Source organism: Gossypium hirsutum, chromosome A03 (genome assembly GCF_007990345.1).
Source record: "Gossypium hirsutum isolate 1008001.06 chromosome A03, Gossypium_hirsutum_v2.1, whole genome shotgun sequence".
Classification (NCBI taxonomy): domain Eukaryota; kingdom Viridiplantae; phylum Streptophyta; class Magnoliopsida; order Malvales; family Malvaceae; genus Gossypium; species Gossypium hirsutum.
The window spans coordinates 50,666,294-50,738,382 of NC_053426.1; the positions used below are offsets into that span (position 1 = coordinate 50,666,294).

Below are 72,089 nucleotides of genomic sequence, written 5' to 3' on the forward strand. Positions count from 1 at the left end.
GTCCAAAACTTTCTCCTTTCCCCGTTCGAGGTCGATTCCACGCTTTTCTTGATCTATAACAACATATTTAGTTCATTTAACACTCGAACTATTTATTTTAATTCAAAAATCACATTATACAAAAATTACATTTTTTCCTCCTAACTTTTACAAAATTATGATTTTGCCCCAAGGCTCGGAAATTTAATTTCAGCCCTTATTCTTATGTTTAATGACCTACTGATCATTTTTCTCTTCTATGGCAACATCAAATTCTCACTCTAACACATAGTTATGAACAATAGGTATTTTTATCGATTATGCCGTTTTGCTTGTTTTCGTTAAAAATCGCTTAGAAAAGATCGTCCTCCTAACTTCAAACATTCATATTCTACCATCAAACAACACAATACATGCCTATCATTCATGGGTAAATTTTTAAACATACACCTTAACTCGAAATAATGGTAGAAATAAGTAAACTGAGCTACGATGATTTCAAAAATGTGAAGAACATTAAAAACGAGGCTTGAAATCACTTACTATGAAGTTTGAAAATTGAAGAAACCCTAGCTATGGAGGAGAGCAAATTTCAGCAGCAACTAGTGAAGATGATGACCAATTTTGTGTTATTGTTCCCATTTTATTTCATTTAATATACAAATGACCAAAATACCCTTACTACTAAACTTTCCAAAAATTCCCTCCATGTCCAACTTTTGTCCATAACTTAGGAATGGGTCAAATTGCTATTTAAGACCTCCTAGTTAATATCCCAAAGAAATTTCATACTAAAAACTTCTAAAACACGAGTTTTACAATTTATTCAGTTTAGTCCCTAATCTCAACTTAAGCGCTCAATGCATAGAATTTCATCACGAAATTTTCACAAAATCATGAAATCATATCATAAACCCCAAAATAATTATAAAACAATTATTTCTATCTCAGATTTGTGGTCACGAAACCACTATTCCGATTAGGCCCTAATTCGGGTTGTCACACAAGAACTTGTTGATTCTTTCATTCTTTGTATATTATTGTCTGGTATGAACTTTAGTCCAAAAATTATGATCTGGTATCAAAATTTGTAATATTAATTATGGTTTGGAAGTTAATTTATTATTATTCAATCTTTATTTTTTATTTTTTTAAACACAATTAGGAATCATCTATTTGCTTTGGTTATTTTCAAATTATAATTGTTAATATATTTAATTAATGTATTTATTTATAAATAAATCATTGCAATATATGTAAAAACAATGAAAAATATAATTTTTAATATTTAAAATAATAAACTCGAGATAAAAAACAATAAATCTCAAATGTATGTTTATTTCATTTAAAACAATTTTTAGAAAATATTTTTAGAAAATTTACCAAACACCAGAAAATATTTTACATAGATTTATCCAAACACTAGAAAATATTAACTTTTTCAAAAAAGTAAGTTATTTTTCAGAAATTATTTTACGAAAACTATTTTCAGTCAAACAAACGGACTCTTAATAAATATGTGTTTTCATATTAAAAATAAATTATATTTAATTGAATTATAGGAGATGTGCCAGGACTTAACATGGTATGCAAACATCACTTCTTAGCCACTTGACTAGTATCAGGGTTTTTTTATAAAAATAACCCAAAAAAATTAATTAATTATCAAAATGACCCAATTTTTTAATTAAACACAAAAATGACCTAAAATCTACAGTAAAAGTTGGTGGAGCCAAACTCTTTGGCTCCACCAACATGCCATGTCAGCAACCAGGGAAAAAAATTAATTTTTTGGTAGAGCCATGTAGAATGACGCCACCTGTATAAATGCTAGAGAAATATTGTAATTTTTAAAAATATGGGGACTTTAAAAAATTTATCATTTTCTAGTGGAGCCATTTCATTTGGCGCCACTAGATTGCCTGACACCCTTTTACTTTCTTTTTTTCATTTTTACCTTTTTTAACTTTTGTCCCTTTTTTCTTTTTTTACTTTTTTTTAAATTTTGTCCTCTTTTTTTTAAATTTTTTCTTTATATTTATTTATTTATTTTATTTTTTATTGTTAATTTTAAAAAATTTGAAATGTATATTTGAAATGTTTTATAATATATATTTTTAAATTTTAAATATATATTTTTGAAATTATTTTTTAAAATTTTAAATATATTTTTTAAATATTAAATATATTTTTTAATAATATAAAACATTTAAATATTTTAAAGATATGACCTTTCAAATTGATTATTAGTTTTATAATATTTTAAATATTTTTTAATTTGTTTTATAATATTTTAAATTATGATTTTTAAATTATTTTTAAAGATATTCAAACCTTTTTTTTAAATTCTATTTAAAAATTAAAAAATAATATTTTATTTAAAAAAGTGAAATTTGAATTAATTAGAAAAAAATATTTTTTAAAAAATATTTATTTATTAAAAAAATGAATTTATTTAAAAAATATATATTTAAATTAAAAATTAAAAATATATATTATAATTAATCACACATGTGACTAGTCATAAACTTAAATATTAATAAAAAAAGAAGGTCCCCCTTTAGAAGAAAGAAAAGAGGAAAAAAAAAGTAAGTTACTTAATATTTTTATTTTGTTTTTTTATATTTTATAGTTATTGTGATATAATAATTAATTATATTGTATTTATATTTTTTTATATTATGCAGATATCAAAATGTCTTCTGCAGTAAATACGGATCACATTTCATTGAAGATCAATGAAACGGTAAAATTAATTATAAATTAAATAAAAATTCGTTTTAGTTTCTCTTTTTTTCTTACTAAGCACTATTTTGCTCAATGTGTTTTGATTGCATAAAACTGATCTCTATTTAGTTATTATTATTCATTTTTAACTATTTACTTGCATGAAATTAATCTCTATGTGTTAGTTATAATTTTTTTTTATTTTAGTACACATTCATAAATTTATATTTTAATTCTTTAATTTTAGTACACATTCATAAATTTATATACTTAATATATATTTTTAATAGGTAAAGACAAAAAAAGATTTTCTTAATATATTTAAAATTTTAAAAAATTTAAAAAAATTAAATATATTAAAAAATGTTAAGTATAACCAATTTCAAAATTTTAATATATTTAATATATTTTTAAAAAATTAAATATATTAAAAAATTTTAAGTATAACCAATTTTAAAATTTTAATATATTCAATATATTTTTTTAAAAAATATTTTAAAATGTTAATATATTTAATATTTTTTAATAGGAAAAGAGAAAAAGATTTTTTAATATATTTAAAATTTTAAAAAACTTAAAAAAATTAAATATATTAAAATTTTAAATATGTTAAAAGAAAATGTTGAGTATAAAATATAATTAATATACTAAAAGATATTAATATATTATTACTTATTTAATTTAAATATATTAAATTTTTTAGGTTAATTTTATAAAAAAAAGCTTACTTTTTGTAGTTATATAGTTGCCTTTAGTTTTAATGCTTAATTATGATTAGGACATAATAATAATATTTGATTTCTACGTGTTATTATTAATATTTTATGACAAATCTTCATTCTATTATTAATATATTATTAACATATTAATATTTAATTTAACTTAAATAAAAAATACTTAGAATAGTTACGTTGGTATAATATAAGTGTGATGTTTTTGTTTTCTCAACCTTTCAATTTTAGTTTTCAATATATAATTTTATGTTTAAATTATATAGATAATTGATTTATCTTATTTTTATAAAAAATTTACCATACAGGATGGGTGTCGGGTTTTGAGGTCGCGGTTTCATTTTCCCAAGTACGATCCAGACGAGCGGATCATGCCATACTTTCAGTTGGCGGGATTTGGGGATGTCGCATTGATCCGGAGGTTTGACAGTGCTGTGGTCACAGGTCGAAGAAAAGTGTTGGAACCTTCAGTACTATGCCATAGATTGCTTGGACGGTCCCCTAATGATGGGGAACAGAATTTCACATGCTTGACATTGGCATAGTTGAGAGCAAATTTTAAGGAGTTATCGAGCACTGCCACTGAGTACGAGGTGATGTGTGCTACTCGAGCCCATATTATGTAACTGAACGGGGGTACTTATGCAAAACAACACGTCTAATAGGGTCCACTTAAAGTACTTGACTCTATTGGAGGATTTTTCTCGTGCCGGTAGTTATAGCTAGGGATCGGCAGTGTTGGCTGCATTGTACTATGAGCTTTCCTAAGCAACAAAATATGGGGTTAATAACATGGCTGGTTGTCTGGGTCTGCTACAGTCTTGGGCTTTATACAGGATGTCGTTTTTAGCGGCTGTTAGGCACCAACAGTATTCGTGGCCACTAATAAATAGGTAAAAACAAAATTATACTTAACATTTAATGACTCATAAGTGTGGATAATATTTTCCAAAGTTTAACTACTAACGTGTTTGTTCCAGTTTCAGATGGGCCACGTCTCCTGGAATTGGTGTGAGCCAAACCTTAATCATTTACCGCCAAATGATAGAGGCATACTCCAGAGAGAAAGTAATATATATTTATATGGTTTAAGTAACGTTGATTTAACTTATCCACTTGCAGTATGTGATATGACTTGACTCATTATGTTATATTGTGCAGTTCTTATGGATGTCGTATTCTGCACTGAACATTGCAACCCATATTCCTCAGTGGGTTCACGCTAAAGCCCAGATGTGGTGCATTAACAAGTCGGTGTTCAGCTCCTTAACTGTTGAGTGGTACAACGGTGATCGAGTTATGCAACAATTTGGGTGTAGACAATTTGTATCAGTTGAGCCACAGCAATTTGTTGATGTTCACAGTAAAACCATGAGGGGAAAACATATAACAGATTGGAGTGTGGAACATCAATCTTATGTAGCACTATGGAATGCCCGGTACGACAAGCTGCCTGAGATGCACTTCTGCTTGTTTGACTTTAGCCCCTAGACTGAATACATGCAGTGGTACATGACTCGATGGCGCATTTATTTATATGGTGGACAACTTATAATGGTACCGGGTCACGGCTATAGACGTGGAAATCAACCTATGGGGGAGCTAGAGGATCAACATATGGCGGAGCCCGACTTGGAGGCCCAACCTTTAAACACATTGGACCAATGGGTTAACACTTTTTGTGATGAGTCACAGAGCAGTTCATATCACTTGGACATTGGCGGTTCAAGTTCATATCACCCAAACACGGGCGTTCGAGTTCATATCACCTGGACATAGCGTGGTTCGAGTTCATTTCACCCAGAGCAACCACTAATATCATTTGATATGTTTGGTAATAACATGTACTCCACCCAGCCTCAGGCCACATTCGATCAAGCTGTCGATCCTCCTGATATGTACAGTCCACCCCAACATCCACCCCGTTAACGAAGGCCTGTAAATCGCTATACCCCGAACGACGATAACACTCCCGATTCTTTCCAATTTTGAGTTATATAAATTTCAAGTGTTATGTAATATTTTTTGTATTGGTTTAAGGTTCCACAACTTATATATTAGTCTTTTTTTATATAATTTATAACATCTATTAAAGTATTTAAAGTTGCAACTATTAATTTTAAATAAAAGCTTAATACTAAATAATACAAACTTTATTTCTAAAAGATCATAAAATGCAAACATCAGGTACAACATTTAATTTCTTTCAGACCGTGAAGATCGACCAGTGTAGACATTTTCATGGTGACATTTGCTCCGATTGTGGCTAACTGTTCTACATATGGTGCAGTGCTTTGGATCAACTTGTTCTCTTATATCCATGTCGTTCTGAATCTTCATTATTGCCGGTCTACCTTTGACTCTCCTACGTAGTGACCGATCTGGCAACATCTCGAATGTAGGCGGTTGCACTTCCCATGTCGATACATCCCTTAATATGGGGAACTCGTTACTCCAAATACGCAATGTACATTCAAGAGTGTATACATTGTCGATATATTGTTCGACATTCAAACTGTAGGTAGCACATGCTACAACCACATGTGTACATGGATACCGTAGTGTTTGGAACATCCCGCAGTCACACCTCCTATTTCAGAGATCAATTCCGTAGGACCGTGGCGAGATCCTCGACCGATGACTGATATACTCTGTCACTTGAAAAGTTTCCAAATTTCGGGAATATAGTTCTGCATTCATCGACCTAGACCTTTGAGTGTTTTCTTTCATGGCATCCCTAATTTTTTCGACATACACGTGTCCTGCCTCTAACTGTTTTGCTTGTTTCAACCCCATTTTGGGTATTAAGGTTTCTAGCCTGTAAAATGTGGCTAAAAAATCCGTTGAAATTGGTAAGTGACGCGTACACCTCAAGACGGAGTTAATGGCATCAACGAGGTTAGTTGTCATTTGACCATACCGGTACCTCTTGTCAAAATATTGAGCCCATTGACACGGCTCCATACTACCCCACCACTGTCTGAGAGAAGGATTAGACCCCGCCATATCAATCTCTAACCTCGCCAACTTATATCGAAACGGTGTGTTTTTAGCTCGTATCTTACGTATGTATTCTGATAAAATATATTACCATTCGAATTAGGAAATGGGCTCGAAATAATTACAAATACAAATTTAAATATGATATTTTTACCCATCTTCATAATTCGTTTGTGCCAGTCTTTGTTCTTGTACTCATTATAGAAGTTGACAGTGATGTGACGAATACAATAGACAGACCTCCACGGAACCTCTGATTGTGGAATCGCAGCAACAAGACCCTTCGATCTATCGGAGATAATGCAAATGTTGTCTTGCCTAACAGCATGTCTCCACAAGTTTTGAATGAAATACGTCCACGATTCGGAGTTCTCGGACTCCATGATGGCAAAAGCGATTGGTAGTACATTTCCGTTACTGTCTTGTGCAACTGCAATCAGAAGTATCTGCGTGTATTTTCCATAAAGTCATGTTCCATCAACTTGCACTAGGGGTTTGCAGTGGGGGAAGGCCCTAACACATGGATCGAAAGTCTAGAACAAGTTCTTGGGATGTATTCCACTATTATTGAAATCCAACCTTAAAGTTCATTGTATGACTCATCTCAGTCGCCGTACAATTGTTGCATAGCAATTTGTTTCGCTCACCATGCTTTCCTGTACGACACTCTGTACTGAAATCGAGCTTGTATGTCTGCAATCAATGTTGACACAAGAATGATTAGGCTATCTTTCACTAGTAGCATGATGTAGTTGCAAATACTTTTGGCATCCAATTTCTGGTGGTCTTGAGACATACGTGCAACAGTACATGTATGACACCCTTCTAATTTTCGTATTTGCCACTGTTGAGTAGTCTGTATAAATGCAGCTCGAACTCGCCAACCACACCCATCGCCACCTCTCCAACATTCCCCAACATATAATGTCGGTGTAGATTTGACAACCTTGTAATCAATCGACAACTTCATGTTGTATAGTTTGATGGCAAACACACAGTTCGCCTTGTACTCGAACTGTTGCCCAACGAACAACTCCTCGAACTGTGAATTTACCGCCAATCTATGAGCACGTACTATATCGGCGTACACAAGAAACTCGGATGCATACCCTGCATCTGGATCTACGTTTAACATGTCGCCCTCAAGTTTATTTCGTAAAATAATACCACGACTCGGGTTATTGAATAAAAGGCCGTGAACATCTTCAACCTGCTCTGGGCCTTCATCATCGATATCGTCTGGAACCTCATCAACATCGGAGTCACTAAAATCTTCAACGTCTTGATCAGAATCTTCACCATTATTGGTCATTTCTCTAACATTTGCCTCTATGCTTATTATCACCTCCGGATGTATTTGTAGACAGGGACCGGGAGTAGGGTTGTTATACGAACTCCCACCATAATTAGGATTTTTGGGTATCTGCGATGTCCCTTCACATTCTAATTGGTCTGTCATCCAACATTAAGATCAAAGTCAAATTCGCAATGTTGACTTATTGGACTAACATTTTCAACAGGCTTTAAGTCTGCTAACTCGGTAAATAATTCAACTGGTTGAGAGTTTTCACTCCCAATCGACCACCATATTTCCATCATAGTGCCCAAGTCATCATCATCTAACAGCTGCATCTCACAAAATTTGAACGGATTTGTAGAGACTGGAAACTTGTAAAATAATTTGGACATCTCCTTTCCACAACGGATAGCTATTTTCGCACTGATCTTTTTTTTCATTTCTGCTAGCTTCACATTTTTTTTGAATCGCAAACCTACTCTTTGCCGACCTTGAAATACACAACCAATATCATCTTCTATAATTTCACCATAAAAAAAGAACATACACCAAAAACACCTCATTATTCATCTTGAATAGATTTTTTTAACTCTCTTAGTAAACACAACAATTTCACTATTTTATATATGGTAGAGAACCAAAATAAAATATTAAATTTTTATATTAAAAGAATATAAAAAAGTACACTTTAAAGTAATGGAGGCATTTTAAATGGCTCCACCAAATAAAATATTAATTTTTAAAATTTTAAATTTAATTTTAAAAAACGTTTGAATATCTTTAAAATTAATTTTAAAATTAATAATTTATAAAAATTATATTTAAAATTTAAAAAATATTTAAAAAATATATTTAAAAAATTATAAAACAAATAATAAATTTGAAAGTTCATATCTTTAAAAATAATATATTTTAAATAATTTAAAAATCATAATTTAAAATATCATAAAATAAATTTAAAAAATATTTAATATTTAAAATATACATTTAAAATATTATAAAATTAATAATAAATTTGAAAGGTCATATCTTTAAAATATTTAAATGTTTTATATTATTAAAAAATATATTTAATATTTAAAAAATAATATTTAAAATTTTAAAAAATATATATTATAAAACATTTCAAATATACATTTTAAATTTTTTAAAATTAATAATAAAAAGTAAATAAAATAAATAAGAATAAAGATAAAACTTAAAAAAAGTAAAAAAAATAGAAAGAATGGACAAAAAAAAAAGTAAAAGGGTGTCGGTCAATCTAGTGGCGCCAAATGAAATGACTCTAATAAAAAATAAAATTTTTTTAAAGTCTCTCATATTTAAAAAATTATAGTATTTTTCTAATATTTATACAAGTGGCGTCATTCTATATAGTTCTACTAAAAAATTAATTTTTTTCTAGTTACTGCCGTGGCACGTTGGTAGAAACTCTTTAGCTCTACCAACTTTTACTATAGACTATAAATTTTAGATTATTTTTTGTGTTTAATTAAAAAAATAGTTGATTTTTGGTTATTTTTTATAAAAAATCCCTCATCGGTTATTTTATTTGAATTAGTAGATAAGTGTAGATTTTTAAAAATTAGGTTTGCTTTTTATTTGAATTGTTATATTAGTATGGATAAGTGTAGATGTATTTCATTATTGTTTGATTCTATAATCCAATATTTGATCTTCCGGTGACCCCTTTCACTTCAGTTTCTCATGGGGTCGACATAAAATCTGTAAAACAAGCAAAAAGGAAATAGACCCTAAATTCTCATTCACTCACTCGGTTACTATTATGTAAGAATCTGAAAAACCCTAGAACAAGTAACCTTTCTGAATTTATCTGGTTCCAAGTTGTTTTCAAACTTATCGGATAATGGCGAACTCCGATCCCGAAGGGGTTGACGGCGTACGGATGACATGGAACGTCTGGCCTCGCACCAAGCTTGAAGCCAGCAAGTGCGTCATTCCCTTGGCCGCTTCCATCGCTCCGATCCGCCCTCACTCGGACATTCCTACTCTCCCTTACGCTCCTCTCCGCTGCCGGACATGTTCCGCTGTCCTCAACGCCTATTCGCGCGTTGATTTCCTCGCCAAGATCTGGATCTGTCCGTTTTGTTACCAGCGCAACCAATTTCCGCCGCATTATGCCATGATCTCCGAAACGAACCTGCCTTGCGAACTCTACCCGCAATATACCACCGTGCAATACACGCTTCAAATGGATCCCTACCCCAACAACCCTTCCAATGCTCCTCAATTGCAGCCGGTTTTTGTTTTTGTGTTAGACACTTGTATGATCGAGGAAGAGCTAGTGTTTGCTAAATCGGCGTTGAAACAGGCTATTGGATTGTTGCCGGAACAAGCTCTTGTCGGTTTCGTATCTTTCGGGACTCAAGCACTTGTCCATGAATTGGGGTTCACGGAAATGTCGAAGGTCTATGTTTTCAAGGGGAGTAAGGAGATTCCCAAGGAGCAGGTTTTGGAGCAATTAGGCCTCCGTGCTGCTGGGGGGCGGCCAACGGCTGGATATCCGAAAGGACTGCAAAATGGATTTACGAATACAGTTGTTAATCGGTTTTTATTGCCCGCTTCTGATTGTGAATTCACGCTCAATTCAGTGCGTTTTGATTTATTTGTTGTAGGAATTAGTTTTTCCAATGTTTGAATTCTTTTATTTAGTGGTCGGTTGATTTCAATGTAGCTCTTGGATGAGTTGCAAACGGATCAATGGCCCGTACAAGCGGGACACAGGGCGTCTAGGTGCACTGGAGTGGCCTTAAGTGTTGCAGCAGGATTTCTTGGGGCCTGCTTGCCTGGTACTGGTGCTAGGATTATTGCTTTGGTTGGTGGGCCATGTACTGAAGGGCCAGGCACGGTAATGCCATTAAATTTTCTGTTTAGCTTCTGAACTTTCACGCATTCCACAACTTAATGAAAGGAAGTATTTATGTTGCCGGTGGTGAGGCATTTGCCATTCGTTTTCTTATGAATGGTATTTAATTTTTGGGATGTTACACCAACAATATGTCATGGTTGAGATGGGTATGATTTGTCGTAATTAGCATGAACTTTATTTTTCCCCCAATTTTGAATGTTTCTGTTCACTCCCACACACTAATATATAGGTGCATTTTTCTTCTCTCTATGGTTAAAACTATTATTTCCCTAAAAATGATGTGAAGTTTCTGTGTCATGTTTCTTTGGGGATGATATTTGTTAAAAGTTGCAGGCAATATAAACAAGCAAACTGGCTCTGTAATTACTTTTTTTAGAGGTCATGTTTTTGTTAACATTGAGTGTGTGTGCATTTACTTTGTGCAATTGTTTTAAAACAGAGATTCTATTTCATTAATGTTATTCCTGTTAACTACCTTCTTTCTGTCTCCGACCCTTTGATGAACTTTTATGTTAGCTTTATAGTTAAGTAGATCTTGTCCCCCGAATATTTACTTTTTCTTTGGTGCAAGATGAATGTTGGTCTTAAATACCTTGTAGTTGTAGGAATGATTCATACACAACTGTGATTGAATTGAGAAAATGGAGATTGAAAAGATATTGATTTGAGCATTGCTCCTGGTTTAATTTGTATTTCTTGGCTGTCATCAAAATGATACTGGTTTATGTGATTTTTGCAGATTGTATCCAAAGACTTGTCAGAACCTTTACGTTCACATAAAGATCTTTTTAAGGATGCTGCACCATATTTTAAGAAAGCAGTCAAATTTTATGATAGTCTTGCAAAACAACTGGTCGACCAGGGTCATGTTCTTGACCTTTTTGCATCTGCACTTGATCAGGTCTGTCTTGTCCAACTTTTAAGTTCTCTAATGAATCTGTCATTCTGTCTCTATGCAGATCTAGATTGACTTGCATCAATATGCTTAAGTCAGATTTTCAATGTGCCCAATTTCATCTTCTGTCCTCTCTGGTTAAATGTTGTATGGCTCTCTTAATAAGGATGGATTCATTTCCAATTTTTTTCTGCTGCCTTCTAACTGATACTATGGATTAAAGAACCTGTTGAAGCTGATGGGATTTAGGACGTAATTTATTTGGAAACCTTAAGTATCCTATATAATTTAAAATTTACACATTAGATAAAATTGTGGAAATCTGAGGACATGTCTTTAATTGCCATTTTTTTTTCAATTGGTGGCTTGTGATGAATGCCTTATTTTACGAAAAACTGTGGATGCTAATATCTAGTCCACTTACCATTGGTACTAACCTTTTAGTTTAATGACAATTCCTATTGAGATTAACATTCTTCAAAATGTAAATTGTACATAAATATGTTATGTCTTTTTGTATGTTCTTAGGTTGGAGTTGCTGAAATGAAAGTTGCAATTGAAAGGACAGGTGGACTTGTTGTTCTAGCTGAAAGTTTTGGTCATTCTGTATTCAAAGACTCTTTCAAGCGTGTCTTTGAAGATGGGGAACAGTCTCTTGGCCTATGTTTTAAGTTAGTTCTTGTGCCACATCTAAGCTTCTTGTTCAACTTTGAGTTTACTTTTGTCTTATTCATGCTGTTATAAATAACTATATAGTTGCATTCTATTGGTAAGTTCACATTTTTATTCCAGTTCTAATTGTCCTTGTGTTATTTGTTGGAGTTCTAGATGCCCTCATATCTTAGTTGTGGCACCATTCTGCACTAGGTGATGCTACTGTTAGAGAATGTAAAATTTTTACATACCTTGCTGACCTTGCAATTAAACAGAGAACAAATTTATCAAATGTCAGAAAGCTGCATCTGTGAAAATGATTAAATGCCAGTATTCTATGTTGCCATAATTATGTTGGCTTAATCAATCTTCCTAAAGGTTTCAAAGGTGAGTGCTTGCATTGTTGAAAGTAGTACAAGTATTACAGTGCAGCAATGGGAGTGTCCTTGCTGGTTTCTGTTAAATTTCCTGATTTTGAATTGAGCATTGATTGCCATAAATGAACTAACTCCCTGTCATGGTTACCCGTTAAATTACTTTAGCTTTAGTTTTGCTATTGCTTTAGGTTAATTTTTGTATCTGCATGCATTATCTGTAACTTATCTTCGGCTGTAGTTTTAGAGACCCAGAAATATCATCTTTAGTTTAAAATTCAAACTCATTCTTTGGTGGACTTCGAACAATAAGATAGTTCCTTTCTTAGCATAATATGGGAAATGCTGAAAGAGTGGTTATGAACGTAAGCATTTCTAGAGAAGGATGGGTTTCCAGTTAGGAGGTGCACCAAAGATCATCGCGAGTCATTTCTCTTTGTCATACTGATGGTTGAGATAATGGAAGGCATATTAAATATCTTGGTGTATATGCTAATTGTGAATGATTATGTATTGGCTGACGAGATCAAAGGGTATAAGGTAGGGGTTCAAGTTGATGTTGCATGGGGTGAAAGGTTGAAGGGGATATAAAAGAAACTCAAGTGTGAAGGTCATAATTATTTGTAGCTATTAGAAGAGGATGGTGGTGGATGGGAATAATTGGAGGAGGGTTCAAGTGTACGATGTAAATGATTCCATGTCTTGGTTCTTGTAGCTGACCACAAAAGGATTTGGATATTGGGATTAAGGCTTATTGGATATTAATTTCAAACTCATTCTAAGCTCTCCTTTTCTTTTTAATTTTTCTTTCAGTGGCATGCTTGAGATAGGTTGTTCAAAAGAGATCAAGGTTCAGGGAATCATTGGACCTTGCACATCATTGGAGAAGGTTGGTCCATTTAACAATCTAATAACATATCTTACTCTAAACTGCAGATTCAATCTACTTGTATTTATGGAGATTTAAGCTGATTACAATGACTGTTGCAGAAAGGACCTAATGTTTCTGACACGGTCATTGGGGAGGGTAACACGACAACATGGAAAATGTGTGGCCTTGACAAGAGTACTTGCTTGACAGTTATATTTGATCTTTCATCAACTGATCAATCAAATGTTCCAGAAACTGTGAATCCACAGTTCTATTTGCAGTTTCTAACAAGGTTTGCTGCATAAACTCCTTGAAAGGCTCCTTTTTATTTACCTTAACATAAATATACTTGATTTCTTTCTTTGCTTTGTTCCTTTAGTTATTTGATCAGCCTTTTTAAGGCATGCACCTAGGTGTTGCACATTAGTGCTAAATGACAAAAGCGCTTCACACCCATTTAGGCAAGATTCATCTGATCAAGCGCACACTTTTTTGTGCTTTGGCATGCTTTTATATAAGGTAGTAGGTGTCCCCCCCTTCCAAAAAAAAAAACTGCCTGATTGAAGTTCTTAAATTCTTAAATTTTTCATTAACTTTTACCTTTTATAGTGAAATAATGGGACGATTTCAAACTTTCTTCGCTTCAATGTTTTAGTGTTAAACAAGGTAATCATGCATATAGAAAAAAGAAAAAGTTATATGGTTTGTTGTATAAATTGGAGTAGTGTTTATTATAAGGATTATATATGTTAATCTTATTTTACACGCAGACATGCTTTCTCTGTCTAATACACGCATACAAAAACACACTCATTCTGGCTTGTTTCTCTTAGGTGAGAAGCTTTTTGTTCCTTTTGCCTCGGGCCAATATAAGTGTTAATGCACCTGTTGCATGCCTGCACCATTGACTAAAATGAATTTGATTGTGATATTGTTTATCTAATTGCAGTTATCAAGACCCTGAAGGTAAAACACTTATTCGAGTTACGACTGTGACAAGACAATGGGCAGACATTTCTGTTAGTACTGAGGTTAGTATAGATTGTCTCATTTTTGTACCTATGATTGTTTAATTAATTGTCTAAAACAATTAAGCATACCCCCTTTCTCCGTTTCTTCTATTTTGCGTTGTGTTAAATATGTCCCATTTGGTCATATTTAAGAGGTTTTGTGCCCCTGGGATGTTTATGTCATTACCATGTGTCTTGGTCTGAATATTTGATCGATCATGTTTGTTTGAGAAATTTTTTGAAATTAGTTTAAGCTGACTGCCAATGTCTCTCCATTCTAGGAATTAATACACGGTTTCGATCAAGAGACTGCAGCTATTGTGATGGCACGAATAACTTCCCTGAAAATGGAGACAGAGGTAATTTAAAATGTCTTGTATTCTTTTGTCTAGTTTTCCTGTATTTCTTATTAGGATGTATTCACTGTTGGCCTATAGTATATAGCTGATACTTTCTGCTTAGTTCATTATGCTTTTGTTTATTGAATATTCTCCACTCTTATTATATATATTCCATGCTATGGATAAGAACTTCCTCTTAATGCTTTGCCCTATGTTGAGTGGTTCTCTTCATTTGCTTTTCTCCTACCCCCAGATTTCTCACTAGTTATATTTTCTATCTATTATGTTTTTTGCTCCTTGCCAATACAATGACACATTTAACTGTTGCTTGTGATCACACTTTTTAATAATTATTATAGCTTTTTTTGTTTCATTTAGGAGGGGTTTGATGCTACAAGGTGGTTAGATCGGAATCTCATTCGATTTTGTTCCAAATTTGGCAACTACCGGGAGAATGATCCATCATCTTTTTCATTAAACCCTTGCTTTTCTTTGTTTCCTCAATTTATTTTCAATCTACGGCGGTCACAATTTGTACAGGTAATTGCTTCTTTGTTTCTAATTTCCAGCCTTTTTATAATATTTAATCAACCTATGTTTATATACGAGTTTTTTTTTTCCGTTCCTTTTGTGTGGCAGGTTTTTAACAACAGTCCTGATGAAACTGCATATTTTCGCGTGTTGTTAAACAAGGAAAATATTACTAATGCAGCAGTTATGGCTCAACCATCATTAATATCATATTCGTTCAACTCACCACCCCAGCCAGCATTATTAGATGTGGCTTCGATTTCTGCTGATCATATTCTCTTGCTGGATTCATATTTCAGTATTGTTGTTTTCCATGGTATGACAATAGCACAGTGGCGCAACATGGGTTACCAGAATCAACCCGAACATCAGGTATGTTTGTTCATGTTAAATCTGGAGCTTAATGTAAAAGGTTTTTATAGTATCATTACATTGATAATGTGCAAAAATGATTTTCAGTAAACATGCCTGATGTTGGGCTTCTTTTAACATTAAGATAATAAAATTGATCACTTTGAGTTCAAGATAAGCTGGAGCTGTAGGATATCTGATTTTGATGCCTCTCTAAGCCATAAATAATATTTTATTATTCTTGTGCTGATATTACTATGCCTACGAGAATTTTTATTCTAAACTACTGACAGTCTACAGAAGAAAACCCCTTATACCACCACCTTGTAGCTCAGAAATGGAAACTATAAGGTTAATCATAATGGTATTTGTTAAGATGTCTGAATTTCTCTAAATTGGAATATGCTTTGTTGGAAAAGGCTGGTGCATGGTTGTGTTTGTTGAAATGACTCTTGTCATTGTATATTGGACCACTTTATAGGATTAGTGAAGTGTTTTATGGATATTTTATGATGTTTCGTTTTCTAAAGCTAAGTTATCACGCATATTATGTTTATCTGGCAATGTTTTACTCTAAACTCTAGGAAGTGGGTGCCAATAAGATAGTTCTATTTTACTAGGCAATTGGCTTTTTTTATCCTGGTTCTATTGTTACTGACTCAAGAACTTTTACTGGTAATTTTTGTATTTGCTACTGACGTTCTCAAATTCATGTTGTGGTTTATAACCTAGTTGCTGTTTTTCAATGTCAATTTTCATCTGTATGATGTCCCTATTTTTGCACCTTTTATTCTGGAGAGTTAAAATTTGTCTTACAGAAGAACATGGGGCCCTTTTTCCTGTGACGAGAGAGATAGTTATGGCATATTTCCTTTTCTATTTTTTGATCTCTGAATTACAATATTATATCAGATCGTCGGGAATATGCCTGTTCTTCAATGAAGTCTTCAGTACTGCTATAGTTCTATAGTTTACCACCCAATTTCTAAGTTACTGCAGTCTATGATTCTATTTTCTAAAGCTATATTTTTCAACAGGCATTTGCACTTCTTTTGGAAGCACCCCAGGTTGATGCCCAAATTATTATTCGGGACCGCTTTCCTGTCCCCAGATTGGTTGTATGTGATCAGCATGGATCCCAGGTGAGCAACTTTCCTTAAAACTGATTCTTACCGGAGATATCAAATGTGTCCTTAATTTACCCTTACGAATTTCGTCTTTTTTAAATAGATTCCAAGTATCACTTTAATCTGAATTATTCTTTAATTTTTCATCTTAATTATTCTTAAATTCTGCAAATTAATCTTTTAGAAAATCGAGTACATTTGTGAACTCTTTGTACCAAATTCTCATAAGCTTGATTATTCAGCATTTCTGGTTCATAGTATCTTCTGTGGGTTTAGCTTTGATAAATTTCTTCCCCCTGCTTTGACATGATCATATTTTGTTCATCTCTACCTTTCCTTCGGTCCAAGGTTTAATTGGGTAGAAGCATATGACTATCCTAATATTTCCTTATATAATTGTTGTTTTTTGATACTTAAGGTTACATGTGTTTGATGTGACTCAAGATGTTGGTATAAGGATTTGAGTAAGAGCCACTAAATACATGGAAAACCTAGAACAATTGAATGACATTCACCCTGACCCAAATCGGGGTAACATAGGTTTTTTCATATTTATAGGGAATTTGATCAGGCTAGCAATAGATGACGGATTGTACCAAGTTTTTAGTTTTATTTTTCTTGGCTTATGGATTGTGTTCCTAGTTTATAATACTCAATGCAAATATGTTCCTATATTTGTTATTGCTGTCTTGGGCTGAGCTATCCTTTTTCCTTAGTACAAGTATCACTTTTTAGGTACACTAAACATTCACTATTTAGCAACACTATAATGTGGCTGCATGTTTTGATCAAGTTCTGGTGTTCCATGTTGTGAACCTCTTATAGACAATGTAACTGTTGGGTCTGAATCAAAAACAATAGAGGGGTTTCATGTTTGTGTCTTTGCCACATTTGAGTGCGTTAACTGAACTTCTGCACTTGGCCTATGAAACCAATTCTCTATTTTACCTCAGAGGCTTAAACAGGAACTGATTTTGTGTGTAAAATAAATAGCGCTTTTTGACATTACCGAGCAGCTTGCTTATTTATGTTTGTTTTTGCAGGCAAGATTTTTATTGGCAAAGTTGAACCCATCAGCCACCTACAATAATGCCACCGACATAGCTCAAGGATCAGATATAATCTTTACAGATGATGTAAGCTTACAAGTCTTCTGTGAGCATCTTCAGAGATTGGCTGTGCAATCTTGATTGTAGAAGCTAGTCCAAAGGCTTGGGTTTTCGGAATGGGAAATTCCCTTGTTTTGAGTTATATGTTCTCCCTCACATCCTCTGTCCGATTCGGTTCTTTTCCTTTCTTTCCATCAAAATCTCATGAAGCAGATTTGAAAAAGAAAAAAAGAAACAATAAGAATAGCTCCATATCATTCTTTGGGGCTGCCGGGAATGTATTTGCTTTCATGAACAGATACGACAATGGACCCAACAAAGAGGTAAGTCGAGTCTAGTTTTTCGACAATTTTAGGGAAAGTAAGGTATGGTTGAGGATGTAATTTTGAGGATCCCTGTTTCACTACCAGCAATGTCAATTAGGGTTCTTTTGTAGCGTGTACTGAATTTCAGGTCATATATACACTGGTTAGGGTTAAGACTCCATTTTTAGGTTTTTGAGGTTGAGACCTTAGTTAACGTTTGGTCGTTTTGTTTGTTTATATAAATATACATATACGTATATAAATACGTTTCAGCCCATACTTCCAAAATTCAAAATATTCTACTTTTATGTAAAAAAAATTATTATTGATTTTTCTTGTCTTGGAAGTTGAGGAAAAAAAAACAAATAAAGGACGAGAAAAGAACTATTTTGTGATAACAGATCTTTTTGTGCAAGATTCTCTACACTTTGAGGTGAGGCCTGCAGTGATACAATTCAAAACCTAATCTATGGCATGAAAATGGTATGCGACACTCAAATTTAAGACGATAGTCAAATTTCTTGTGCTATTACTCAGATTCAATTTACAACATTATTAAATTATTGAGATAATACATTATTTTTAATACAATTTGTAATGTTATGCACCAATTCTATTTTGGTGTTTTTGTATACATCAAATTTTAAATTTGGTTCAATTTTTACATTTCATTAATTTCGTTATTTATGTGACAAATTTTCATTAAATCATGTGTAAATCTTATTAAGTTGAAAAAAAAAATAAACACATTTGAGAAAGAGTTTCTTATTTCTCCTAGGAAATTTGTATTTTTTTATTTAAATTTAAATTTGTTTGTTTTTTTTTTCAACCTACCAAAATGTCATGTCAGCAATTTGCACATAATAAAAAACAAAAAAACATGACATAGATAATGAGGTTAGTGCAATGTGAAAATCGAACAAAAATTAAAGCTTGATGTATACAAATGCACCAAATTGAAGTTTGTGTATAATTTTGAAATTATATCAAAGTTCATGTGTAATTTTGGTATTTATTTCTTCAATTATTTGTTAAATTCAAGTCCATTGTAATACTGTTTTGTTATACAACTAATTTCAAAATGTCACACTAACTGATCTGACAAAAGAGTTTAATGGTCATAACATTGGATGTGAATTTTTAAATGTAAAAAATGGAGAGAATGTATCGACTCGAATTCTCGTGGTATTAGAAAATACAGTTTTAGAATCTAATTTTTGTTATTGAGTCCGTAAATATAAAATAGAAATATTTACGGAGTTAATATTAGAACATAATAAAATTCGGTTAAGTAATTTAGCTAAAAAAATAATTAATTAAAGCTCAGAGATTAAATTGTAAAAATCTAATCACAATTGAGTTTTAATTAATAAAAAGTTTAAGAGATCTAAATGGTAATTATCTCAATGACCAAAATAGTAAATAAAGTAATATTAAATAGTGGATGATGGTGGTGGATGCCATTAAGTTTAATTAAGAGATAATTAATGTATAATTAAAGTAGATTAATTATAACTTAATCTTAGTATATAAACAAAAGTACGTGGCTTAGAAACAAAACAAAGAAAACTCCAATTTTGGAGCTTGAACAATTGACCAAGTAAGTTCAAAGGTAATCAAGCTTTTTATAATGTAATTTTTTTTATAGATTTATGATTATTGGAGCTTGATTTAGCTGGCCCATGTATCAATTTGTTCAATTGTTGAATTATTAACAAGTTGCCGTTGTGGAGGAATTGATGAATTAGGTTTGATATGGATAGAAATTAATCTTAGATTATGATAAAGACTAAATTGTAAAGTTTAATAAGCTTGATAGTTAACTTTGTAACATTAATGACCAAATTGAATAAACTGAAAATATGTTATGATATTATGTTAGGAATAGAAAGTATAGGGTCCTAATGAAATAAAGTGAAATTAGATTTTGATCTGATGCTAAATAGGGGTGAGCAAAATTCGATTTGATTCTAAAAAATCGAAAAAAATTCGAATTTCGAATTATTCGGATCGAGTTAATCGAATAATTCGAATAAACCGAATATAAACTATATATTTTTTTAATTTTTTTAAATTTTAGGCTTTTACTTAAACCCAATTTCCCCTAAGCCCAAACATTTTATATTTTCCATTTCCCCAAGCCCGTCTGCCCAAGCCCCAAAGATTTATTTTCCCAAATCCCAATTCCTCCCCCAAATCAAACCCCCAGCAAATTTCAAACCCCAAATTATTTTTCTTCAATTCAAACCTCCTTTTTCATTCAATTCAAACCCTAAAATCTATTTTTCTCAAAGAACCCTAAAATAAACCCTCATTCCTTCTTTTTCTTTTTAATTATTTTTTAGTTATTTACTCACTTATTTATTCACTTATTTACTTCAATTTTTTGTTGTATGAAAAAATATTTTTTTGAAAAATTACATAAAAATAAACAACACTAAAGTCATTTTTAAAAAAAACATTTTAACTTGAACAAATATATTTGATTCGATTCTATTCGAATTCTATCTCACTCGACTCGATTCGAGAAAACTTCAAATTAAGTTAGGATGATAAAATAAGATTCGAAAATTCGATTAACTCGAAAATTTTTGATTCGATCGAATGCTCACCCCTAATGCTAAATATCGAAAGATATGCTTATCCTGAGTACAAGGACTAAATTGAATAAAATACAAAATATGCTTGGTTTTGTGTTTGAATGAGAATGAGATGAATTCTAATATTGTTCATTTATTAATTATCGATCGTAGCTAAAAACGACGTTGAGCTGTCGAGAGGGAAAGGAAAAGGGAGAGTCGTCGACGAGTGACGCAAAGATTCGGTTTGTAATTTTATGATTCAAGATAAATATATTATTTGCATATTCATGTTAAATTGCATGATTGAGTATTAAGGTGAGTAAATAATGGTCACATGAATTGATTTGCTATGATTGATATTGAATATCGAGATAATGGATTGAATTGAATAAATAGAAAGTAGCATGAGTTAGTTGAGACATGATATGTGATATGAAAATGGATTGAAATTTGCTATATGATATTGAATATATATGAATTGACGATGAAATGAATTAAGAATATGAAATATGAATTGATTTATATAATGTGATTGGATTATTGGTACCCTATTAGTTGTTTGGATTGTGTCGAATATAGTTGGCATGCCATAGGATTAGATTGTCTACGGGTTAATGCACTTCATGTGCTGAGATACGTTTCGTGCTGCAGGATGTGCTTCGTGTGCTAGAATGCACTTCGTGTGTCAGGATGTGTTTTGTGTGCCAGGATGCACGTCGTGCACCAATATGCACTATGTCTGCCTATTTCCCTTACTTCTGTTTATTCGATGATGCACTTCGGTGCTAGACTTGTGTGTTGGTTGGATAATCTATGTATCCGTCCGAGTTAGAGTCAAGTTAATAGGGATTATAAAACATAAGCACGATAAATGATATTGAATTGAAATGATATAGAACTATATGTGCATATATGTAATTTATGATAAAGAAAGCATATAAAATATTATGCGAAGCGATTAGAAACGAGCTCTAAGGGCCGAACCGAATATGAATGAGTCAATAGACTCCATAAAGAAAATCAAATTGTAAATTGAATGGATAAATGATATTGATTGAATATGGGAATTGGATATCCTATTGTTAAAAGTATATATGTTTGAGACTTAAATGGTATTGAATGTTTCAATTGGTATATAGATTGGCATTTGATGAATGGTATGATATGGTGAAATCTATTGCAAATGTTAAATGAATTTATATACAAATTGCTATATGTATATACATATACATACTATAATGGAAATTCTTGGCATGATAGAATATGAATTGGTTATACATTGAACTTGAATTTATTGTAATCATTTGCTAATGCTAATGTTGCATTGAGTTGTATCATGAAAGCATTACTGAGCTCTATCGCTCAACGTACGGTTTGTTTATTCCATGCACAGGTTTAGGTGGACCTTGAAGTCTCAAGAGGTGAATTCAGCATCTATTTTGTAGCTCTTGACTTAATAAAGTTTGTATAGCTTTTTACATTTTGATAAATTGCAAGTACTTAGGGTTGAACCTATTTTTGGGTTATAAATGGTCAAATTGGTCAAATTGAGCAATATATGTATGAAAAATGAAATAGCTTATGAATGGTTAAAGTCTTTTTGGTTTATGATGTGGAATATAACCTTTATATCATGATGTTTGTTAATTTGGTTTATAAAATTAGCTATACTTTGTCAAATGATAGGATGAAACTAAAAAGGAATGAATTTATAGGATTCTGCTTGTAATGTCATGACACCACCCCATGGATGTTGCAACACTAGCCTTTATCATCACTACGTCAACTTACTGTCTTCTAGGTCATGACTTGCACCATAAGAGTCGCGACGCCAACCCAAAACATTTTTTAAACTTTGCATATTAGCCTTCAATTGATCTCGAGTTTTCGTAAGCTCGTATAACACTTGAAAATGATTATGTAACATATTATGAATTGGTATTATACTTACCTGGATGTATAAATGGTTGTATTGTATATATAATTGTTCATAGTTGCTCCAGCAATGAATGTGACATCCTTTAGCTTGGACCCAATGATCGGGTTGGATATGGGGTGTTATATTTAGTGGTATCAGAGCTACAAGTTTAACTAGTTCTCGAAATAAATCGAGCTCAAAGTTGAGTCTAGAGGTACATGCCAAGGTCGAATCGAGTCTGAGTCGAGATTTGGATACTGATTATGAATTCTTTGTTTATAATTGAAAATGTCAGAGGAATCAAGAAATGCTATTTATGATGATATGTACAGTAGTGATAACTTCATTGAGGGTGAGACTAAGATTAAGATTGAGACACTTGATGTTGATCAAGTCGGTGCTCAACAAAATAAAGCTGATAGATCTTACCGAGAAGGTTAAGGTGATGAGAATTTGCTCTGCATGATAACAAAAGTCCTTCAGTGAGTGGTGGGAGCTGCTCCACAAGTTGCACTAGTAGCCACAACTTAGCGAGCTCCGATAAAGGAGTTGTGGAAATATAAAGCGACTGAATTCAAGGGATTGAAAGGTGTTATCCCTCATTAGTCGAAGCCCGAATAGAATAGACAGAATAAGTACTGTAACAGTTAGAATGTTCCCCGCACAAGTGTGTTATGTGCGTAGTATCCCTCTTGAAAAAGGAGGCGTATCAGTGGTGGTTGACAGTTACCCGTCATGTGCCAGTTGATCGGATTATTTGGGCATTCTTTCAATGCGAGTTCCAGAAGAAATATATTGACGAATTGTATCTGGAAGACAAAAAGAAATAATTTATAATGCTAAAATAAGGTGATATGTTAGTGGTTGATTATGAGCGAGAACTTTTATGACTCAACAAGTACGCTATTGAATTAGAGCGACAGAAGAGGAAAGCTATTAACAATTCCTTTATGGACTGCATGATGAGATCTGGGATCAATTAGTTTCACATAAACTCAATGAATTTTCTGATCTAACTGAACAAGCAAAAGTGATGGAGCAAGCTATGGGCTTGCATAAGAAAAGTGAGCCCTTTTGAGCCTTCCTAAGCCTTCGGAAAGAGTTAGGACTTTTAGTTCGCAATCTTTGCCAAAATGAGCTAGAGAGTCTCGAAGACCCTAGAGATAGCCTCCAAGGACTGTCAGGTTAGATAAAGCTCAGGATCAACAATCATTAATGTCAGTGGGCAGTGTTAAAGTTCCTATAAAAGATTTAGACATTCTGAATTTTGAACTTTGCAGAAGAAGACATAAAGGTGACCTGTCGTTAAAGGTAGTAGTTAATTCAGGTCAATTCCGTACTTAAGGAGTTTGTTTTCTAAGCAATTTAGGGTCTGTTTGATTGAAGGAATTGATTTTCTGGAAAATCATTTCCAACTTTTCCAGCGTTTGATTGGCGGAAAACATTTTCCATTTGGAAAATGAACTCCAAAACAAGGGAAAATGGGTTACATTTTAGGGAAAATGTCTTACCCTTTCAATTTTCGTAAGACATTTTCCGTTCTCTCCTCTCTATCCCCTCATTCATTCCTTCCTTCGTTTCCGGTAGAAAATTGCTTCTATTTATCGATTTTCCAGTAACTTGTTTTTTAATTATTCAATACTTGTTTTTTAACACAATTACAAATAATTTATTTGATATTAATTTTTTTCAATTTATAACGATTAATATGTGGCTTAATAATTGAGTATTATTATAAATAAATCATTGCAATATATGTAAAAATAATATAAAATATAAAAATTTATTAATATATATCAATATATGTAAAAACAATTTTTTCGAAAAATATTTCCAGGAAATCTGCCAAACAGCCGAAAACATTTTACACAGATTCAATCAAACACCAGAAAATATTTTCCAGTAAATTATTTTACAGAAAAGTAAAACATTTTCCCGAAATCATTTTACGAAAAATATTTTACTGGCAATCAAACAGACCCTTAGAATTTTATTACGTTTTCAAAAATTAGGCCTTTGGAATAAATATCAATAAAATAAGTGTTGTTTAACACATTTTGTAAGTTTTGTGACCCAATATGCTAACACGGGCCTTAGGTTGTGCTAATATGCTTAATTGAATGTGTAGGATGAAGATATAAAGGCCCAATTGACGTGGAAGCAAGGGATGAGTGATGCACAAGCTTCCTGGGCATCAAAGTACAAAACAATCGACATAAGGCAGAAATAGGGTGTTGTGTCATGCCACACAAGGGGTGTGGCACGACACAGTTCAACGTCTTGCCCAAGTAATTCGAGGTTATTTTCGTTCACACAATCAACTTTATACAATGACCTAGGACGTGCTAAAGACCTAGTTTGGGTTGCCAACACTTCTATAAATAAGGCATTAGGAGTTTGATTTAACTAAGTCATCCTAAACACCTTCAAAAACCCTAGTAGTTTAGGAGTAGATTTAGATTATTTTCTTTTTAGCTTTTTAATACTATTTTGTTTTCGTCTTGAAATTAGTTTTGATTTAAGAGTTTATTTATTTAATTAAAGTATTTCAGTTAATTTTATTTTGCATTCAATTTAATTCTCTATTCCAAATTTACTACTCCATCCTCATTTGATATTCAATCTACGATTATTCAATTCTCTTCCAAATCAATCCTGTTCTTTACATGATTCATTCAATGGAGATAGAGATTATGAATAATATGAGTGGCTAAATCCCTTAGGGGAGATTAATAAGTGGATGGGGATGTGATTAACGGAGGATTTAGAGTTTCCCGAGAGGGGTTAGTTGGTATGAATTAGGTGTGTTTAAACCACTAGGACTGACAATCTTAGAAAGTTATCATAGGCTAAACGAGGTCGAAAGATAAATTGAAATGAGTAAATCATAATTTATCCTAGTTGAGAAAGTGAGGTTGGGAGATAAGCGTGTATCAACCAATCTATAAGTTAATTAGAGGCTATGAGGTAATAATTGGTTAATCGGTAGCTAATTCACCCTAAAACCCTAATCCAAAGTTAAATACAAAGCTTGAAGCGAGTTAATCTTCCTGATTGGTTTATTGATTTTTAAGTCGTTTGTTTATTTTATTCTTTATTTATTTATTTTTATCTCACTTATCTAGTTTATGGTTTATCTTAATATATGAATTAATTACTACTACTTAGACTTACTGTTGTAAAATGTTTTCATTATTTATTCCTGTAATTACCCTAACCCGTATCCGTCGTCAGAACAGGGTTTCAGAGCGTTCCCAAAACTTTCAGAACATTTTACAATTAATTTATGTAAATTACTATTCAAATGCCGAATTCATTCATAATGTCCCTTAAATGGACCCTTGAGGCCCAATACAAGCATTAAAATCGAGCCAGGACTTAATCGGGACCTCTAAGAATTTTTTGAAAAATTTCAAAAATTTTCCAAGGTGCAGGGCTCACACGCTCGTGTGGTCTAAGGGACACGATCATGCTACAGGCTATGTTCGACCCCATGTAACTCTCTGACTTGTGCACACGGCCATGCCACACGCCTGTGTGCTAGGCCGGGTGGTTAATTAATTCTTTTCGAAATTAGGTGCACGTTTCACACGGCCAAGACACACGCCCGTATGCTCAATTTTGAGCATTCTGTCTCTCAAAATCAATGTACAGGGGACACAAGACCTATCCACACGCCTATGTACCAGGCCGTGTGTCACGCATGGTTTAGATACACGCCCGTGTGGACAAAATAAAGCAATTTCTGAGCCTCATTTGTCACCCAAATTTACCACTTCCCTGCACTAAAACATACCAAACACATTCCAACCAATTCAAGTATTCAAATTAAACAAATTTCATCATTCGTCATGGCATACCATTATATTCATACATGCTTACAATCTTACCTTGGTTCAATCCGTATATTATACATAGTTTTATCAACTACTTAACATATATTTAGCTACCATAACATGACATTACAAGTATATAAAAAAACCATTACTAGCCATTCTAATGGCTAGATTATAAGCATTATTATCAAGCCACTAATGGTCAAGTTGTCCTATTCATGTCATTATATCAAAATGATTTTACTAAGTATACCCAAAATAACTAGTTGACAGTGTGACGATGCTCCAACGATCTCCAACCTTCGCGAGCTTCCAAGCACTATAAAACAGGAGAAAAATAAAACGGAGTAAGCATTACATGCTTAGTAAGTTCGTATAAAGGAAACTAAACTTACCAATCCCGTTTATTAAATCTAAGCATACAATATAATGTTTTCCATCCATTTGGCTAAATTGCCTAAACATATGCATTCAATCAAACATGTTAGTCACCAAAATCTTTATATCAAGCAAGTAAACATAGATAAGCTCATCATGCAATATTCTTTCAAACAATTATCATTTCATCTAATAATTCTCATGCCATGTCAAGAGTTTTATGTCCGTTGAATCATTGAAATTCCGAAGGATGCTCAAGTAGTACACTCGAGGCGTACGATTAATAATCCGTCAATTCTTATTCAAGGGTACCAATTAGGGCACTTAATTAAGGAACACATATTGTATACCAGGATTACCAGTCTAGACTAAATCCTTTATATAACCTATGCTCAAAAGAGCTCAATTAGGATTACTAGTCCAGGCTAAATCGTAATCATAACATATACTCGAGAGGTATTATATCAGGATTACTCATCTGGGCTAAATCCTTTCTATAATGAGGTTAATAGGATTACTCATCTGAGCTAAATCCCGTCTGCAACAAATGCAAGACCTCATCTATTTCAGGAAAGCACATATATTTATCGGAATTCAATATTCAATCAGGACTTAACCCTTTTTCATCATTTCAAGCATGTATTAAATTGTCCATTATAGCATTCAAGTAATACATTCCAATATAAGTCACATTACATACAAGCATAACATTCAGTTAACATAATTACATACTCGATTAAGTTACATGAACTTACCTCGACACTTGTTCGCGTATAAAATCTACTAATTCGAAACATTTTCTTTTCCTCGATCTAACCTCGAATTTGTGTTGTCCGAATCTATATAAATAGCTTTAATCATCAATATCTCATATTTCATACTCATTTTGACTCAGTTTACATTCTAGAAAAAATTACCATTTTGCCCCTTACTTTTCCATAAATTCCAATTTCGTCCCTAGGCCCAAAAAATGAAATTTGTACAATTTACTCCCTATTCCAAGCCTAACTAAAACCCCATTAAAAATTTACAGCACATGTATTCATAAAAAATTAGAATTTTTCATTAAACTTCACAACTTTACATTTTAGTCCCTAAATCATGTTTTCATCAAAAATCACTTTGTAAAAGTTGTTTATCTATCAACAACTTTTCATTTTCTACCATAAATTTCTAATTTTCAGCGTATTCATCCATGACCCAAATTTCATACCTTGATAACTTTTCAAATTAATCCCCCCAAATAGATAGTTTAAGTTATCCCAGTTTCAAAAATATCAAAATTACTAATAATGGGACAAGGAAATTTACCCAATTAAGCCTTGAAAGTTTCTTCTCTCTCTTTTAGGGTTTTCATATAATTTTGGGGTTGAAGATGACAAAAATAAGATGATATTTCTATTTATCATCTTTTAATTAATTAAATTATTTCAATTCCAACTTTGTCCCTACTCTTTTCTAATTTTTCCATGGATGAGTCACAAAAAATCTACATAATTTTTTTTAATAGTCTAATTACCATATAAGGACCTCTAGTTTTGAATTCTATAGCTATTTAATCCTTAAAGCTACTAGAATTTAACTTTCGTATTTTATTCGATTTAGTCCTCGTAATTAAACACTTAATTGATAAAATCTTCATATCAAAATTTTCACACGACATGCCTATCATAATACAGACCATATAATAAAATAAGAAAAGCTTCATTTTCAGGTTGAATTTGTGGTCTATAAACCACTGTTTCGATTTCACTAAAAAATGGGCTGTTACAATTCCATCCCTCATTGGGTATGATATTCGGAATACTTCCAAAGTATTTCGTTGTACTAAACTATATTACAATTTGACCCGTGCACTTGCGGACACCACTGTTCTTAATTTTTATATTTTTGGTGTTAATGTTTTAACTATAAATGATAACTCATTTATAGGTGATCAAGTTGTCACCGTTCTGGGGAGGTTTTGACAATAAATTTTGAAAATAATTTTGCAAATAGTAAGATAAGTAGAAATGTTAAGACCTATAGATATAGTTTTTAATTTTATTTATTTTCAAGTCGTTTATGACTTGAAGCTCTAGCACTCCAATTGAATCATACCCAGATTCAAAGTAAATTATTAGACGCAACCATCCAACAATGAACATTGATCCACCCGTGGTTATAAATTTACCACAAGAAAATCCATTGTTTGAAGAACCAAGAGAGAAACAAAGAACCATATGGGAAGAAGTCCCAATGGAATAAAGGACATTGCGCGAGTACGCCCTACCTACACTAGAATGGTGCGAGGAAGCATAGAATGACCGACAGTTAGCTCTAATAATTTCGAGATAAACACGACCACTCTACAAATGATTCAAATTGTGCTTCAGTTCAAAGGGAATATAGTTGAAAACCCAAATTAGCACTCAAAGCAGTTTCTTCATCTATGCGACACCTTCAAGTAAAACGAGGTATCTAATGATGCCGTGCATATTTGATTATTCTCATTTTCTCTATGCGACAATACGACTGATTGGTTGGATTTGTTAGAACCAAGTTCCATCACCACATGGAATGATTTAGCAGAACATTTTTCTATAAAATTTCCTCGATTAGTCGAACAATTCAGCTCTAACAAGAAATTACAAATTTCAAACAATACAAAGGTGAGTTCCTGTACGAGGCATGGGGATGATTCAAAACGATGCTAAGAAAGCGCCCACATCATGGATTACAAGTATGGCTCCAAATCCAGTTATTCAACGATGGTGTTGATGGCCTGATGTCACTTGTAGTAGTTATTTTAGGTCATTCCCACACTTAATGAGTTTGTTTTCTAGGTATTTTATAATTAATTATTATATTTTCAATATTAGTAGCTTAGGATTAAAATTTAATAAAAAGAAGTATTTCTAACACATTTTTAAGTGTTGATAACCTATTAGGTCGACACGAGTCTTAGGTACGTTTAATTTGGGTATTTAAGTGTGCAGCATTTTAGGCCCAATTGACGTTGGAACTTGGGGTGAGTAATGCACAAGCTTCTCGGGCTGTGAAAGCATGAGAAAAACATCTTAAACCACAAAATGCCTTGTGTGGCGTGACATGCAATGTCTGTGTTGCAACACAGCCTTATGTTGAGCCACAACAACCTTATGTTGAGCCATATCAACCTGTGTTTAGCCATAAAGCCTGCATGTGGGCTACAAGAAAGGATGACGTTGGCAACCATATTTTGGTAGATTCTTAGAGATTTTATTTCTTACTTGTCGATCTGCCACAAATTGATATGGCTAATTAGGCTTTCCCTGTATGTTTAAGGAACTATTCTTGAGAAAAATAGTGTCTTTTACATAGTTTTTTGTTAATAAGTGAAAACGTCTTGTTTTTGCTCATTTTGTGACCCAATTTGGCAAATAGTATTGTTGGCGGGCCTAACATGTGATTGAGTGGTGTAGGGGTATGTTGGATATTGGAAATGAGCAAGAATGGCAACCAAGGAAATGGTAACATGATATCCACACCTTGGAATTGCAACACCTTCAACAATATGGAAGATTGGAGACACCTTTCAGTGGTATCGCGATATCCACTTTGGGTATGGTGATATCCACCTTTCCAAGAAGACCTTAAGGCTCGAAACTACCTGAGGTATCACGATACTCACCTCTGGGTATCGCAACATCGACATCATCAGGGGGAAAAATTGGAAAAAAGGGTAGTCTTTGTCCACCTGATCCACCAATCACCTAAGGCCCACGTAGGGGCTGTAATAGCTCGATTTTAGGCCCAGTCGGAACAGTGATTTTGGGACCACTAATCCAAGGACAGAGAAATTATTTTTAATATTATTTATGTGTTGTGGCATGATTATATGAGAGTATGAAAATTTTGGTGAATTAATTTTAGCGATTTCGTGCTTAATTGTGAAAAATGACTAAATCGCATAAAGTGCAAAAGTCCAATTTTGATAGCTAAGGGTGTCAAATAGCTATAGAACTTAAATTGGGGGTCTTTAAAGGGAAATTAAACCCTTAAAAGCCAAGTTACCTGGCCATAGAGACATGAGGAGTCAAAAAGTCAAAAAATGACTAGGGTTGGTAATTGATGACATTAGCAAATTGAATATTAAAATAAAATCAAAGGGGTCATCTTTCTTCTCCATTTTTCCAGTGAAAATAGTAGCCATTAGAGGGGTTTTTTAAGCTTGAAATTTCAGCCACCTAGTCTCTTTACAAGTAAGTGATCCTGATGGTTTTTCTTGATGATTCTTGTACTTTTAGAACCCTTGTAGCATGAGCTTTCAAATAAGGGGACTATTTTGCAAAATAGTTAAAAGTTTAGGGTTTTAACATGAGAGTGTTCATGTCATTTTCTGAAATTTTATGGAAGAAAAGAATCATGGTTGTGAAATAAACAACTTTTGCGAAGTAGTTTTCATGGAAACTCCAACTAAGGACCATTTTGCATAAGTTGTAAAATAGGTGATGAATGTGTGAAATAATGAGAATAGTGGGCTGCTTCTAGTATAAAAAGTATTCAGCTAGGCCTGGTTAATGAGAAAATATGCTAAAAATCGACTTTTAGACCCAGGGGTAAAATGGTCATTTTGCCCAATTATGACTTTTCAAGTGCCTCGATTAATATGATGATGGAATGAATGAATTTCTATCATTTTAGATCAATAATTATAAAATCTGGGCCTAGATCGGGGAAAAGAAAAATAAGTGGACTAAGCCGAACTAGTCGCCACATTTTGAGTACCGACGTAAGTTGTATGTAAATAATACAACTACATTGTTATTATATGTGTTTGAATTGATATATAGCATAAAGTACAGGAGCACCCCACGGGGAAAAAATCGGTCTCGCAAAACCTAAGTTATCCTCTCTCTTGGTGAAACGGACACAAGAGTATTCCACCATTGGTAGGTCGAGTCTCGTAGGAGTGACACTGCACACTTCACACACTTCTTGTGAAGAGTTAACTGACAAGGGTTTTGGGAGACCGATTTTTTCCCCGTGGGGTGCTTTGGTACTTTTTGTGAATAAGAAAGATGGGTCGATGAGGTTATGTATAGATTACAGACAGCTCAACAAGGTGACTATGAAGAACAAGTATCTCTTGCCAAGAATCAATGATCTGTTCGATCAGTTGAAGGGAGCCACCGTGTTTTCTAAGGTAGACTACTACCAGTTAAGGGTTAAGGAGCAAGATGTACCAAAAACTGCTTTTCGGACAAGGTATGGCCACTATAAGTTCCTCGTCATGCCCTTTGGCTTAACAAATGCCCCGACGATTTTTATGGACTTAATGAATTGTATGTTCTGACCGTACTTAGATAAGTTCATTGTTGTCTTTATCGATGACATACTGATTTACTCACGTGAGTGAACACGCGGAGCATTTGAGAATGGTTCTACAAACCTTGAGAGATAAGCAGTTATACGCCAAGTTCACTAAGATAGAATTTTGGCTACGAGAGGTTGGATTCTTGGGACACATTGTGTTGGGTGACGGGATCAGAATTGACCCAAGTAAGATCTCGACTATCGTTGAGTGGAAACCGCCTAGGAATGAAACAGAGGTTTGAAGCTTTCTGGGTTTGGCAGGATACTACAGAAGATTTGTGAATGGATTCTCTATGATAACCACTCCGATGACAAGGTTGTTACAAAAGGATGTCAAGTTCAAATGGTCAGAGAAATGCTAGCAGAGTTTTGAGAAATTAAAGGCTTTGTTGACCGAAACTTCAATTTTAGTACAATTGGAATCAGGCAAAGAATTCGTGGTGTATAGCGACGCCTCCTTGAATGGATTGGGGTGTGTGCTTATGCAAGAAGGTAAGATAATAGCCTATGCCTTGAGACAGCTAAAGCCACACGAGAGAAACTACCCGATGCATGATTTAGAATTGGCCACTATTGCGTTTATGTTGAAAATTTGGAGGCACCATTTGTATGGTGAGAGGTGCCGAGTATTTACAGACCATAAGAGTCTAAAGTATTTGATGATCAAAGGGAGCTGAATTTATGGCAACGGCGGTGGTTAGAGTTGATAAAGGATTATGAGTTGATTATCGACTACCATCCGGGAAAGATGAACGTGGTCACTGATGCATTGACTAGAAAATCCTTATTTGCATTGAGAGCAATGAATGCCCAATTGGCCTTGTCAGAGGATGGTTCGGTTCTAGCAGAATTAAAGGCTAGACCGATGTTTCTCCAAGAAATTTGTGAAGCTCAGAATAACGATGGTGAATTGCAAGCCAAGAGAACTAAGTGTGAGGCGGGTGTTGAATCAGATTTTTGGATTAGTACTGACGGATGCTTGATGTACCAAGATAGAGTTTGTGTACCCAGGGATAATAAGCTTATTCAGAGGATTTTACAAGAGGCACGTAGTAGTTGCTTTTCTATCCATCTGGGTAGTGTCAAAATGTATAATGACTTGAAGAAAATGTACTGGTGGTCGGGGATGAAAGAGACATTTCTGAGTTTGTTTCTAAGTATATAGTTTGTCAACAAGTGAAGGCCGAACACCAAGTGCCTTCAAGTTTACTTCAGCCTGTGATGGTTCCTGAATGGAAGTGGGACTGAGTAACCATGGATTTTGTGTCAGGGTTGCCTTTGACACCAAGGAAAAATGATTCAGTTTGGGTAGTTGTTGATAGACTTACTAAGTCGGCACATTTTATACCAGTGCGTACTGACTATTCCCTTGAGAAATTGGCTGATCTATATGTTTTTGAGATCGTGAGACTTCATGGAGTGCCCTTGTCGATTATTTTAGATAGAGATCTGAGGTTTACCTCGTGGTTTTGGAGGAAGTTGCATGAGGCATTGGGGATGAAATTGAACTTTAGCATGACTTTTCACCCTCAAACCAATGGTCAGTCAGAAAAGGGTGATTTAGACCTTAGAAGACATGTTGCAGTGTTGTGTTCTCAAGTTCCAAGGCAATTGGGAAAAATATTTACCGCTAGTCGAATTCGGCTACAACAACAGTTATTAGTCAAGTTTGAAAATGTTGCCTTATGAGGCTTTGTATGGGCGTAAGTGTTGAACACCCTTGTATTGGACTGAGCTGAGAGGGAATCAGATACATAGGGTTGACTTAGTTAAAGAGACTGAGGAGAAAGTTAAGGTGATTTGTTACTGTTTGAAGGCCGCTTCGGATAGACAAAAAACCTATGCGGATTTAAAATGAAAAGAGATCGAGTTTCAAGTTGGGGATAAAGTGTTTTTGAAAGTATCCTCGTGGAAGAAGGTTCTCCGATTCGGAAGGAAAGGCAAATTAAGTCCACGGTTTATTGGACCTTATGAGGTGACTGAGAGAATTGGACCAGTAGCATACCGATTAACGTTGCCATCAGAGTTAGCAAAGAGACTTTATGTCTATTCCATGTGTCTATGTTACGTCGCTACCGTTTGGACCCCTCACATGTGATCTCACCGACAGCGATTGAGATTAGCTCGGACATGACTTATGGCGAAGAGCCAGTTAAGATTTTGCCTTGTGAAATAAAACAATTGAAGAATAAGAGTATTGCACTTGTTAAAGTATTATGGCATAGACATGGAGTCGAAGAAGCCACATGAGAACCCGAGGAGACCATGAGAGACCAATATCCAAATCTATTCACCGGTAAAATTTTTGGGTCGAAAATCCTTAAGGGAAAGAATTGTAACAGCTCAATTTTAGCCCCAATCAGAACAGTGGTTTTGGGACCACTAATCTGAGGATGAAGAAATTATTTTTAATATTATTTTATGTGTTGTGGCATGATTATATGAGAGTATGAAAATTTTGGTGAATTAATTTTAGCGATTTCATGCTTAATTGTGAAAAAGGACTAAATCGCATAAAGTGCAAAAGTCCTATTTTGATAGCTAAGGGTGTCAAATAGCTAGAGAATCTAAATTGGGGGTCTTTAAAGGGAAATTAGACCCTTAAAAGCCAAGCTACATGGCCATAGAGACATGAGGAGTCAAAAAGTCAAAAAATGACAAGGGTTGGTAATTGATGACATTAGCAAATTGAATATTAAAATAAATCAAAAGGGTCATCTTTCATCTCCATTTTCCACCCAAAATAGCAGCCATTAGAGGGGATTTTGAAGCTTGAAATTTCAGCTGCTTAGTCTCTCTACAAGTAAGTGATCCTGATGGTTTTTCTTGATGATTTTTGTACTTTTAGAACCTTTGTAGCATGAGCTTTCAAATAAGGGGACTATTTTGCAAAATGGTTGAAAGTCTAGGGTTTACCATGAGAGTGTTCATGTTGTTTTCTGAAATTTTATGGATGAAAAGAATCATTGTTGTGAAATAAACAACTTTTGTGAAGTAGTTTTCATGGAAACCTTAACTAAGGACCATTTTGCATAAGTTGTAAAATAGGTGATAAATGTGTGAAATAATGAGAATAGTGGGGTACTTCTAGTATAAAAAGTATTCGACTAGGCTTGGTTAGTGAGAAAATGTGATAAAAATTAATTTTCAGACCTAGGGGTAAAATGGTCATTTTGCCCAATTATGAATTTTCGAGTGCCTAGATTAATATGCTGATGAAATGAATGAATTTCTATCATTTTAGATCAAGAATTACAAAATCTAGGCCTAGACCAGGGAAAAGCAAAACAAGTTAACTAAGCCGAACTAGTCGCCCAATTTTGAGTACGATGTAAGTTGTATGTAAATAATAAAACTACATTGTTATTATTTGTGTTTGAATTGATATAGCATAAATTGGTTGTTTGTGGAAATGATTATGTATGATGAATATTGAGATGGTAGAACTCCCGTTTGAACCTTAGGAAATAAATCGGATATTCATGCCATGACATTCGGGTTATTTGTATGCCAGTGTAAGATATATTTCGGACATACATCGGCCACATGATGAGAGCGAGTGTAAGACGATGTCTGGGACATGGCATCGGCCTTGAGACGAGACCCAGTGTAAGACATGTCTGGGACATGCATTGGCTACGAGATGTGTTAGTGTAAGACCATGTTTGGGACATGGCATTGGCACGCATAGAGGTGCTAGTGTAAGACCAAGTCTGGGACATGGCGTCGGTCTTGATTTCGATAGTCAGTGTAAGACCAGGTCTGGGACATGGCATCGACTTGATAGATGAGCCAGTGTAAGACCATGTCTGGGACATGGCATCGGCATTATACCCTAAGTTTGAGGCTTAGTGAATATCCGATAGCATTCCAAATGGTTCAACTGTGAGAGTTACAGTTTAAGTTAAACGAGAAATGTATAACCATGTTGTGAGTGGTACAGGTACCTAATTGAAATGTATGAGATGTGAGCTCAATATATGCCATGTGAATTGAATTGGATAGTGATGAGTAAGTTGTGCTTATGCCTACTTTTGTATTATGAGCATGATGATGAATGGTAAAGTTGTTGTTATATCTATTTGCATGCGACTTACTAAGCTTTATGCTTACCCTATTTCCTTTCCATTTTCTTATAGTGTCGCCAAAGTAGCTTGAGGATCATTGCCTACGTTGGAGAAGCCAGTCACACTGTCATCCGAAGCACTTGGTAAAGCTAGATCTTTTATTTTGATTATGGCATGTATAGGACCCTGACTTTTGAGTTTTGTGTCATTGTTAATTGGCCAAATGTGTTGGCTTACTTTAGCATTTGATTCATTTTGTATAAGGCCATGGAAAATGGCTAATATTGAAAGTTTATATATATGAATGCAAGATACTCTTTCATGAATGTGATATTGTTGGCATGGTTGAATATAAGAAATGTATATAGGCCTTAGCTATGGTTGTTTAGTTGAGAAATCTTATTAAGTTAGACTTTTATATGTTGGTTGATGTTAGATTGTGTTTCAGGGTGGCAAAGACTTGGTAGATAGCCTTATATTGTCCACACGGGCGTGTGTCTAGGCCGTGTGTGACACACGATCGGCCCTATGGGCATGTTTTTTAGCCGTGTGTCCCCTGCACGTGAAAATTTGCAAGTCAGTATGCATGATAGTAAAAACACGGGCAGAGACACGGCCGTGTGTATCAGCCATTGGAGGACACGGCCTCTGGCCACGGGCGTGTGCCTTGGCTGTGTGCCCTAAATTGGATGCTGACGTGAGAAACATAATGCTAAGGTTTTTAGACACAGGCTAGGACACGGCATGGTACACGGGCGTGTCCCTAGATGCTTAGGTCGTGTGTGTCATAGGAGCCATTAGCACGACCGTGTCATAATGACCACGGGGGTGTTGCCCTTTCACACGGACGTGTGCCCTGTTTCAAGAGTTATTTTTCTAAAGTTATTTAAAGGACCCGAGTTGGTCCTTAATGGTTTCCAATGGATGTTTGGGGCGTCTTAGGCCCATATTAAGGAGTTTAAACAAAGTTCAAAAAAAATTTAAATTTGATCGAGTCTTAATGACATCGATATGATTGTATGCATGTAATTAAGTGTGATAATGCCTCGTATCTTGTCCCGGCATAGGGCTCGAGTTTAGGGTGTTATAGGGGCATTTTGGTAATGAAAACTCATCAGAAGATGACCTAAAATAGATAAAATACACTAAGGAGGAGAGACACACACATTAGCTTAGTTTTAGGCTTAGTTTTCTCTTAGTTTTTAGGCACCTTTTCTAGGGTTTTCATTTTCTCTTATTCTTTCTTAGTTTAGAGCTTATTTTTTTACGTTTACTTCTTGTTCTTGATGTTCTTAGTGTCATTAAAGTTATTTATCACTATAGCTTAGGTTTATTTACAGTTTCAATCCCTGTACCATTGTTGTAAGACATTTTTAGCTTTAGTTTAATGTATTCCAGCTTCTTTTACTTTAAATCTGTTAATGTGACGCCCCAAAATTTGGGTATTTAATTTTGTTTATTGCGTGATATAAATACATGCTTGTTTCTATGGTAGAGGTCCTAAGTTCAAGCCTTGGCTTGTATAAATTTTGAATTTTTGATTAAGTAAACCCTGTTGCCTGGTGATGAGCTTCTTAAATAAGTCGGGTAGGGTTGTGCCATAAAAAGCTTATTGGTCAAGGGGATAGAGGCGTGATCACTTCTGCGAGGAGACCTGGGTTCGAGTACTTGTATGCGCAAGGAGGTTAATATTTTTTGCTGAGTTGGGCGACAAGAAGTTGTGTTGCAGTAAAATTCTGAGTTAGGAAATGGTGGAGAGATTTTGGGAGTGTTGGGGGGAGAAAAGTTAGGAGATTTGAAAGGGATTGGGATTGTGTTCAGTTGGGGAGATATGGGAGAGATTCAAGGAGAAAATTAAGGGAAGTTGGGGGAGTGTGGTAGTAGTGGCCGAATGTGGGAGTCCCCCTGTTGCTAGTTCGGTAGGGGGTTGTCGAAATTGAGTGTTTTTGATTGCCCATTTTGTTAGCTTTTGTTCTTTTGGTAACTTTCTTTCTTTTTTCCTGTTTTTGGGTTTTTGCATATTGTGGTTTCTTTCTTTTATTTAAGAAAAGTGAGTTACGTTGTGAGATTATTTTTTGGTACTCGTAGTTTGCATTTTTCTTTCTTCTTCCTCACATCTCGTCTCTAGTGGTTGCCTTGTTTGGCCGATTATCTGGTACCTTCATAGCTTATAAACCTTTTCGATTTAGTTTGGGGTAGTCCGTTCTTCTTTCTCTTTTTTCGTCGCCTCTCAAGTGCACCGAATATTGATCTTGCACTTACTCTTTTGTATCCCGAATTCTTCTTGTGTCTTCTCTGCTGAGCTTGATGGTAAGTGTTGCTATCTTAAATTTGGTCTGTTCACCCCTTTACTATTTTGCCGAATCTATAAGCCTCTTTCTAACACTTTCTCTTCTGGCTGGAGGTTGCTAGGGAAGCGTGTGCGGTTGTGTTGCCTTTTATGTTGACACTCTTTTGGGGGAGACTGTGAGCTGATTGCTTCCCTCCATTCGTGGTCCTATTTTTGGTAAGTGGTTCACTTGGTTTAAGTGGTTCATTTTTAGGGTGATGCGTAACAAGGTCAAGTTCTAATGCAGATTCTTGACAAGAAATGGGTGATTGATAGCTTAAGGGAGGAGTAAACCCTGCTTGTTTAGTCAAGGGAAGTGGATAGTTCGATTGGGGATTTAAGTGTTATATGAGGGTGTTAGCCCTATCAATTTGAGGACTAACAGTGGGTCATATTTGGGTCTAGGTTGGCATTGTGGAGATTTGCTCACTTATCGCAAAAAGATGTGTAATCACTCTACCGCAATCGCTATACAACAAAAGCCGAAAAACTGTTATCATCAATGCCACGTGAGCGAACGCACGTTTGTGTGGTCATCTAAGCGCATGAATGCGAGCATGTGACTGTAGAGACCACCACAAGTGATCTCGTGAGCATGGGTCAGTTTGGCTACTTTGGGTCTAGATGAGCCATGTGAGGGCCACGGGCTCGTGGCCCCACACGGGAAAATCACAAAAATGTGTGGAGACTGTTGGGTCGGCTATGTAGTATGCATGGCCAAGGCCATTATTTGTGTTTTTTGGGCCACACGAGCATGTGGGTCGACATTTGTATTTGGGGCTTGGGCCCATTTTTACTATTTAACTGTTAAGGTTGCACGGGTCGCACGAGACAACTGTGGACCTACCGTTGGGTTGGTAAGTTTACCTAAACCTTAGTTAATAAAATGATTGTTTTACCCCTATGAGGTAAATGACTACCCCAGCATGCCATTTTTATTGTATGTACATTTATACTGGCAACTCTGCTGCAAATACTGTTAGTGTCGAAACCGGAACTTTATTCTGGAGTGTAGGGATGGGTGGGTCGATTTATTCCCCACATGGAGTGTAGGGCTGGATGGAGTGGAGCGTAGAGGATGGTTTGGTAGGATCTTTTTATGCATTTCTGGTATTATACTGAATTAGGATAAGGCTACACTGTTATTGCTAATGTAATGGGTTAAGGCCTATACTGATATTGCTACTGATATGGGCTTAAGCCCAGACTGTCCAACACTGTATGTTTGACTGTGTTAAATCGAGATTACACACTGAGTTTCATAACTCACCTTTTCTGCTTATCTGTGCAGGTAATCCTTAGGGGGGTCGGTGCTACGAGGGACTCGGAGATGGCTGCACCTCTATTTATAATCTTGTTTTGATTTTAGTAAGATTAGCTTTATTTGGGGTATTGTATGTAATAAGGCCATTTTAAGTTTTTATTTGTCTTTGGGGATTTTATTAAAACTGACTTTTAACTGTTAGCCGTAATATTCGGGTATCAAAAGGCAAATGATTTTTAACTATCATACTACGTAACTTGATTTAAAAGCTTCCGCAACGACAAACGTTTTAAAACTTAATAACAACCCAGTAAGAGAAATTTTTTATTAAACGAACCTAAAATTTTGAAAATGGATTAAACAGAATAGTTTTTCAAAGGATCCCAAGCAAAGTTTTAAACAAATGAACTTTTCTGATAAATCTATGCTTTTCAAAACCCACTCTAATGTAACATCATGGAGTCGGCCATAATGTCTAGGCCGAGTTTGGAGCATTACATTTAGTGGTATCAGAGCCAAGTTTCAAAAACTCGACTGTGGAATTGGGTTTTTCCTAAAAAATAGAGATTTCAAAAAAATTCTTTTAAATGGTGGAAAAATATTTTGAGGTAACATTTTCCGAATGTGTGGTCTACCGAGTCTCCGGCCCCGATTCTGTAAGTTCTCTAAAACTACTGTTTGATTTTACTGAAATGAGATTATCGTAGATGATAGACTGTACTGAAACTCTTATTAGGGAAACCTAAAACTGTAGTAAGACTACGATCCGCGAAAACAAACAACTCTGGATTATTGATGTATTTTCTCCATAAAACATGTGACAGCCCTAAAGTGACCCTAGTCGGAAAGCGGTCTCGGGACCGCTAGACCAAGTCACCAAATTATTTGAATGTGATAATTATTGCCTAAAATATGTGAATATAAATGTGTGAAAGTTTTAAGCTTCGATTTAGTTAATTGCATGTGAATTTAGTTGATAGGACTTATGTGAGAAAATTTAGAAATGTGCTAGGCAAATGCAAGTGGCCTAATAGTGCATGTAATCAAAGGGGTGGACTTGCATGTCAATTTCCCCCCATTTAAGTACTAGTGGCCGGCCATGACAAGGGATGATGGGCAAAACATGTCATGAAACATGTTGTGTTAATGGAAAAATAAAATAAGAAGCATGGGCAATAAACTAATAAGAAATTGAAGGAAGAAAACAAAGAAAAAAAAATGTGTTCATCATTCTCATGCATGACTGAAAAAAAAAAGAGAACAAAAAGTCTTTCTCATTTTGTTCTTCTTGGCCGATTGTGAAGAGGAAGTAGGGAGGGAGGCATTCGGTCATCCTAGGCTAATAGCAAGGTAAGAAGTTTATATTAGTTCATGAAATTTTGGTTAATTTTGAGTAAGATATCAAACTACTTTTGTAACGTATGTAGAAATTTTGATTTGTGTTATGGACTAGGGCTTTCGGCATGGTATTTGACAATGGTGAATTTTGTTGTTCCATGTTAAATTTAGATGAGCAAAGATAGATGAGTATTTGAACTATACAAATAATCATATGTGAGCAATGGGTGCTAAAGGGAAAGAAATCGGCTACCTTATTATGTACCAAGGCCGAATGTGTACTTGGTAAAGGAGGGGTTGTTATTGAACATTAGGTCATGTCCCTAGTGAATGGATGAAAGATAACCATTGTGTATGAAGATTTGCTTTACTATGTTTTTGTTAGCAAGATGAGAAACGAGTTAAGATGGTCTTGGTGTAATTGCCGAATGCATGTTTAAGGAATTGGTTAAGTACATTGTTATTAAATGCTTGTTGTTAAGGAGTTTTGAGTTGGTTATAAATTGGGTTTAGTGTTCGAGGAACATTGGTTTGGACACCTAGTGCCGAATGTGTTCAAACGCAACTTACCAAGTGCATAAATATGATAATGCTATGATGGTAGACTTAATTGGAATTCGGCATTGTAAGTGATGCTTTGGGCTCTTGTGTTGGTTAGGGACAAAATGTATGTTATGAGGAACTAAATGATGTATATGAATTCGAAAATGCAAGGTATTAAGCTAGTCCTATTATTCGGTGGTGCATGAGTAGAGCACATGTATAATGCTTGAATAACTAGTCAATAAAATTATTCGCACCTAATTGTATAATATAAATGTATTTAATCGAATAGTTAAATTGATAAATTATTAAATAAGCTCTATCTGTTTGAATTAAGCTCAAGAGCTTAGAGGACCAAAGTTGGATAAGGGGAAGGAAAAAGTGATCGAATAGCCGTCGAAACCGTTCGACAACATCCGAGGTAAGTCTTCGAGTAATGACCCTACTTGAATTATATTGAAATGATTAGTCATACTATGACGGATAGCCGAATGTGCATAGAGACTATGTTATAAAGCCAATTGAAATCATGCTCTTTGTGTGTGGCTATTGAGCCGAAATTGGAAAGGTTTAATAAATGTTTTGTGTTTGAGCCTTAGTAACGAAAATGAAATATGGATGTGTCATGATTATTGATATATGTGTGCATGAGCATTTGAATGATATCCGGGCTAAGTCCCGAAGGCATTTATGCTAGTGATTTTATCTGGGCTAAGTCCCGAAGGCATTTACGCTAGTGATTTTATCCGGGCTAAGTCCCGAAGGCATTTGTGCGAGTTGATATATCCGGGCTAAGACCCGAAGGCATTTGTGCGAGTTGCTATACCCGGGTTAAGACCCGAAGGCAATTGTGCTTGTGGTTATATCCGGCTAAATTCCGAAGAAACTTGGGTTTGAAGGTGAGCGTTTTGTGCTGTAATAAATTCAATTAATACGCTCGAAAAACCCAAACGATAAGGTATGTTTGCATGTGCATCGGAAAAGTCGATTCGTTTTAAATAGTATTCGTTCAATCGACTAACGAACTTTCGGCTTTTAGATAGGTTGATACCTTGTGTGTGTATATGTTGATGAAGTGCGAAGTAAGTATGATTATGAGAATGTGTATTAATAAAGTGATTCATTTAGCTATGTGAATGTAATACTTTAGTCAAAGCCGATTTCATTACTTGAAACTTACTAAGCTTTAAAATGCTTACCCCGTTGCTTTGGCTCTCTGTTTTATAGATTTTGTTCGTTAGCTATCGGATTCGGGATCATCGAAGTCGAAGTCATCCACACTATCAAATCCCTTTTGGTACTGTTTTAGTTGAACTCTGGATATGGCATGTATAGGACTACCCTTTGTTGTTTTTCAAGTACTTTTTGTGATGTATGTGTGTACAGCCATGCGAAAATGGCTCGTAGAAGTGGAGTATGGCATTAGACCATTTGTGTTTATGTATATATATATGGTTTCATGATGTGACTATGGACTGGAATGGAAGTGTTGGGCAAATGATCAGCCATTGGAATGGCTAAATATGATCATATGTGGACCTATGTATGACAAAACTCTAGTTGGTCCATGGTAACCACGAAATAGGTAAAGTTTACCTTGAAAACAGATGCTGACAGCAGCAGTGGTGTGGATTTGAAAAATCACTAAAATTTGTAGGAATGGAATTAAATAGTGAATAAATTATGTAATCGAACCTTGATGAATATATTTTCATATGAAAGTAACGAAACGATCATATGAACAGTATATTAAGAGATATTAAAGTTCTCGTGAAACAGGGCCAGAACGGTTTCTGGATCTCCTGTTTCGACTTTGAAAATTTACCATAAATTATCCAGAGACAATTAGAAGTCATGCCTTATATGTATAGATTCCCCTTTGAGTCTAGTTTCATTAGAAACAAACAGCATGAGTATTGCAGCTCTGTACAAGGAGATATCCAAGTCGTAATACGTGAAGGTCAGAGTAGTCGAACCCAGAATCAGGGGAGACTTTAACTAATAAACTGTACCAATTGGCCCGACCAATAATTCTAGAAATAAATCCACAGATGGATATATGAGTCTAATTTTAGGTAAAATTTACGGAATCAGTTTTCGAGTTTTGGAACTCGAGATATGATTTTTAAGGCTACAGTGATGCGGTTAGCCAGCCTGTCTGGAATTTTTTTTTAAAATGGACTGTGAAAACAAAGTAATTAAGTCTGTTAGCACCTCGCGTTCGACTCCGGCAATGGTCTCAGGTACGGGGTGTTACAAAACATCTGCTAATAAACACTGGAACTGTAAAACTGATGCATAAAACTGTTAATACAGATAATACGCGAATCGACTATGAGCACTAGAGGTACTCGTGGAAGGGGTACTAGAGGTGCTCGGGCTGGGTCTTCAACATCGGGTCATATGCTTAACGTTAAGGTAAGAGAGGCTCCAGCTTCACTTGTGACTGAGACTGGGTCACACGATCGGCCAGCTGGGGATGATGCACTATCCCAAGCTATGCTGCAGATTCTGAAAAGGGTCGCTGGGCCAAATACTGGTACTGTGGGCCTTGGGTCGATGACAGAACGACTCAGGTCTAATGAGGCTGAGATCTTTAGGGGTATTGCTGGAGTTACTCCTAATGTGGCTGAATATTGGATTGAGGCCAAGGAGAGGATCATGAATGACCTCGACTGCACTCCATAGCAGAAACTTAAAGGTGCAGTGTCGTTGTTGAGGGATGAAGCCTATTAGTGGTGGCTTACTGTGAAAAAGGGTACTCAGCCCGATCGACTAACTTAGGAGCTCTTCAAGAGTACATTCCAAGGGAAATATGTGGGTTCTAGCTATGTGGATGCCCGTAGAAGAGAGTTTCTAAATCTGACTTAGGGGGATAAGTCCGTAGTTGAATTTGAGGTGAAATTTTTTCAATTGAGCCACTATACGCGAGGCATGGTGGCCACTGAGTATGAGCGCTATGTTCGTTTCGAGGACGGCCTTAGAGATAATCTGCGAGTTTTGATAGCTCCACAGAGGGAGTGAGATTTTGTAGTATTGGTGGACAAGGCAGAGATCGCTGAGGATGTGAAGGGCACTGAGCGCTAGATTCGTAGGAAGGATAGGGGGAGAAATAAGAGGGTTTGGGAGCCCTCAGGTTCAGCTATGGGGCCTAAGAAAAAGACCAAGGTTGATAGGCCAGCTAGAGTTGGGCTCCGTTGCTACTTTTGGGTCGCAGCCTTGTACAGTTTATGGGAAATGCCATCAGGGCGAGTGCTGGGTAGAAATGGGGGCATGTTTCAAGTGCAGGTCTATAGACCATCGTATCGGGGATTGTCCACGAAGGCCCGTTCAAATGCAAGCTTTTGGTAGGGGTACTGTATAGCCGCAAAGGGGTTTTCAGCAGCCACCCAGAGGTCGTGGTCAAGGCAGAGGTGGAAGTGATATGGGCCGTGGTCGTGGAGCATTGGGCAGAGGTACGAGTCATACTGGGGTGAGGCTACCAGCACTGGTTTATACTGCACGGCGCCGAGAGGACGGAGACGTCCCAGATGTTATTATGGGTACATTTTTTTATTCATCAGGTACCTTACATTGAATTGATTGATGTTGGTTCTATGCACTATTATATAGCATGCACTGTGTCTGAGACTTTGGGTATGTTGTGTGAAAACACTGCGAGTGAGATTATCGTGTTGAGTCCATTAGGGCAGTCAGTGAGAGTGAACAAATTTTTTAAGGATGTACCTTTGGAGGTTCAAGGAAAGATCATTTTAGCTGACTTGATGGAACTTCCTTTTGGGGAATTTAATTTGATACTGGGTATGGATTGGATAGTTAAGCATCAGGCAAATTTGGATTGTGCTAGTAAGCGGGTGGTTCTGAAAAATGTGGAGGGTGACGAGGTGGTCGTGATTGGGGAGCATCGGGATTATCTCTCAAATGTGATTTCTGTGCTGAGAGCTGATAAGATGGTTCGTAAGGGTTGTGAGGCATATTTAGCCTTTGTCAGTGCTTCTGGGTCTGAAGTTACGACTGTTAAGGATATCAGGATAGTTAAGGAGTTTCCAGATGTCTTTCCCGATGAGTTACCGGGGTTACCTCCTAATCGAGAGTTGAGTGTGGGATAGAGCTCTTGCCTGGTATAGCTCCGGTGTCTATCTCCCCTTATAGAATGCCACCGAAGGAGCTCGTAGAGCTTAAGGCTCAAATGCAGGAGTTATTGGATCGAGGGTTCATCCGTCCAAGTGTGTCTCCATAGGGAGCACCAGTGTTGTTTGTGAAGAAGAAGGATGGAACCATGCGCAGGTGCATCGACTATCGAAAACTGAACAAGTTGACTATTAAGAATAAGTATCCCTTACTGAGGATTGATGATCTTTTTGATCAGTTCTGAAGAGCTTCGGTTTTCTCTAAGATTGATCTCCAATTGGGGTATCATTAGCTGAGGGTCAAGGATACTGATGCTTTCAAGACGGCATTTAGAACTCGTTATGGTCACTATGAGTTTCTTGTGATGCTGTTTGGATTGGCTAATGCACCGGTAGCTTTTATGGATTTGATGAACTGAGTGTTCCAGCCCTATCTGGATCGGTTTGTAGTGGTGTTTATAGATGACATTCTGGTGTATTCGAGGATTGAAGAGGAACATGATGCACATCTTCGGGTAGTTCTGCAGATCTTGAGGGAGAAATAGTTGCATGCTAAATTCAGCAAATGTGAATTTTGGTTACGTGAGGTAACTTTTCTGGGTCACATTGTATCTGCTGAGGGGATTAGGGTTGATCCTTGGAAAATTGAAGTGGTTCTAGATTGGAAGCAACCTAAGTCAGTGTCAGAGATTCGATGTTTTTTTGGGTCTGGCAGGGTATTATAGACGGTTTGTTGAAGGGTTTCATTGATTGCTGCACCTCTGACTAAGTTGTTGTGTAAAGGGGTACCGTTTAACTGGATTGATAAGTAGCAGGAAAATTTTAAAAAGCTTAAGAAAGTTCTGACTGAGGCCCCTGTTTTGATACAACCAGAATTTGGGAAGAAATTCACGATTTACAATGATGTATCACATGTTGGTTTGGGTGCGTGTTGATGCAAGAGGGTAAAGTAGTGGTGTATGCATCTCGTCAGCTTAAGACACATGAAGTGAACTACCCAATTCATGATTTGGAATTAGCTGCAGTGGTATTTGCACTAAAGATTTGGAGGCATTACCTATATGGCTAGAAGTGTATCATTTACACGGATCACAAGAGCCTGAAGTATCTCCTCACTCAGAAGGAGCTGAACCTTAGGCAGCGTAGGTGGATTGAGATGCTTAAGGATTATGACTGTTCGATTGAATACCATCCTGGATAGGCTAATGTGGTAGCCGATGCATTGAGCCGTAGAGTTGCTACTGATTTGAGGGTGATGTTTCTCGTCTCAGCTTATTTGATGATGGTAGTTTACTTGTTGAAATTCAAGTTAAACCGAGGTGGGTTGAGTAGATTAAAGGTAAGCAGTTGGAGGATGAGTCACTGGGTTCTTGATTCTGACAGATTGAGAATGAGGAAACTTCAGATTTTGGGCTGAATAGTGAAGGGGTATTTTGTTTCCGTGGGAGAGTCTGTGTACCAAGGGATACTGATTTGAGGCAGTCTATACTGCAAGAGGCGAATAGTAGTTCTTACGCTATGCATCCTGGCGGGAATAAAATGTACTGAGACATTCGAGAGTTATATTGGTGGCCAGGGCTTAAGCGGGAAGTTACTGATTTTGTGAGTAATTGTCTGACTTGCCAGCAAGTTAAGGTGGAACATCAGTTACCTTCCGGGTTACTTCAGCCAGTTAAGATTCGGTTGTGGAAGTGGGAGAGAGTGACTATGGACTTTGTTAGTGGGCTACCCTTAACGCATACTAAGAAGGATTTAGTATGGGTTATTGTAGATTGACTGATGAAATCTACCCACTTCATACATGTCCGTACTAATTACTCGCTGTAGAAATTGGTTAAGTTGTATGTGTCAGAGATAGTGCGACTGCATGGGGTACCAGTTTCTATAATATCTGATAGAGTTCTGCGTTTTATGTCTCGATTTTGGAAGAAGTTGCATGAGGCACTAGGTACAAGGTTGGACTTCAGTACTGCGTTCCATCCTCAGACAGATGGTCAGTTAGAGAGGGTGATACAAATACTGGAGGACATGTTAAGAAGTTGTGTGATTGACTTTTGGGGTAGTTGAGAGGATTTCTTACCATTGGCAGAGTTTGCGTACAACAATAGCTACCAGTCTAGCATATAGATGGCACCTTATGAGGCATTATATGGTCGTAGGTGTCATACTCCTTCTTGTTGGATAGAGTTAGGTAAACGGCGTATTTTGGTACTGAGGATAAGGTTAGGTTGATTTGGTATTGGCTAAAGGCAGCTTCAGACAAACAGAATTCTTATGCAGATCTGAAGCGTAAGGAGATTGAGTATTCAGTGGGGGACTTGGTTTTTCTTAAGGTCTCACCGTGGAAGAAGGTATTGAGGTTTGGTTGAAAGGGCAAGTTGAACCCTAGATTCATTGGGCCTTATCGCATAATGAAGCGTAGGGACCAGTTGCCTATCAACTTGAGTTACCTCCAGAGTGAGACCAGATTCATGATGTGTTTCACGTCTCTATGTTGAGGTGATATCGCTCTGATCCTTCTCACATCATTTTGACTGAGGAGGTTGAGGTTAGACCAGATCTAACCTTTGAGGAAGAGCCAGTTCAGATTTTAGACCGCGATGTGAAAGTTCTGAGAAGGAAGTCGATCCCATTGGTTAAAGTGCTATGGCGTAATCACAGTTCTAAGAAAGCCACATGGGAACCCGAAAAGGCGATACGACCACAATACCCTAATCTATTTTGATCAGGTAAATTTCAAGGCCGAAATTTTCTTTTAGGGGGTAGAGTTATAACGCCCCAAAATTTGGGTATTTAATTTTGTTTATTGTGTGATATAAATACATGCTTATTTCTGTGGTAGAGGTCTTGAGTTCAAGCCTTGGCTTGTATAAATTTTGAATTTTTGCTTTAGTAAACCCTGGCACTTGGTGATGAGCTTCTTAAATAAGTGGGGTAGGGTTGTGTCGTAAAAAGCTTATTGGTTAAGGGGATAGAGGCGTGATCACTTCTGCAAGGAGACCTAGGTTCGAGTACTTGTATGCGTAAAGAGGTTAATATTTTTTACTGAGTTGGACGACAAAAGGTTATGTTTCAGTAAAAGTCTGAGTTAGGAAAGGGTAGAGAGTTATTGAGAGTGTTGGGGGGAGAAAATCTAGGAGATTTGAAGGGGATTGGGATTGTGTTCAGTTGGGGTGGTATGGGAGAGATTTAATGAGAAAATTAAGGGAAGTTGGGGGAGTGTGGTAGTAGTGGCCGAATGTGGGAGTCCCCTTGTTGCTAGTTTGGTTTTGGCTAGGGGGTTGCTGAAACTGAGTGTTTTTGATTGCCCATCTTGTTAGCTTTTGTTCTTTTGGAAACTTTCTTTCTTTTTTCCTGTTTTTGGATTTTTGCATATTGTGGTTTATTTCGTTTATTTTAGAAAAGCGAGTTACGTTGTGAGAGTATTTTTCGGTACTCGTAGTTTGCATTTTATTTCTTCTCCCTCACATCTCGTCTTTAGTGGTTGCCTTGTTTGGCCGATTATCTGGCACCTTCATAGCTTCTAAACCTTTTCGGTTTAGTCTGGGGTAGTCGGTTCTTCTTTCTCTTTTTTCGTCCCCTCTCAAGTGTACTAAATATTGATCTTGCACTTACTCCTTTGTGTGCTGAATTCTTCTAGTGTCTTCTCTACTGAGCTTGGTTGTAAGTGTTGCTATCTTAACTTTGTTCTGTTCACCCCTTTCCTATTCTGCCGAATCTATAAGCCTCTTTCTAACACTTTCTCTTCTGGTCGGTGGTTGCTAGGGAAGTGTCTGCCGTTGTGTTGCCTTTTGTGTTGATGTTCTTTTGGGGGAGACTGTGAGCCAATTGCTTCCCTCCATTCGTGGTCCTATTTTTAGTAAGTGGTTCACTTGGTTTAAGTGGTTCATTTTCAGGGGGATGCGTAACAAGGTCAAGTTCTAATGTAGATCCTTGACAAGGAGTGGGTGATCAATGGCTTAAGGGAGGAGTAAACCCAGCTTGTTTAGTCAAGGTAAGTGGATAGTTCGATTGGGGATTTAAGTGTCCTATCAATTTGAGGACTAACAGTGGGTCATATTTGGGTCTAGGTTGGCGTTGTGGAGATTTGCTCACTTATCGCAAAAAGGTGTGTAAGTACACTGCCTCAATCGTTACACGGCAAAAGCCGAAAAGCTGTTATCATCAATGACGTAAATACCCCTATATGTTGTATGATTGTCTGAGCATGCCATTTTTATCGTATGTACATTTATATTATGTTGCATTGCATGGGGTGGGATATATATATTATTGGAGGAAGTGTACTGAAAGGTTCTAAGCCTAATACTGGCAGCTCTGCTGCAAATACTTTTAGTGCCGAAATCTGTACTTTATTCTGGAGTGTAGGGATGGGTAGGTTGATTTATTCCCCACATGGAGTGTAGGGCTGGACGGAGTGGAGCGTAGAGGATGGTTCGGTAGGATCTCTTTATGCATTTCTGGTATTGTACTGAATTGGGATAAGGGCACACTATTATTGCTATTGTAATAGGCTAAGGCCCTTACTGATATTGCTACTGATATGGGCTTAAGCCCAGACTGTCCAACACTATATGTTTGCCTGTGTTAAATCGGGATTACACACTGAGTTTCATAACTCACATTTTCTACTTATCTGTGCAGGTAATCCTTAGGGGGGTCGGTGCTTCGAGGGACTCGGAGACGGCCACACCTCTGTTTATAATCTCGTTTTTATTTGATTAAAAGTAGCTTTATTTGGGGTATTATATGTAATAAGGTCGTTTTAAGTTTTTATTTCTCTTTGGGGATTTTATTAAAACTGACTTTTAACTGTTAGCCGTAGGATTCAGGTATCGAAAGGCAAATGATTTTCAACCACCATACTACGTAACTTGATTTAAAAGCTTTCGTAGCGACAAAGATTTCAAAACGTAATAACAACCCAGTAAAAGACATGTTTTATTAAAAAAAACTAAAATTTGGAAAATGGATTAAACATAATAGTTTTTCAAAGGATCCCAAGCAAAGTTTTATACAAATGAACTTTTCTGATAAATCTACGCTTTTCAAAACCCACTCCAATGTAACATCACAGATTCGGCCATAACGTCTCTACTGGGTTTAGGGTGTTACAGTTAAAGTTAGTTCCTTTTATATTTATTGCTTTAGATTTTCTTGTCGAATGCTTTTAGTTTCATGTTCTTTAAGTTTTGTTGCATAAAAATCCTAACTTTTATATTTTTCTTAAACTTTACTTTAATGGTTGTTTTTCATTTCCATGTTCATCCTCTTTATTTTCAGCATGAGTAGATAAACCTTAAAGGAGTTTGGTTGATAGAGCTGTGGGTAAGCTGATTTTGGACCAAAGACTAGATCATAATAAATTGGACTAAATCGAATAGACCTAAAAACTTAGCAAGTAACGCCCTAAGGGAATATCTAGGCAAGTGTGTAATGCCCCAAACCCGATCCGATTAACCAAACTCGAATATTAGGGTTTATGCCCTATTACGAATGTAACTTAACCTTTTTACTTAATTAAAATTTTCTATTATTGACTATTACATAGCTTCACTTCAAATTGAATTTTCTAAGTATGTAAAATGAATGGTTACAGGTTTGATGCATGGTAATTAAATTATAATGATATCTATCTTTTCAATTTCGTGCTAACGTAAGTACCTTAATTCACAAATTTGCAAACATGAGTTCATTCTTTGATCATGCCACTTAACTCAATCTATATGCATAATAGCCCTAATTGCCACTTCTTGCCGTAGTCCTGACATTGTCTTTCCAAGTGCGGACTCTTATCAGCTAACTTGAAAACACAATACACTGAAGTAAGTTCATAAGAACTTAGTGAGGGGAAACTTTATTTACCTTAAAAATAGTACTTATCCTTTGTGATAGATGAAACATCCTATCAATTTTATCGATCACAACCCTTATACTCTATATCTTGTGAGTACCTTTGCACAATCTATATCCTTTATACATCACTTTCCTGCTTTCGTCTAATCCTTCATATATTTATACCAGTTTCCTTTCCAGAGATCCGCACATCTATTACGTTATTGCCTTTACTTGATTAATTTTGAACCAAAGTATTGTCACAATCGTGCATAAACGCGTCACAGATGGAAAAGACCTCCTTCGAGCTTGTATAGTGTCAAATCCTTATTTAGACCTCCCTTTAAGTATTACCTGGTATTTTCTTACGATTCCTCTACTCATTGTTTTTAATCAATTCTTGGTCATAACTAGTTCTAAACGTAAAGATGATAGATACTTTAGGCATGCTGAAATTACTAATACACTCATGGGTCCTAATAACCAATCCTTTACTCAAAAAGATTCTTTCGATGGAAACTCATGCACTCCACTATCTCCTTGATTCGTCTTCTTTGCTTTCTCCTTATCTTCATATGGTCTTTACCTTGAATTCTTCAACTACCTTAATCCATTCCAATATTTCTATTTGTACTCTAGGGCCATACAAAATATGCCATAAGAATTATACATCATGTGATCATCGTTGGGATTACCTTTCCCATTTCACTGCAAAATGTTTCCCTCAATCATTTCTATGAATACATTAATTTCAGAGTTCGCCAAAAGTTTCATTACTTTAGAAATCCCCATATACATTGTTCCTTTAGGGTTCATTACCCTTATCTTACCTTCAGAGTTAGCCATATATATATTTATTGTTCTTTTAGAGTTTATTGTACATATTATGCTTTCAAGGAACCATACATGTAACAACCCGTTTTTTAATGGTGATGGAATAGTGGTTTTGGGACCATAAATTTTTCTCGTGTCGGCCCGTAAATATTATTTGTAGAATATTTACAAAGTCATTAGAGTCGTATTAAAATTCGGTTAAGAAATTTTAACATTTAGATAACTAATTTAAGAAAAATGACTAAATTGTAAAAGGTGAAAAACTTAGTAAATATTGCATTTAAGTGATTAAATAGTTTAATTACTAAATTAGGAAGAACTTATGTAGAAATTAGTCCCTAGTTATTAATGTTGGATGACATTAAGAATGAAAATGATAAAAATAATGTATAATTAATATAAAATTAAATAAAACAAATTGAAAAGTGAGATTTTTCTTCATCATTTCCTCATCTTTTTGCTGAAAACCACCATTGAAGACCTAGAGATCTTCAGTTATCTTTTGGCTTTGCATGGTATGGAAATTGACCCATTTTCTTGTAATTTTTATGTTTTGAGATCGTTGTAACTAAGTCCAGCTAGCCTGTATCTTTATTTTTGAATCTGTTAAAAATTTTGAAAGTTACCATTGATGAATCTTGGTTGTTTGTGATGATATTTATATGCTTGAAGCTTTGATTATGAACTTTGATTGTTTTGTAAAGTGATTTTAGTTAGTTTTTTTATTAAAGGATTAAATTGTTAAAATGTTAAAATTTCTAGGTTTAATGGTGAATAAGAGGTGTTTTATGGACTATTTAGAAGCCTTGAATATTTAGCTATAAATTTTTTACTTGAAAAAATGGTCAAATTGAGAATTTTCGGGTTAAGAGACTAAATTGCATAAAATGTACAAGTTTAGAGAAATTGTGTAATTTTATAAAATAAAAGAGTATAAAATGTAAAGCAAATTGGAATATGAAATGTAACCTAATAATTGAAAATTTTATATTTTAGACTAAGATCCTGTTGATTTACGTAGAAAAATGAAAATTGGGGAATAGTCCCTGAACTTCTATAACTATTTCAACTTAGTCTAGGTAAGTTTGTACAGTTTATAATTCAATGTATATGAAGTGTATGATGATATAATATGATATAGTGGATACTAATTGTTTAATGATGAAGTAAAGTTGTTTGAGAAAATGTTTTTGAACTTCGACATAGGGGTCAGATGAACTCGGGATAGAGTACAATGTAATGATGGCGAGTTATGTGGGGTATGGAGTGGAGATTGATGAGGCGTTCTTTATATATTTTTCTCAAGTATACCGAGGTTCAGCATTTATTATGAACCCTCGTGTTACACTATCTTGCTCTGGTGTGTTATGGGGGCGGATGTATAGCTCTACGGAGCATTTGGCGTGTTATCAGTTGGATTAGCTCTTCGGAGAATTTGGCGCGTTATCGGTTGGATTAGCTCTTCAGAAAATTTTGCGTGTTATCAGTTGGATTAGCTCTCTAGAGCACTTGGCGTGTTTTCGGTTGGATTAGCTCTTATGAACGTTTGGTGTGTTTCGGGTGGATTACTTGGGTACTCGTATCTATAAGTTGTTCATCATATCGTAAATTATTGTGCTACAACTTATTTAGTGATTTTCAATGGCATAGCATGTATTTGACTTCTTGAATTGATTCATTGTGAATATATATATTTTCCCAGAAATTACCATTTGAACTTTGAGTTGAATTATGTAATTCACCGGTTCGACTTTGTGGATGGTAGGAAACACTTGTTGTTAAGTTATTTTTTATTTAAATTGTTGAATTTACTTCACTAAGATTTATTATTTCTGTACATTTAACTTACTAAGCTTCAATGAGCTTACTTGTGTTAATTTTTTGTTCTTATAGATAATCTTGAAGGTTGGACGATCGAATCAACACTCAAGTCACACTATTCGTCTATTTTTGGTAGTTTTTGGAACAATATTTTGGATTATATGGCATGCATAAGTTTGATTTGACCTTACTTTTGTTTTGGTATATAAATATGTAAAAAGTGAACCTAATTGCAAATTGATAACATGAACACCATTACATGATTTTGATGTTTGGTTGGCAAAACTTTAGATAATGACTTGCTATGGAATGTGAACGATGGAATATGTTTTTCAGATGAACTTGTAGTATATGTATGACTAAGAGGTCTATTTGATTTGTGGTGATTTGAGGTGCCTATGATAGGCATATTGGGTAAAAGTTAGGTTGTGTGAATTGGCATGTTTTGAATGATGATTTTTATTGTTGTTTAAGTGTGTACTTGTGGTACCATTGAGGGTACATCGGTTTGGCACTTAAGATGGTTGATTTAGCATGAATTGAGCTTGTTTAATGTCATTTTGAATAGGTTTAATGGCTGGTAAATGGATTTCTTAGGGTTAAAGAAATCTTGAAATGATAAACTTGACATTTAATGTTCATTTAGGTGCACATAGCCTGGGACACACCGTGCCTCTTGGTCGTGTTCACACATGATTTGCGACATGGCCATGTGTATTAAGTTAGTGTGTTATACAGCCTTGTATACAGCTTGTGACACGACTGTGCGGCCCAACTCAGTGAGTTACACTGGCAGGAACACGAGTTGAGATATGACCGTGTGTCCCCATTTTGAAAGTTATACGGCCTAGGGCATTCCACATGGCCTTGTGTCCCCTATTTTTGAAAATTCTCATATCTTCTTGATATTTTCTTATTTGTTTCAAATTAGTCTCGAATTTCTTCTAAGTTATTTTTAGGGCATCGAAGGCTCTATTTAGGGAAAAAATGCATGTGATTGGTTGGTTTTTTATTAAGGTTAACCTATTTAATAATATGGTGTTAAATGTTTTACAATTGACCAGTAATGCTATGTAAACTTAATCTGGCGATAGAGACGAGTTAGGGGTGTTACAATACACGTCATGTAACGCCCCGTACCCGAGACCATTTCCGGAGTCGAACACGAGGTGTTAACGGACTTAATTCATTACTTAAACAGCTCATACAATTCATTTTAAAATTTCCAGACAAGCTTGCTAACTGCATCACAGTCGCTTTAAAAATCATATCTCGAGTTTCAAAACTCGAAATCCAATTCCGTAAATTTTTCCTGAAACTAGACTCATATATCTATCTATTAATTTTTTTTTCTAGAATTTTTGGTTTGGCCAATTAGTACAGTTTATTAGTTAAAGTCTCCCCTGTTTTAGGGTTCGACTACTCTGACCTCTATGTATTACGAATCAGATATCTCCATGTACAGAGCTTCAATAACTATGCAGTTTGTCTCTAATAAAACTAGACTCAATAATGAATCTGTACATATAAAGCATGACTTCTAATTATCTTTGTAAAATTTATGGTGAATTTCCAAAGTTTGAACAGGGGATCCAGAAATTACTCTGGCCCTATTTCACAAAAATTTAAACATCTCATAAAATATAGCTCATATACCTGTTTCGCTTCTTCCATATGAAAATAGACTCATCAAGCTTCGATTCCATAACTTATTCATTATTTAATTCCATTTCTACTATTTGTAGTGATTTTTCAAATTCACGTTACTGCTGCTGTCTGAATCTATTTTATGGTAAATTTTACCTATTTCATGGTTTTCCATGGATTAGCTAGTAATTTGACATACGTAACACCAAATATGATCATGATTAGCCATTCCAATGGCTAATCATTACCAAGCATTGCCATACCACTCAATAACCATATCATAAGACCATATATACAAAATGATTATAATGCTATACATGCCATACTCAAAATATACAAATCATTATGCCAAGATGGTATACGGATAGTGTGAGCGAGCCTCCGACCGTTCCTGTAACACCCCGAACCCGAAACCGACACCGGAGTCGAACACGGGTGTTAACTGACTTTAACCCCTTTACAAAATTTATTTTCCAGACACTGCCCAATCTGTGTACTAGTCGTTTTAAAAATCATATCTTGAGTTTCGTAACTCGAAAATCAGTTTCGTAATTTTTCCCAGAAACTAGACTCATGTGCCCATCTATGTAATTTTTTCTAGAATTTTTGGTTGGGCCAATTAGTACAGTTTATTAGTCAAAGTCTCCCAAGTTGCAGGGGTCGACTACACTGACCTTTGCCCATTACGACTTGGATATCTCCCTGCACAGAACTTCAATACTGATGCCGTTTGTTTCTATAGAAACTAGACTCAGAGAGGAATCTATACATATATGGTACGACTCCTAATTATCTCTGGTTAATTTATAATGAATTTCCAAAGTCGGAGCAGGGAATCCAGAAACCGTTCTGGCCCTGTCCCACGAGAACCTGATTTTCTCTTAACATACTGTCCATATGATCTTTTCATTACTTCTATATGAAAATAGACTCATCGAGCTTCGATTACATAATTTATTCATCAATCAATTCCATTCCTACTATTTTTAGTGATTTTTCGATTTCATGTCACTGCTGCTGCCAGCATCTGTTACGAGGGCAACCATGCCCACTTCATGTTTACTCCTTGATTCAACTAATAATTCCTCATGCATATCACAAAATTATGATCATGACTAACCATGCCAAGGCTAATCATTGTCAACTTCTCCCTACTACATTATTGCCATATCATAAATTTTAACACCAAAACAATTTACCATGACATATGGCATAAAAAGGTCAAATCATCAAAATTCACGACCTAACGTTATGAAACCAAACCCAACCGAACATTTATGCCATTTTCGCATGGCTAAAAGTTTACATACCAAAGTTCAAACACAACATAATAGCCTATACATGCCAAAATGTTCTTCTAAGCCAACTAAGAAGAAAGTACCAAAACTTGCTATCCGGTGTGATGACTTCGATGACGGCCTGACCCCGCGAAAATAGATGAGTCCAAGCAACCTATAATGGGTGACAAGGAAACACCGAGTGAGTTTATAACTCAGTAAGTCATAAGCAATGTACTACCATCCATCAATAACATTATCACAAGAGGAAACAAAATGGAACGAGACAATTTACTCCATCCATACCAACCATACCATAGTTCCTCCAACCTATCGGTTCAATTTCATATCAATTCATGCATTCACAATCCATATACTCATCAATAGGACATTGAAGCATTTTCATAAATCAATTTATTTTCATTACAATCAAACAACAAAACGGCCTTTCACCCATTCTACGATAAATTTTATGTACGTGACTTCAAGTATATTTGTCACATAGGTTCAACTTACCGCTCAACACCAAGTATAAGCATAGCACCTATTAGCCATGTACTCAAGACACTTACCCGATCCGCTGTCCGCGATCGACTCAATAGTGTCGCACACATAGTGTCCATAATGATTCACGAATGTATATTGAGCCCGCACACTCAGTGCTATATAATCAACTCGCACACTTAGTGCTACATAATCAAATCGCACACTTAGTGCTACATAGTCAAACTCGCACACTTAGTGCCGCATGATCAATTCGCACACTTAGTGCATCATATTCATTTCGCACACTTAGTGCAACATAGTCAAACCGCACACTTAGTGCTGTACAATTTAATCCCGCGCACTTAGCGCCAATCTCATGGTCATAAATGGTTATCCCGCACGTTTAGTGCCGAGATCAACAACTCAGTATATCTTACCTCTTTTCTTTCATTCAACAATTTCATCATCACATACGTACATGCATATATATATATGTATATTTATTCATTCCATTCAGCATCAATACATAACATTATGACCATTGAAATAATACCAACTACATGCTTAATGACTTACCTCGTGTTGGGTAAGACGGTTCCAACTCGGCTACTCGATAACCTTTTCTTTGCCTTTGCTCGATTCACCTCCTTTAACTCCTTGAGCTAAATCAATAATTTAACTAGTTTAACCACCTTGCTAAATATTTACAATCCAATTTCACATGTATATGTATGTTAGTATATTCGGCTAATAACCTCATGCAACTACCATGTCATCAAAAATCTAATCACACATGCACATGCATTAGGTAAGTTACCTTTGCTAATTTTAAACCCAACATCACACAAGCTCTCAAGAGATGGCCGAATGCCTCTTTTGTTACCCAACTAATCATTCAACAATTCCATCCCCTTTACCACCCTTTTATGCCTAATTATCTAAATCAAGATAAGATCATCAACATGCCTAACCATAGCCGAATGTGCAACATTAATCTATCACCTCTATCTCTTAAATACTATCAAGTTCATTTACTTCTAATTTCTTAAGTTCAACATCTTAATGCCCATTATAACTACTCCCATAATCTACATTTAAAAATCGGCAACACCCACATTCAACTATCTTAGCCGAATACTCCTCAACACTTAGACCAAAGTATGCACATTAAACTTAATACAACTTTCATTATACCTTTCACCCTAAAACATAATTTATAAATCTTGCCCTTCCTTCCATGTTTCGGTCAATTATTCAAATTACCTCATAGCATGAACATTTTTTTTTCAACTAATCTAGCATGACTCATTCGGCCTTAACAATGAACCTCTTTTCATACAAGGACAAAAATAAATCAAATGAACCTTCCATCTAAACCCCATTCTATCTTCTACTCATTCAATAATACATGTAAACAACTACTAATTCTAGTACTTTGATACACGGTTTAGTGCCCAACCATCATAAAAGTTTGAATCCTTCTTAATATTGTCAAAATACATTCACAAATTGACTTAAACATATAAGAAGATTTAACTAACACTTCAAAACTTACCTCCTACTAGCAAGAAGTAGTGCCGAATTGCCTAAAGGAGAATTTTCCTTTTTCTCTTCTTTGGTTTCGGTTTTGGCAAGGTGGAGAAGAATATGAACACTCCTCTTCCCTTTTTCTCTTTCATTCCATTTTATTATAATTATTTTAAGTCATTTGTTAACTAAACAAAACATAATAAATTGGAATAAGTGGAGCACCATCACTCCTTGGCCGGCCACCCATCATCTTTTGGGCAATTTGACATGCAAAACCACTCTTTTTGGTACATGCACTAATAGACCATTTTGAATTAGACTATCATATTTTTACAATGTCTCAAATTGATCCCAATTAATAATTTCTCATGCAATTGGTAAAATTAGGGAGTGAAACTTCCACATACTCATGTTCACACATAATAAGCATAGAATATAGCAAGTAATTATTTTTACGACTCGGTCTTGTGGTCTCGAAACCACTTCCCGACTAGGGTCAATTTTGGGCTGTCACAGTTCCCGATTTCCGAGCTGGCTTGTCAAAACTACAAGGAATGAAAAGGAGGGAGTAAGCATAAATGCTTAATAAGTTCACATGCAAATAGCAAGTAACATAACCATATAAGCAAACATAAAACATCATTTGCATAATCATCACCAAGACATTCATATCACATTTTCATTTATCATCTTACCATATTGTTGTTATATCGATTTTTCAACCCGAGGGTTAAGTACATACCTGTTCAAAGTACCCATTTCACAACACTTACCAATACGTCCCTTTCATCTTGAGTATTCCTCCATTTCAGTAGAACTTTACCCGTTGAACACATCGGAATATAATTCGGATACATGGAAAGTTTGCACATAAGTGCCACATATGTAGCCAAGCTACCATGTAACCCGCCCATAAGCGAACTCGGACTCAACTCAATGAGCTCGGGCGTTCGCATCCATAAGTGAACTCGGACTCAACTCAACGAGTTTGGATGCTCAACCATCCTAATGACATGTCACTTGTATCCTAATCTATTCCTAAGGTTCAAACGGGCGTTTTCCTCGATCACACATCTTTGCCATCTTCCACGGAATATTGAAATTGATACTTCAGTGATAGTTCATACTCATCAAGTAATTCACATAATTACATATTATTCAACAATAACCACGAAGCATAATATTTCATGATAATAATCAGCATCATATCATATAAACAACATTAAATTACTTAAAATGACAATTATGTTACTACATTTACACATGAACTTACCTCGTATGCGAAAATGGCTACTTTTACCATTTCGTCCACAACTTGGTATTTTCCCCATTTTAGCTCGAATTTCAGTTTTCCTTGCTAATCGAGCTTGGAAGCTTGAAAAACCCTAGCCATGGTTTCTCCTTGCTACATTCGGCCATGGGGTTGAAGATGAGCAAAATTGGCTTTTAATTTTGTATTTTAATTCATTTTACCCCTAAATGACCAAAATGCCCTTACTACTAAACTTTCCAAAAATTCCATCCATGTCCAATTTTTGTCCATAGACTTAGAAATTGGTAAAATTGCTATTTAAGACCTCCTAATTAATATTTCAAAACAATTTCATATTAGAAACTTCTAGAATGCAAGTTTTACAAATTATTCGATTTAGTCCCTAATTTTAATTTAAGCACTTTATGCATAAAATTTCTTCACTAAATTTTCACACAATCATGCAATCATATCATAGACCTTAAAATAATCATAAAATAATTATGTCTATCTCGAATTTTGTGGTCACGAAACTACTATTCTGATTAGGCCCAAAATCAGGATATTACACGTCATTCCTTCATAGGCTGCCAAGAATTCCTTTCCTTTAATTCAGGGTTTGCCATTGAGACACTCCCTTCAAATGGTTGCCATAAGAGCCATCCTTTAGATTGTGCCACGAAGGCATTTCTTCCATCTTTCATCATAAGGTTTCCTTTATTCAGATTGCCACAAGGGCTTCCTTTACATGGTTATGCACAAAGGCTTCATTTACATGGATAACCACAAAGGCTTCTTTTATATGTATAGCCACAAAGGCTCTTATTACAAAGATTTCCACAAATGCTTTCATTTCAAATACACCAAAAACGTTTCCATTTCATATATGCCACAAAGGCTTCCATTTCAGGTATGCCACAAAGGCTTTCCTTTCAGAGGTCTGGCACAAAAGCTTTCCTTTCAGAGGTTCGCTACAAAGGCTTTCCTTTTTTGGTGTTTTCACGATAAGGATTTTCCTAAACTCACATTACGTGAGGTTTTCCCCTCATCATTTGGGTCACACAAAAACCTCGTTAGGTAATAACCTTCCTTCAGTTCTTCCCATATGGCACCATAGCCCAGCTATGGTCTTACATGATATGGTGTCATGGCTCATGGATTTGTCCTTTTCCAAATAATTGTGTTTAAAGTCACAATGGACCCCTTTTGATGACTCCATGGAGACAGACACAGACTTATCATACATCGACTCAATCATAACAGACAACATTCTTTATCATGTTTTCAACTCACACATATACATTCTGATCATTCATAAGCAATCATCCTTTAACCTCAAGATTCATATTGCATTCTTCGATCTTTCAAATTTCATGCAATCCATACACACAAGGTCCATAAAACCTTCATCATCATACCATGCTCATCTACCTTCAGTTTCATGTTTCAGTCACTTTTCACGAAAGTTTCTAGAACACAAAACATACATGCAAGAGTTAGCTTAGAGACTTACCTAATAACCTTGAAGCACAGCTTAGACTCCAGATCCCGCATTCAGTAAGATACTGCAACAACCATTGCCTCATATAATAGAAGATCACCATTAAAACCCATCGGAGTAACTTTTACAATCATTTCAAACCTAAATAACCTTCAGGCATTCATGCAGATCTACCTTTCACTCAGTAAAACCCAGAATTTTAGATCCTGCTTAAACAGGAAAAATGCTTCTTATTTCCTCCAGCTCTAGATCTTAATACTTTAGAGGAAAGAGGGAAAAAGATAACTCCCTTTAACCAAACTGGAGTACTCTTTTAACTTAACCCAAGTCTCTATTGGAACTTGGTAAATGACACATCCATACTGAGTTGTCTTATCCAAAATCTTCCACTTCCAGGAGACTTACTCGATTATCTTCTTAGCCTTTAACTCTTTTAGTTCACATTTAGTTAATTTCTAATTGGCTTACCTTGTAATCTAACTAGCACGAGACCATAGTCATAGGGTGTACTATACTACTGGTATATACTGTAACACCCCTCACCCATTTTGGTCACCGAAACTGAGCAATAGAATGTTACGAATCAATACTATTCAATATAAACAATTTAATATTTAATATTTAATATTTAATTTTAAACTACTATTAACACAGATAATAAGTTTATACATAATTCACCAATTTACATATCTTTATAACATTGTAATTTGAAAACGATAAAAACCTATTTGTAATAAATTAGGCATGAAATGGGTTTAAAGAGTGAATTTTCAAAGTTTAAAAGTTGGTATCGATATTTCATAGTTGGTATCGATATTGTATTGGTACCTTACATAAAATCGATACCAATTTATAATTTTGTTTACTCTCTCAAAACTTAGGTATCAATAATTATTATGTGGTATCGATATTGTATTAAAAAGTATTGATATTCAATTAAAAATCGATACCAATTTAGCATTATTTTTGTTTTAAAATTGTTCATATGGTCAGGTATCGATACCAAATGTCAAAATTTCGATACCCTATTTCAAAAGTGGTGAAATTTCATCCTTAAAAAAATTCATTCCATGCCAAGTTCATCCATGAAGAAAAATACTATAATTTCACCTAAGCAAACATCTAAATATCTGACCAATGTGCCTTAAATGGCACCTCAATTCAAACACCTAATCAATCCAAAACCAAGGCTATGTTCACATGTCACAAGCATACTCCACATGTTTTGCATTTAAGCTCAAAGAAACACATATTGAATCACATCAAAACTTACTATTCCTCTTACCATTTAAAACATATTCATTTATACCATAACTCAAACACTTTATAAGGTTTATATCAAGTGATCAAATAGCTCAACAAGAGTACAATACACCAAGGTCTAAACCAAGATCACATATAAACACAAAATCAAAACATATACAAATTTTCACCTATTACATGCCATATAAGCCAAAGCAAAACACTTTCAAACTATCCACAAAATTTACCATTTCCATCAAACACAAATATATATAAATTTTTACATACCACAAAGGAACACCATAATACTAAATAACCCAAACCATCATATTTAACCTTGGTACATGCCAAAACCAACCAAAAGATCATTCACCAACATTTGATTTTGGGATCATCGCTGGATGATGGGTCGAGGATAGATCTACTAGGTACCTAACCTGCGCACGAGAAAACAAACGTATGCTGAGTATAACTCAGTGGTATTTCTATAATCCGAACATTTAAGACAAAATATAAATACATTTAAATGCTCAAATTAATACTAAATGATACTTTGCTAATTTCAATTCAAATATGGAATTTCATAAATACATTTATTTTTCATCATATATTATGCTAGTACTAAAACATGGCATTTTCAACTCATACATATCCATTTTCCATTTTGGTTTTCAATATACATTTCATTCCATATCACTTGCTATTTCAATAGCATTTCTATTTCAAAAACATTTGCCATTTCAAAATCAGTCATTTAAGTTTACCAATTATTTTCCCTATTAAAACGACACGAACTCAAACGGATACATGGATCCAACCAATACCCCAGCTTGACACCCAGTGCCTCATTGGATAAATCCGAAGCAAATAATTGTGCTCAGTGCTATAATAAGTTTACACCCAGTGTCTCATTGGTTAAACCAAAGGAAATTGGCATCGAGTGTCTCATCCACTCGTAATCGAAGTAACTCTGAACTCTTCGTATCCTATGGCATTCCATCTATATCCAACTCAGCCTGAACATTTAATAGGGTAACCATTTCACATTTCCATACCAATCAATCTCTACACTTCACATTTATTTAAATTAATCACAACCACAATTATTTCAAAACATTTAGTCAATTCACACACTTATAAAAAAAATACATATACTTTTCAAATATTTACAATCTAATTCTTAGAACTATCTATTAATTCAAGTAGCCCAATAGAACAAGAAATCTCACCTCAATTACTTTCCATGAACAAACAAATTAATATGCAACAATTTATAATTTAGTTTGGATTATAGAAACACAAACCGTAAACTTCGAGCTATTCATCGACGACCTTATCTTTTCCCTTCTTTTTCAAGGAATCTAGGTCTACGTTAGCTACAAAAATAAATAAACCATATATATAGTCAATACACAAACAATTTCTCATTTAATTGCTAATGTAAATAACCTTTGCACTTTACTTAATTTAGTCCCTAAAATCGGGACTAACTTAACTTCCACAATTAACCCCAAATTTTTATACCAATTTCACTCTAAGCCAAATTTAACTCTCTATTCCTCAATTTTACCCCATAATTTTAAAAATTTCACAATTTAGTCCCTATTGCTCAAAATCAACATTTGGCTTCACAATTTAGTCATTTTTCACTTTTAACTTAAAAATCTATCAAATTAATTCCTAAAGCTTTAACTACTCAACAATGGTAACATCTAAAATCTTAAGAAAAATTGGAAAATAGGACATCATTTGGCTAGCTCATAGTATAGGGATTCCAAAAACACAAAAATTACGATAAAAGTACCAAATTGCACTAACCAATTTAAGCTTGAAACATCAAGCCCTAAGCCGTGCGTTCTTCTCCCTTCTCTTTTACTTTCAAAATGCCTAGGATGAAAAAAGATTATGATTTCTCTTTCAATCCACTTTCTCATATTTTATTATGGTTTATTTTTATGTTTCATGTAATTAATTATAACATATATATTAATGTTAACATAATAATATTTATTTTATAAATAATGTATATATGTACATCATGACCATCGACCACACTAAAAAAAACAAAGGTATATTCCCTTAAATATGGTTTAGCTTGTAATTTAATAATAATCACATTTTTACCACTTAAACGATTTAGTCCTTGTACTCTAATTAAACATTATTTCGTCAAAATTACCTAACTGAATTTCAATTCATTTATGATATAACTTTGTAAATATTTAATAAAAATATGTACGAGTCTGATTTACGAAAATGGGGTTCCAAAACTATATTTTTTGACACCACTGACTTTTGGGTCGTTACCTAAACTCATACCCTAAAAATCATTTCCTTCAACCATAAATCTCATCCCACTGATCATAGTAATCTAAAATGGAACTCTTATTCACTTATATTCATTCTGGAGTTCGCTCACTCTATATGCCAAATATGCATTCGGGCTAATAATACTTCACCAATCATACTTCTTTAAAACTATGCGCTAGATCTTGTGTCTGCCAGAATCAGGGCATTCTAGGTGCGTTTATAGAATTCTTATAGTTAGTCGAGTTCTAACACTATATACACTCATGACTTACTCTTATGCCTTACTACCTTAAACAATATTCAAACACTAATTCTTCAGCGAGTGGGATGTTTAAGACTGAAAGGTAATCTTATTGCACAGCCGTTCATTAGTCTTAGATTAATCGATGAGATTGAGAGATAAATCAGAACTAATTCGTTTGAGTCAATAAAATTCAGATCAAAATATAAAATGGAGCCATTTAAGCGATTTAAATCCCTTGTTTGAGAACTGGTGAACCACATTGAAATCAACCAACCACCGCTAGTCATTTGTTTGGTTAAATTTTTAGTTTTATACTCTTTGCAATTTAGTCCCTAGATTAGCATAATTAATTTTCTTGCAAAAATTTTCTTTTTATTATTTGTCATACTATAAAATTTTATTAGTAACCGTTTAGACTCTATTGTTTATGCTATCTATAACTCAGTTGCCATCTCCATTGGGTTTGATCCTTGGAATACTTTGGTATTCCATTGTAACACTATAAATATTACAACTGACCTGTACGCTTGTAGTAACACCATGCTTTAAAAATTTCCCTACAAAATCGTTGTTTTATGCGCACGTGCAAAAGTCGGTCAAATTTGTTGGCACCGTTGCCGAGGACATGGTGCAAGATTGAGTAATTTTTAGTGTACATGTTAAGTAGAGATAAGTAGAAAAAGTAGGATTTATAATATGGCTTTGTTTTCTATTTGTTTTTATTTTGTTCAAATTCTTAGTTAATTTTCTTCACTCTTTTATGCTTGTAGGAGGCGTTGTATGACTCAGACTGGTAATGGTGTCTCCACAAAGAGATCAATCCACCTCCACAAAGAGATCAACCAATTGAAAATCCACAAGTAGAGATTCAAAAACCACCACACCTACTCATAGAGAAATGAAATTTGCACGATTACACAATGCCCAACTTGGATGCTCTTTAAGATAGCTTCAAAATCAATCTGACAATGATCAAGATTATACAATCGAACCTTTGATTTTGAGGGTCAATGAATGAGGATGCAAACCAATACTTTAAGTGGCTTCTAACCATTTGTGATACCTTTAAGTACAATGGGGTATCCAGTGATGCTATCTATCTCCGATTATTCCCTTTCTCTCTTGCTAATGATGCTTTTATATGGTTAGATTCACAGTCGGTAGATTCCATCAATACTTGGGACGAGCTAGTGAGCAAATTTTTGGCAAAGTACTTTCCCCCAAGCAAGACAATGAAGTTTCGAATATATATTAAAAAATTTTAGCAATTGGAAAGAGAGTCATTATGCGAGGCATGGGAGTGCTTTAAGCTAATTCTATGCAAGTGTCCATATCATAGTTTAAAAGATTTGTAATAGCCTATTTTTTAGTGGTGATGGAAAATAGTGGTTTCGGGATAATAAATCTGACAAGTGAGTTTGTAACTATTATATTTTAATATTTACGAGTCAAATATAATATAATATTGAATTTTTATATGATAAATTTTGTTAATTGAATGAATAGTTAAGTACAAGTAGATTGTCCTTGAAGTCAAGTAAGTTCAAAAAACGAGCTATTAGGATCTCATTTCTGTAAATTGAGATAGTAAATATTTTTATTAAATATTTTTGGAGTTACAATATAGGCATATTGAAATTTGATCGAGAAATTTTGACATTTGGATAGTTAATTAAAGAAAAAGGACTAAATCGTAAAAGTTGCAAAAGTTAATCGCTACTAGTTTATATAAGTTAAATGGTTGTAAAAACATGAATTGAGGGTCTTAAATAGTAATTAGACCATAGGTAAAGTAAGTGGACGGTCATGTCTTGTCAAATAAGAAATTTTAATGATTATTAAAGGGTAAAATGGTAATTTAATTAATAAAAGCATAAATTAAAACAAAATCAAAGCCATCATCTCCTTCACTTGGAATTCTTCAACTAAAAACACAATTTATTAGGGTTGGAAGATTCTAACAAGCCTTTTTAATTGCATGCAAGTCATTTTGTTATCCATTTTCTGTAATTTTTGTGTTTTTGAGATCGTTGCAACTAGGTCCAACTAATTTGTACCTCCGTTTTCAAAACTGTTAAAGATTTTTAAATTTTTCATTGATGAATCTTAGATTTTTTTATATAAAATGGTAGATTTGGAAGCTATGAAATGTTTAAGGACTATTTTATAAAGTAAGTTTTGTTAATTTTGAACATAAGGACTAAATTGATAATATGTCGAAATTGATATGTAATTTCTAAAATTTTAAACAAATATTGGTTTTAATTGCATAGGGGAAAGTTTTACTAGCATGGAGTTGATTTAATTATGATAAATTTGAAATTTCGGGTTTATGGGTTAAATTGAATAGGTAAAAGGTTAGGGTAAAAGTGTAAAATATTGATTAAAGGGTCAATTTCATGAATTTTAGTATTTAAAAGTATTTGAATTAGATAATTTAATTAAATTATTATATTTAGATCTAGAAACGAGTCAATCAAAGAATAATCGCGGGAAAGAAAAGTTAGCGGTGTAATCATCGATATTGTATTCGTTGCCATTTTTGGATTAGGTAAGTTTGCATAATAAATGAATTGATTTAGTTTCTATTTTGTGAATTATTAAATATCTAAGTATGTTGTTTTTAGATTTGCTTCCATAGTAAATATCAAATTGAAATGAAATTATAATTGAGGGTCATGATTGAAATGGAGAAATTATATAGTTGCATTCATGTGACAAAGAAATTCTTAAGTAATTATATAATATGAATTTGAATCACGACCCTTATGAACCTTATGATTGCTTAGGATACAAATGACATATCATTAGGGTTTTTACCGTTTCGAGTGTGGTCTTGGATGTCTTACCGATGGTTGAGGTCTTGCATTTGTTGCAGATTTGTCACAGCTCGTGTGAGCAGCATCATGTAGCCTAACATCCCAACCCACAGCTCATGTGAGCAAACCCAATTCACAGCTTGTGTGAGCATCGTTCTTGTGTATCCGACGTTATTTCATTTGGTCCATCAGGTGAAATGGTTATATGGAACTAAATATATGAAATGTTGATAAGAATTGATTATATGAAAAATGATATATGAAATAGTTATACAAATCAGTTATATGGAAATAGATATATGAAATGGAACATTGGATATAGATATTTGAAGTGAAATGCGAGTTGTTAAATGAATAAGTGATGGTTGAATTGAGTTTTAAATGTGTTTAATTGTAATGTTTATGACACGATAAAGTTATATGTTTCGTATATGTAAACTCAGTAACCTTGTGAGATTTGTAGTGTGTATAGGAAATAAATGAACTCATGACCTTATTTATAAATTAATTGCAAAATGTTTTAGTTACAACAGTTACAGTAAGTTAAAATTTAAGTTCAATACGAACTTACTAAGCTTTACTTAAGCTTACTCTATGTGGTTTTTCTTTTTTGTAGATCGTAAAGTACGAGCTGTCGATTGGATTGTTTTTGGAGATTACACTATCCGTCAACTCTTTTAGTAGTTATACATTTATTTTGGCTAGTTATAAGTGGCATGCAAATAGGGTTTTGGTATATGCATGTTGGTGATCATTTGGCTATGTTTTGTGCCATTTAAATTATGTATTGTTTTGGATGGTTGTTGCTTATTTTGAAATATGGTTCCAATGAGGGCATATTGGTTAGACACATAGGTTGAATGTGAATTATCATATTTTGGAATGTTTTGGTATAATTTGATTAGGCTAATGTGATGGTAAATGTATGCCTTGATGTCTAATAAATTGTAGGTGAATTGGCTTGTTGTATTTGAAGATATTTTGGGCACACACCTACTGTGACACGATTGTGTGTCCCACACATTTGCATGACACGATCATGTGGCCTCTTTGATTTTTTCCGTAGGATTGTCCACACAATCACAGAGAGTTACAGGCCAGGTGATACGACCGTGTGACCCTAAATTACACGGGCACAGAGAGTTATGTAGGTTGGCCAGACGACCATGTTCTTGAGCCACACGGGCTAAGCTCTGTCACATGGCCTGCCTATACGGCCATGTGACCCTTTTTTTCACTATTTACCTTGATTCTTGTAAAAGTTTCAATTTAGTCCAGAATTGTTCCCGATTTGTTTTAAAGGCTTCATATGCTAGATTTAGGCTGAAATATGATTGAATAACATGGAGATGAATGTGATATAATTATGAAATGAATTATTTAGTTATTTTTTACTGAATAGTGAATAACGTTAAAGTTTTTACAGTTGTAATGTAATAACATGATTGAATAACATTATTCACTATAAAAACTTTAACATTGTTCACTATTAAGTAATGAATGATTTAGGCTCAAATATGATTGAATAACATGATTGTAATGTGTTATCGAAAATGATCGGACCGGGTACAGGGTGTTACAAGATTAGCTGCAACTTCAAGTTTTCTACAATGGGCTTGACGAAAACTTACACTCTATTCTTGATGGAGCGTCTGTGGGAGATTCATGTCAAAGATGTACGCCTAAGCTTGTCAACTTATTGAGGACATGCCGATGAACTCTTACATGTGGCCAATTGAGTGGTTCACATATCGAACCAAACAATCGACAATGAACGTTGTTGGTGGCAAGGACAAGTATCAACAAATCCTCAAAAGCCTTAATCAATTGATGATGATGTAATACCCGTAACCTGTCTCCATCGCCAGATTAGGGTTACAGAGCATTGTTGTATAAAATAAAACTTTTAACTTCAAAATAGAACAATAATACATTTTAATATCCATTTCCAACAACACATTACAATCATGACAAAAATACACATTTGGGCCTTAAATTGAGCCTTCGGGGCCATAAAAACAAATTTAGGACAATTGGGGATCAATTTGAAACAAATCATAAAAATTTGGAAAAAACTTGAAAATTTCAGAAATAGAGGTCACACAGCCATGGAAATAGCCCAGACCATATGTACATTCGAAGTAGGGACACATGACCGTGTCCCAGCCTATGTGTCCAACCATGGGAGTATTTGAAATAGGGCCACATGGTCGTGTCGCAAGCCGTATACCAAACCATGTGCATTCAATGTTAGGTCACATGGTCGTGTGCTAGACCATGTAACAAACTATTTTGAGACACACGGCCGTGTTACAGACCGTGTGAGACTTGCACCTAAAATATAAATGAAACACGACTGTGTAGGGTGATCGTGTGTGGCACATGCGCGTGTGACAACCCGTGTTTTAGGCCATGTGCTCCAAACTTATCCTCTAAAACAAGCTAATTTAATACCTATCCTTGCCCAACAAGATACACCATTTACACATACATTCAATTGACCAAAACACTCTTCATACACACTCAAAACATACCAAATCAATCAACCTATAAATTCTAACCAATATGCCATTCAAAGGAACCACAATCCACTCCAAATCACTTCATTCAAAATAACATTATACCCTAAACATACATCACCACAAACACACATCATTTAACCATTTCAATTATATATAAACATGTCTCAATCCATATACGTACAATGCACTTAAAACTGACCAAAACACATAACTTGCCAAAGCATTACAAGTCCAAGCAACATGTACACAAAAGACATAACCATATGAAGTCAACCAAATAACATATTCAAAACACCTATTACATATAAGCCTTATACATGCCATTTATAACCATAGCCAAAGTAACCAAAACTACAAAGTGATTGTCGGATAGTATGATAGGACTCTGACAAGATTCCAACTAGTCGAGATTTCAATGATATACAAAATAGAGAAAAAACAACTATGTAAGAAACTAGTGCTTAGTAACCTCGTATAAGAGAAATTCAAACTTACCAAACATCAAACGTTAAATCATTGAACCATGCTCATTAAATCCTATAGATATTTACTTTCCTATTCACAACAATCCACTTTGTTAGTAAATAACTTAAATATGTAACATCAAAGAAACATGACCTATGTCATAAAATGAATTGTATACATTCATCTTTCTCATATGTTTAATTAGTAATATTTTTCATTCATTTGCAAATACCAAAATTCCCATTTCATAAGATCATTAACAACAATAAGTTTGTATACATGCCTTTACATTAACCTTTACTTGCTCATTGAATCATATAGAATAACATCGAATACTCAGGAATACTAACACAAAGTGTCCCTTTTCCTATAACTACATGATAATGCTCA

General features: G+C 34.9%; 1 protein-coding gene and 1 non-coding gene across 2 annotated transcripts; one reads left to right on the top strand and one right to left on the bottom strand.

Moving 5' to 3' along the window:
- The first annotated feature begins 9,293 nt into the window (after window positions 1-9,293).
- Window positions 9,294-18,467, top strand: LOC107887232 (protein transport protein SEC23). Its single transcript, XM_016811411.2, has 12 exons — window positions 9,294-10,345; window positions 10,430-10,603; window positions 11,364-11,525; window positions 12,048-12,190; window positions 13,361-13,436; window positions 13,538-13,710; window positions 14,368-14,449; window positions 14,710-14,787; window positions 15,148-15,309; window positions 15,409-15,672; window positions 16,689-16,793; window positions 17,822-18,467. The coding sequence occupies exons 1-12, from the start codon at window positions 9,602-9,604 to the stop codon at window positions 17,966-17,968; spliced, it is 2,310 nt and encodes a 769-aa protein (XP_016666900.1). The 5' UTR covers window positions 9,294-9,601; the 3' UTR covers window positions 17,969-18,467.
- An 11,051-nt stretch (window positions 18,468-29,518) lies between these two features.
- On the bottom strand, window positions 29,519-29,624 carry LOC121225284 (small nucleolar RNA R71). The gene has a single exon (XR_005923163.1). It is a non-coding gene; the product is annotated as a small nucleolar RNA R71 (small nucleolar RNA).
- Window positions 29,625-72,089: the final 42,465 nt, after the last annotated feature.

Bases quoted from the DNA above. Each gene is read 5' to 3' on its own strand.
- LOC107887232 (XM_016811411.2), top strand. From the start codon at position 9,602: ATGGCGAACTCCGATCCCGAAGGGGTTGACGGCGTACGGATGACATGG. The intron at 10,604-11,363 runs GTAATGCCATTA...TGATTTTTGCAG, and splicing joins GTACTGAAGGGCCAGGCACG to ATTGTATCCAAAGACTTGTC. The intron at 13,437-13,537 runs GTTGGTCCATTT...TGACTGTTGCAG, and splicing joins CTTGCACATCATTGGAGAAG to AAAGGACCTAATGTTTCTGA.